The sequence below is a fragment of the Argiope bruennichi genome, chromosome 10 (assembly GCF_947563725.1).
Source record: "Argiope bruennichi chromosome 10, qqArgBrue1.1, whole genome shotgun sequence".
In the NCBI taxonomy this organism is placed as follows: domain Eukaryota; kingdom Metazoa; phylum Arthropoda; class Arachnida; order Araneae; family Araneidae; genus Argiope; species Argiope bruennichi.
Window position 1 is genome coordinate 74235658 of NC_079160.1, and position 57698 is coordinate 74293355.

Consider the following 57698-nt stretch of genomic DNA (forward strand, 5'->3'; position numbering starts at 1 on the left):
CTTTTACTTATAAATGGATATTAATAAATTTTTATCCCTACCTTTTTTGCCACAAGGATAAAGTATTCAAGAAATTTCAAACGAAGAATGCATAAAGCCTCATTGAAATTATGTAAATTTCCTACTTTTTTCATACATGACACGAAGTGTTTCAAAAGTCAAAACTGGATTTGTTTGTTCCAGTTGTTTCCACTGATCCGTTTGATAAACTTCCTTATCATGGTGTGAGATGTACTCCTGCACAACTTTCTTCAAACAGGAATCGCTATGTCTATCTGCTAGCACCAAGACATCACAGCAACTGGATGGGCAAAGATTTTTCTCTAAAAAATGGGCACATTTGTGTCTTAAACTAAGGACTTCGTATTTGTCTCCAGCAAAATATAGTTTCTTCGCGCTCTCTAAATCTAGATCCTTAAGACTATCTGAATACAAAAATAAAAGTAAACGGCGCACCGTATCTGCATCAAGATCTTCGATACGTACACACTCTTTAATATTTTCTTTCATGTTATTGGTAAACATAGCTCTGAATACAGGAGATCTTGCACTCAGAATAAGTTTGTGGGCAGGAAATGTTTCTGTTGGTGTTTGCAGCGTCGTGTCGGAGAAGTTACCACTGGAGAGCAAAGACATTAGATCATCTTGCACTGTGAATATGAGACGATTCTCTTCTTCAATATTTTCAGTGACATTCTGCTTACTAGAGAGCACTTGATGGATGCTGTTACACAAATTAGTTTCACATTTCATTTTTAAGATTTTATTCGTGTAGTTTCCAGTACAAAATGCTATTTCCCCATCCAGACATTCTTTCTGAAAATATTGATTCCCAAAATACATCAGATGTCTTTCTGGGAATTTCAGCGGTATTTTCCATCCACTGCCTTGTTCTCCGCGTTTCTTCGGATCATACCTAAACCAGCCTTCTCCGGCTATTTTAGTTCTTGTGCTATCAAGCAAGTTCAACAGACATCTGCACACACCTGTCTTTTCGCAATTCAAAGGTTTAACTTCCAGAAAAATTGTTTGATCACGAGTTAGGCCGATATTCATTGAAAACTGCAAACTTTCGCCAGATGTGGATATAATACGAATAGGTTTCGTTCCGTCGGAAGTTAAATCGCCAAAAGCTTCAACCACACCTACGAAAGACACCCGTTCCACTTCTGCTTCTGTTTCGATCATATATTCCGCACCTTCAGACAAAGATCCTCCTTCTTTCCATAACTTGCATAGCACAGTGAAGGTGTTGGGGGGAATAAGCACACCTGACTCCTCTTTAAAAATTTTATTCTGTGATACTAGCAGCAACAGTTTCCGTGAACCGGGCTAAAATGCGTCAATATCCTCTGCTTCAAATGGAGGTGATGACGAATGATCTGAAGACAAGGAACAAAGAAAACGGAATTTAAATTTCTCAGTGGATGCACTATTTTCACTTTCGATATTAAGTTTTACATAGCCACATAAACTTGGTTCTCGGCCCAAGGATAATCTACATATCAAAGCATCCACGCTGAGCCAGGGACTGTAACATATATTGCCTTGTAAGAATTTGTAGCTCTCTAACCGCCATTTGATAGTGAAACATTTTTCCTCTAATTCCATCGTCGTATAAGAATTCAAAGTAATAATTATCTGCAGGAAAATATCGCGATACAACACTGAGACGCAAATCTATCAAAATCGGTTTAGAAAAAAGTGAAACCAGCTTTAACACAGATGAATTTCCTTTATGTAATGAGTTTTGACATAAAGTGCGATAAGCAGTATCTTTTAAATGACGTAGAAAAGCGGGGGAAGAAAAGCAATTCTCGTTATCACTGAAAACGATAATATAGAGAAATTCGGAAACTTTATTTCAAGATTGAATATTTTTTTGTTCTTTCTCGTATAAGAAGAAGCGTTGTAATAGTAAATTGTTTCTGAAAAGGAAGTTGTAGGAAGAATTATTGACCTATTTTAGGTATTGACAGCTATTGTTGTCTTATAAGACATCCATCTAAAAGCCAAGTTACAGTATTGTTAAAAACAAAAAAGAGATTTCTCAGACAATCATCTTTTAAGCACTATGATGCCTTAGGATTAAACTCCATTTGGAAGGTCCATGTGCATAATGAACAGAACTTAAAATTATCAAAATATCAGGGTTTTAATATCAGTGACAAACATGCGATTAAAAACTTTTTGTCATAGGCATAAATCATGAATATAATGTCTAAGAGATATAATTGAAATTAAGTACAACCAATTATTCTGACAAACCAGCTGGTCGTAAAAATCAAAAATGGCTCTTGAATAATAAAGCTGACAATTTTTAAATTGTAACACTTATTTTTTTTTATTATTATTATTATTGGCTATATTCCTATACAAAACTGATGAACGAAACTGCTTTTTCTAGCATTTATATCTTATCTTTAAATCTTTTTCTTTATCTTATTTTATGATCAAATTCTTATCAATATTATAGAATTCTAAATTAACATTTTATAAATAATTTTGTCTCCAAATAATTAAATATCATTTGCACCAAATTAAAAATTAACATTCGCATATACATAGGCAATGATATTTTAATATTTAATTAAAACTTAATTAATTTCTTAATATTTAGTTCAATTTAGCCTATATTAACTCCATTATAGAACATTCTCTTATTTCCTGATCCCATTCCACTTTTTCTATCTAATTAATTCAACAGAAGCTTTGTAAAATTGCTGAATCGGCTAAAAGTCTAAACGTTCCCACACTCCGAGTGAAGGGACAAAATACAGCTGACTTGACAAATTCTTCTAAAAGATCCCTCTGTTTCCCTTGCTTTTTGATTGACATGCCATGGAAATCCCTATTTAAACATCAAAGTATATAAAACAAGGATAAATTATTTCTCCCTCTTTTTACGCCACTTCTTGACTAATCTGTTGTGTGTTTGTTTGTGTGTGTGTGTGTGTGTGTGTGTGTGTAGGCATATTTATAGGGAGCCCGTGAACTGTTGGAAACTAAAAAATTATTTAAAAATAATATATGAATTTTCAACCATGATTTTTTTAAGGAAAAACACATTTTAAAAGTTTTATTTTCATCTAGGTGACATGCGGATTTGATGATTTAGGGGGTCGTAAAATATTAAAAACAAACAATAGTTTAGAACCCATATTTGCAAAAATATTAAAACTTGAAGAAAAATAGAAGCTTGAAAATGTAAGGAATTTTATATTCTATAAGCGTGTAGTGTGAAAACTGCGGAGTTTTAATGATATTGAAGAAAAACTAAAATGGGAATCAGAAAACATCGCTGCACCATCAGTATCGATGTTCGCAGAAAGCGTTGTCAAATTCGAAAGACAAATTCAGAGCAAAGATAATAGGCGTTAAGTAGATGAAAAATTAACAGAAAACATAGGGTCACAGGTAACGTTTTCAATGAAAATCTCAAAAACAGACGGCGAATAGACAATGAGCCTGACGAAGAGACTGGCCCTATAAATGCGAGGATTAGGAAAAATTTTAAAACGAAAATCCTTATCGTATGTAATATTTTGATGCTTTCCAGAAAAATAAAAGCAGAGAGCAAGTATTCATTAATGAGCATTGCAGAATTGATGGTCGTTAAACTCCATTCGTTAACGTAAGATTTCACGAATGCAACTAAAATGTGCTGTAGCACCATCATGCATTAACCAAATGTTCTGACGTACAATTGTCGGTGTTCTCTACAGAAAATCCTGAGGGACGTGCTAGAAAAAAACAAAGTGCTTTGTGCCTCTGAGGCGTTTGGTCAAAAAATAGGTCCCAATAGATGAGCCTCCCAGATGATAATATCGAACTTAGGTTGTACGTTCGACGAGATAGTGAAGTGAGAATTTTCAAATGACCAAATATGTGAATTGTTCGTGTTAAATACCTCTTCTCTCGTAAAGCAGGCTTCCTCTGAGAATAAAAATAGCAGAAAAGTGTGCATATTCCTGTGTGGCATCAAGCATCTAGGGTGCGAACTCCACCCGATTTGCGATTTTCACTAAATAAACGTTACCTGCGACCCTATGTTTTCTGCTAATTTTTCATCTACTTAATGCCTGCTATCGCCTTTTTGAATTAATCTTTCGAATTTGATAACAACCTCTGCAAACATCGGTACCGATGCTACAACAATGCTTTCTGGTGCGTATTTTAGTTTTTCTTGCATATCTTAAAAACTCTTCAATTTTTACACTACACTAAATCAAATTAAAGAATATAAAATTCTTTACATTTTCAAGTTTTTATTTTTATTTTCAAATTTTAATATTTTTGCATATAAGGATTCTAAACTGCTTTTTCGTTTTCAATATTTTACGACCCCCTGGATCATCAAATAACATGTTGCCTACTTGAAAAAAAAAACTTTTAAGAATGTGTTTGCATGTTAAAAAATATTTATAATTGAAATATCATTTGTTATTGTTTTATTGAATTTTTACATTTTCCAACAATTCTTAGACTTTCTACAATTTTGAGAGTTTCACCTACTAATCATCGTTTGGGACCCTATGTTGTATGGTGATTCTTTATCCTCTTGATGCCTACTATCACCCCTCTGAATTTGTCGGTCGAATTCGGCAACTACCTATATATATATATATATATATATATATATATATATATATATATATATATATATATATATATATATATATATATATATACTTCCCCTATATAAAAACTTCCCCTATATATGAAACCCTAGCGGCCTATCCGCTCAACCAATCGAACTAAAATTTCAGACATGGTTGTTTGAAGGTATGCGCTAGAAATTGTGATGATTCTAAACAACGCAGAACTCACATAACTTCACATATACATAACTTCACGTGTTATCGCATATTGCAATTCTGACACAGTTGCAGAATTCCGTTATTGCTGAATTGCAGCAACGAAATGTTATTAGGGACATTGTATGGATGCAAGATGGGGCTCCTCCACACGTCGCCCAATGTGTTCGACCAGTGCTGCAACAACACTTTGGTGATAAAGTCATCTCTAGTAACTTTGCAGTTTCGTGGCCACCACGATCCCCCGACTCACTCCTATGGATTTCAGGTTCTGGGGTTATCTGAAATCTAAGGTGTACACGCCTGGTCCACGAGATGTGTCAGAATTGCAAGATGCGATAACACGTGAAGTTATGCAGATTCCTCCTTGCATGTTACGTTCGGCATTGTTGTCCACAATCTCCCGAATGCAATGCGTTGTCGCCTGCGAAGACGAACACGTTGAAAACCTGTAATTATAACTTTCCATTCCAATAAAAACTTTTTTTCTCTTTCCTCTCTGTGTTGTCATTTGTCCTTTATAATGCTCTTCTTTGCATATGCTTTAAGGCGGCAATTTTCGTCACACGCTAATCGTTCCAACGCCATTTGTGGTTTTTCAATACGCTGATCAATTTGCAAAAGGGAAAAGCGTGTGTTGCAATTCGAAAATTTCAAAATTCTCTCACTGTAACCGTAACCGTGAGTTCTGCGTCGTTTAGAAACATCACAATCTCCAGCGCATACCTTCAAACAACCTTGTCTGAAATTTTAGTTCGATTGGTTGAGCGGATAGGCTGCTAGGGTTTCATATATAGGGGAAGTTTTTTTTGGACCACCCTGTATATATATATATATATATATATATATATATATGTGTGTGTGTGTGTGTGTGTGTGTGTGTGTGTGTGTGTGTGTGTGTGTGTGTGTGTGTGTGTGTGTGTGTGTGTGTGTGTGTGTGTAATGATATTTTAAACTCTTAATTTAGACCATAGTAAAATATTCTCTTATTTCATAATCCAATTTCACTTTCGGTTTAATAATTCCTCTGTAAAAAATAATGTGCCATCAGAACTACGTTTCAAATGAAAGTGATACTACGGTACCCTTGAAAAAGTGTCAAAGGTCACCACGTATATAGAATTGGCACATGGCCAGCATTGCACCTTCTTATAAATAATCATAATTGCCTCCCGAGAGAGAATAAAAAGAAATTAAAAATACAATGTCTCGTCTCGTTTTATGTAATTAAAAAAAACTGAATTCAAAACTCAAAATTAAAAGAAAAGATAAAGGAGACCATCAAATTATGCTTCAATTAAAAATTGTTCATATTAAAGGATAAGCAAAGTTATGTGAATGCTACATAAACAAAATTTAATAATAACTGATTTAACACTAATATGATTCTGTTGCTAAATCAAATTAAATATGAAATAATTCAATGTTATAGATGTTACATATGCATGTATTCAAAAATTTTTAATACTGTTTTACGGTTTTCTGCAAATTAATAATAATATAAATGACTTTCAAAAAATTGAAATGTATTTCAATGTAGCTGAGTAAAATTAATTTGCATTTTGCAATTGTGAATATGTATTTTAGCACAAAAATTTATTTCTTATTTATGAAGATCAGAATTTCAGACTTTAAGCAACTATATTTCCTCCTAATTTAATTGTCGAATCCATGCATTAATTTGATGTTGTTGAGAATGAGAGTTGAAGCTATGTATAATAGATGACTAATTCTGAACTATTTCAAAAAAAAATGATAAGGATGATGTTAATGCTTTATCAGAATCAAATTTTGAAGAAGCTTTAATCCTTGTATGTCTAAAACTGGAGGAGGGAATTCAAAATTTGTATTGGTGTCATAATGTTTGTATATACTAAGAAGAAAAGAAATGGGATGCTCAGAAGATAAGTTAAGGATTAAGTTTTATTGGCTTGAATGATTGAAAAAGTGAATGTATAGCAACCAAGGTTGTTATACTCTGAAAATCATAATATCAAATTTTATTTCTCACCAGAGACACAATCCAAAAATGTATAGAACAAAATAGGGAACATAGAGACAAAATTATGCACTTGTGAAACGCAATAGCATATTCCTTCAATCCAGTGCTGCAAGAAGATTGGATAAAAATAACATAACATAAAATAACCTATGAAATAACATAAGATTTTTTTAAAAATAAAATACCATATTATTTATAAATTGTACTGAAAGCAGAAGGAAATGCAACAAAATATCTAAACTAAATATATACTCAATTTTTTACAAAAATATTTTTAAGTGTGAGCTTTGAGCACAGGTGTGAATTTATTTTTGTATTTAACATTTTATGTATTTAAGGAAAGAATAAAGTAGTATCTATTCAATTTTGAAAGACACTAAGTCAAAAATAAAAATCCAAAAGAAAGGAATGTTTATTTTCATTCCTTTCTGAGTGGAGAAATATAATATAAACACTGTTTTCCAGTTTATATTATGTAACTAAAAATTTAAGGAACAGAAGAGTGAGTATACATCTCAAGTATTCTAATCACCAACAATAAATTTAAATAAAACGAAAGAATCGTGGTTCCACAAGAACAATAAAAAAGTAGATAATTTTTAGATATTTATAAATTCAAATGAGCTGATATATTTATTTATGAAATAAGGTTTTAAAATAATAATTTAGGTATTTATGTATAATTTTTTCATAATCCTCATATGAAAAAATATTTCTATAAACTATATTATTCTTTATAATGTTTAGAAAAATTAAGTTTTCATTATATTTTCGAAGCGTAATGAATACTTTGAAACTGGGCACTAAAGAAAAATATTAAAATATTACAGAATAATTATTTGATAAATTATTCAGTACAATAATTATACTGAATACAATATTATACTGAAGCACTAATGTAAAAATATTTTCTTAGAAGTGAGAAATATCTAATTACACAATAATTTTAAATAGAAAGTCAACATATTCGATTTTTTTTATTTACTTACAAAAATATAATTCTATTCTTACATTGATTTTAAAAGTTAAATTTATTTGCTTCCCTTTCTTTTCACATTCTCCTTCTTTCTTATTGTAAAGTTTAAGCCGATAATAATAATAATTTATTGTTTGCCAGTTGCAAAATAAATCTAAGTCTTTGTCTTTAATTTCAAAGTGAGTTTTTTTCTTTGAATTTTTAAAATCTCCACCCATCTGGTAAATGATAGACTATGCCAAAGTTACTAAGCCCTTACAGGTTGCTGCTTGGGTATAGTTTAGGGCCTTGTGGCATAGTTTTTACCTATGGTTTGCATTTCTCTGCTCATTGCCTTGTTTCGCTTTATTATAGCATGGCAGACAGATTTGTGATGAAAATTTGTGAAAAAATGGTGTTACCACGAAAAGGAGGTCAAGTAGCTTCTGAGGGTAAAGACTCCTGACTTTAGAAGGGTAAAGACCCCTGACAGACTTCGTTGAGGGCAGAAGTCTGACTTCTAGCTCAAATGAAGATGACACACACATACACATTCGCTTGCATAAGCACATTTTACAGGGAGGGGGGCTCATCCACACACCTCACAGATAGAACACAGGGTAAAAACAACCATGCCCGAACCTGGAACGGGGAAGACACGCTACTCCAAAGCCATGACGCCGGCGACAGAAGTTGTGATTGTATTTATAAATTTATTTAAAGCTTGACTATGCTCTTTGCTTTATCTTGAATTAAAATGATCATAAAATAGAAATATTGCTTTAAATTAATTAAAACAACTTTTGTTTTGATTAATTAATTGCAAATATATTTGTGACTTCGAATCATGATTTTCTATTTAATTAAGCCTGATCTTTGTACGTGGATATTCTTGACTGCTGGAAATGTTTCAATAGAATATAATTTTTTTTTTATTCAAACAAATAATAATGGATAATTTATTCCAGTTTTTCACCCTACTATTTTTAATCACCCTGACATTTAGACGGTAAGCAAAATAGAATTGAGAACATGTTTCCGAAAAATGGCAACGCTCAAGCTCAAATATAAATAAAAAAAAATAAGCCGCGCCGAACTTTAAATATAAACATTGTAACAACAAATTATAATCATTAATTTAAATTGGAAATTAATTTATTCTATGGAAATTTAAGATTTCGATTCTGCAATCAGAATTTTAAACGACTTAATTTGTGTATGGTTGAAAATCTTTTAAGAATTCGAGAATATCATGAATTATTTTTCCCCGGGAAAGCACTTTCCGTTTTGAAGTTTTAAATTACAAGACGATAAATGAATCCTGTTTCTTTTGATAATAGGATGCTGCACATTTATATGATTGTTAATTTGTTTGTTTGATGGAGGTAAGTACGTTTGAATGTATATTCTGAAAACGGTTCATTGGATGTTTTATTACATGTGTCAAATTACATATATGAATTAATTGAGTAAATTCAAATTTTTATCTATAATCGTGTATTAATTTGATGTGAATTTTCCTTCTATTCTATTTGTTACAATTTGGAGATATACTAAGATATCGAAATATGGAAAGCAGAACGACATGAATTCTTTATAATTATTCTAAAATCTTGCAATATACAAAAATGATATTCGAATCTTTAGATCAAATCATCATATCATAGTAAGATGTTAGACATGACTCGTCTGTCTTTGCTATAATTAAAAAAATTTCTCCTAATTATGTAGCAGTGGTAATGAAAAAAGAGAAGTTATTATGTATTAATTTGTTTTTGTTTCAATTATTATTTTTCTCTTTTCTTCTTGTGATTCATTTATTTGCAAAACAGATCTCATGTAAGAAATAGTTTTTACTTCTGTATATTTCCTATAATTCAATAATCTCTGACTTTATTTCTGCCTTGAAGATAGTGAATAGGATATAAGTGCCTAATCAAATAAGTATATTTTCATGTAATTATTATGGTGAACAAATGCTGCCCTGATCTGATTATTGATATTTGATTTCATTGAAAATCCCTTAACTTGATTCTGATTCTTTGATAAACTATTACTATTTCAAAAAAATTCGATTATTTTATCGATTACTTTTAACAATTACTTTTACTTAACTTTTACTTAATTTAACAATTACTTAATTTTGATTACTTTTTAACAAACAATCCAGTGTTTAAAAAGCTCTTCAAAGTTGAAGTTTTGATAAATCCAGTGACCAGTGAAATCTCAGTTTGTTGACCAGTGAAAATCTCATAACATAGTTCTGATTCTGGGATAAATTATTACTATTTCAAAAAATTTTATAATCTATTACTATTGAATCCAATCCAAAAAATCCAAAGTTTAAAAAGCTCTTTAAAGATGAAGTTTGATATCCATTTTCCAGATAAATAACTTTGAGTTTATTATCTCTAGAACATTTTCAATGTTTATTTTTAAAATGAAAAGGGCACAATCATATACTACTTCATTTGAAATTCTTTTACCACATTTTGTAATAGCAACGCAACTAGAGGAAGGTTCTGTATTTGTAAAATAAAACTGTACAGAATTTTAAAACTATTACCACTGCCATGCATAATAATTTTTGAATTTCCATGTGATTGATAGTTTAGCACTGCAGCCTGATATATATATATATTAAATTCTTTTATATATAATTTTGACATGTCATTATTTCAATGATTTTAAATTATGCTGAGAATTTATTCCATGATAACCTATCTAAGTATGATTTTGCAGAATAATTTAAATTTTTTTAAAAAACAATTAAACTGCAATTTTAGAAATGTAATTTTTTTTTTCTAAAACTGTATTGACATCTTTATAAAGAAATTATATGTTAAAAATTTTTAAAAAAAATAAAAACTGCAAAAAAAGCTTCCACCCAATTGAATTAGTCATCATTAATTCCAAAGATTGTATTTTTTGGTTTCTATTTATTTTTATTTAAAATCTGGAGTAAAATTATAAAGATCAGGTTCTGCAAAATCACCAATATGTTCTAATTCTGTAAAATATTAAATTTTGTATTTTTACAAGTAAATTAAATCATAATACAGGTTTGACTCTTAACAATACCATTAAATTAAGAATCAAACTTTTTTTGATTTAATAATAATATGTATATGAAATACAAAAAAAAAAAAGAAGTCATTTTTAAAAATTGTTTTCTTCTTTAATTATAGTGAACATTTAGATGCAATTCTTGAGAATTAATTCTATTAAGTGTAACATTAAATTTTGTGTCTTTGCAAGTAAATTAAATCATAATATATTTTTGATTCTTAGCATATCCACTAAATTAAAAATAAAACCTATATATTTTTTATATTTTTATGCATATGAAATAAAAAAAAATCACTTTTAAGGATTGTTTCCGTCTATTATAATTATTGCAAGCACTTACTTGCATTCCTCAGAATTAACTGTATTTAATGTAAGATAATTAAATTAGAATTGATAATCATAGCAATATAATACAGCATTTACCATTCCTTTCAGAATTTTAAGAAAATCAAAAAAATTGGTGAAGGTGGCTTTGCTGATGTTTATGAAGCAAAATATCTTGGTGAAGAAAGATGTTTTAAAGATCATGTAGCTATAAAAATAGTAAGTTAATAAAGTTTATTGCCATAAATGAAATAATCTGTTGATCATGTTTGCAAAAAAAAATATATTGTTAGCAAAATTATCTGATTCAATCTTTATTTAAAAATTATTTGCATTTAGAATTAATTGCTTTTAAGTAAAGTAGATTGCATTATTTAATTTGATTTTGATATTCTCGTGCCCTTGTTAATTGCATTATATATTTCTTTATTTGAAAGTTATATATATGTATACACACACACTAATACAACTGAAATAATTTGAAATCGATGATCACAAAAATTGGTATATATTAAAACTGGTGGTATTTTTGCACCATTAATATGTATATTTCTTTTTCTCCTTAAGTATTTCTATTTTATTTTAACAAATTTTAAGTTTACTCAATTTTGAAGACAAAGACTTGAATGAATTTTATGATCAAAGGCTTGAAATGTTCCTTTTACATATACACTTATTATCTTATTAAAATGTGTGTTTGAAAGCCGAAATTTTTTTTCCCTTCTTTTTCTTATGGAAAATTCTTCTCAATATTTCAAATATTTAAATTCAAAATTATGATATTGTATATTACACTTCATAAATGTCAGTATTATTTCTGTGACTCCGTCCTTTTATTCTGTTATTACTTACTTTATATGTAAATTCCAAGCTTTTTTGTTATTAAAAATTAATCTCACTCTGCTTGAATTTGTATTTTGAACTTAGATAAACAAAAATAGTGCTACTTGGAGACAGCATGAAAAGTTTGTGAGACAAGAAATCGAAATCCATAAAGGTCTTCAGCATGACAACATTGTCAAGGTAATATATAATTTTTTTCTAAAAAAATATTGCCATTTTAAATTTTTTTCATTTTTAAATGTCCAATAATGTAATTACATCAGCATTCGGTATCAACAAAATGCTATAAATAAAACTTCTCTAGTTACCAAAACACTGGAACATTAGATTCTTTTAATCTTTAAAATTGATATGGAACTAGGCAAATTTGCTTGTGTGACAAAATAATACCCACAGTTTTAAGAAAAATTGTTTAATGAAACTAAGATTTATTAAAGCCCGCTTCCTTAAATTATAGTTTATGTTGTTTCCACATGTCATTGAGTTTAGTTGTCTAAATAACATGTATGAAAAAGTCTGAAAAGAAAATAATTCAATTTGGTCTTGATTAAAAGGGCTGAAGGTTTATAGTTTCACTAAAAACTTTTGGAAATCAAGAATCAAGCTATATAAAAATTCAGAGTTGTTAACAGATTGTTAGCAATCTTACTGAATTAATAAATTAATTAATTTAATATTAATGGATGAATCATTAATATCATGACTGTACGAAAGCGAGATTATTTCAAATTTCCATTTTAGAGAGTATGCTTATAACTAGTTTTGTGAAATCTTTTCTAACATCTCTTAATGAAAATAGAAACTAAATAGTATTCATTGTTTCTCCTATCTAAAATTTAATCTAATTATGTCTACTCTCTGGCCTATATGAATGATTGAATTGCAATGACCTAAATAGGTAAAAAGAATAAATGTTTGTTTTTATTTTGCAGAATAAGATGATAAGAATAATCAATCATAATTATTGACATTTGTTTTTTATGAAAATCTTCTAACTGTAGCTCTGGCATTTTTGTATTTGTTTTCTTTAGCTTCATCAATATTTTGAGGATCGGAACACAATTTCACTGGTCCTGGAACTATGCAGTAATGGTTCATTACACGATTTTATGAAAAAAAGAAAGCACCCTTTTGATGAATATGATGGTAAGATAATTTGGTTGCTATGTCAAAATGTTTATTATTACTAATTTTTGATATCTAAAATTAAACACAAAGGTGATTGGTAATTTTTAATACTGTTACTTTATGATCAACTGTTTTGCTTTTACTTAAAAATTGCTTTTGAAAGTTATTAATACTATATTTATTTTTGCATCCTGGTTTTACAGTTTACTTATTCCTTAACATTTATTGTTATAAAAAAGAAAATCTCACTTTAAAAATTTTAATAAGACATGGAGATCTAATTGAGGATTTTGCATTTTTATACTGAAGTTTAAAATGCCAATAAAAATTTGAGATTAGAAATGAAGATAACAAATTAAAAATAAGTATAAGTAAGTATATGTATGAAGATAATAGATTAAAAATAAGCATAATATAAGTATAAGTATAAAAATCTTAAAAATAAATATTTTCAAGTTTTAAAATATATTAGTGAATAAATAATAAGTGATGAATTATTATTTTAAATTTCTGTGAAATAATTCAAAACTTGTGAAGAATAATGGCCACTAGGGCTTTATTTAAAATTTTACTTTTTTTTTTTTTTTTTTTTGGAAGCCTATGAAAATAAATGTAGGAGATATTAAGAACATATAATGCATAATCATAATTTTTTCATTTTTTTACTTATTCATACTTTTTTTTATTTTATTTTTATAAAATGTTATAATGTAAATTTATTATTAAGAATTAATTTAATTACAAATAATTTTATTCTTCTTTTACTATATGAAATAAATGTAGTGGAAGAAATTGAAGTTTATATTAAAGTAAGGAATTTTAAATGAATAATAATTATTGTTGTTTAAGCAATATAATGGGACATGTATTTGTATGCTTAATAGAATGTATATTATGTGTAGAAATGCTTAAATATTGTATAATTTTAAAATAACATTCTTTGTTAAGAGGTATTTATAGCCATATATAATTCACAGAATGAGGTCTTTTGAATTTTGAAAGACAAATAGATGAATTCTGCAAGGAATTGAAATAAATTCCTAAGACCCTGATGGATAAATTTGAAATATTATACATAAGACAATACGAAACATATGTATCACTTTTTTTATAATTCTAAGAGAGCCTATAATTTTCCCCAAATGGCAATATTTTCTTGTGTTCATCTAACTGCTCTTTCAAAAATGTAGATGTAAATTTTGCTGTTATTTCATAGCCACTCAATGTGCATGTTACTAAGAATCCAGTATAGTGTATATATTTTTTTTCTGTACTTATATAGAAGATTTATTAATTTTCTAATTCATGAAATTCATTTTAAATTTTAATGTATTATTTATAAAATTTTATTGTTCATAATATGTTGTCTGTCCTTATTGTTGTTTGTGAAATAGGTGATTAATTTATTTTTTAATATTTTATACCTTTCAGAGTTAAAATGCTTTGACTGTAACTAAAAATATTAGAATAATTTTATTTTTTACTTTGAAGAATGGTATTAAATTTAAATTATTTGTAAATAATTATTATATATTTATTTTTTTCAGCATATAAAACTTTTAAGCAAATTGTTGATGGAGTTATGTATTTGCATAGTAAGTGTATCATTCATCGAGATCTGACATTGAGAAATATATTATTAACCAAAGATATGAAAGTGGTAAGATTTTTTTTTTTAAATTTTTAAAATGTTTAGATTTAATTTTTAGATGCTCTTAGGCTTATTTATTTACCATTTAAAATATCTCTTTTGCAACAAAGTTTTTTTTCACTTTTAATTCATTTAAATAATTTAATTAATGAGGATTCCTTGTTAAAGGCAAAAGTGATAGGTAATATTTATATATATATATTTTTTTTTTTTTTCTTGAACTACAAACCATAAACCAAAGAACAAGTACCATATATTTTTAAATGCAAACCAAGAGTAAAGGTATTTTTCTCCTCTTCAAAAACTTATCCAAAATTCAAAACCTACTTTTAAACTGGATGAAATTTTTTTAAAAAAATCCTGTTACATTCAGATATGTTGCCATGAGAGGAAAATATTACCAAGCATGTAAAACAGGTGGAATATTTTCCAATCAAGTCACTGTAATATAAAATGCCAATTGCCAACAACTGCTATTTTAATTCTGGTAACTCAATCTGAAAAAAAGAACATTTTCTCCCATTCATTTGCTTCTTGTATATAATCTATTATATTTGTGTTAGTTATATTTTCTGTGCCATTTTATTTATTTTAATTTATTTATTTTTGAAAAATGAAAGACAAATTCCTTTATGATGAATTTTAAACGGTATTTGCGTAAAAATTGTAGCATCATATTTGCTCAGTAAAGGGAAAATAGGGAAGTTACTGAATTCCACATACTTCAAAAATAAAACAATTCATTTTCACATTTAAAAAAAAAAAAAAAACTCGATGAAACAACAAGAAAACCCACTTTATTTAAAATTAATTTTTTCTAAGACTTATGAAATTCAGAGGATGTCTGCACAATTTCAGAATCATTTCAAGGCCATTCAATTAAGATTTAAAAATATAAAGACCTTTTTTTTAAAAAAATAATTCATCTGATAGTCCTTTTTCTAGATTATGAGTCGAGATCATGATTTCCATGATAAAAAAACTTTTCATAAATTTCCAGAGTGTTACTTTATTTTTCATTCTTCTTCTACTACTTTCTTATCATGGTGAGTTTGCACTAAGAAAGAATTCTTCTACACCAAAAGCGCAATAGTCCGTAGGTGAAATATCAGTTGCATGAACATGTTGAAAAAGCAAGTATGCAATACTTGTATCATGCTTTTTTTTTTCTCCTCCTCCCCCTTCTCCTCCTTTCAAGGAATGCAATAGTATTTTTTCAAGCTATATGTAGCTATGTCTTGATAAAGTTTCACTCTTTGAAAATCACTAATATAAAGAATTGTCAGTTTTTCTTAAATAATGGGCATAAAAAATTTTCTTGATAGTATGGTGTGTTAGTTTTTCCATTTTTAATTTCCCATTGTTGAAGAATCTTGTAACAATCATATATCCTTTATTTGAAATTTCTTTGTGTTGATGAAATCAGATTTATACATATTTCCCCTCTTTATTTTCAGTAGTAAATAAACATATATGTATATTATTTTCTTATCATTTAAGTAAACCCTTGTTTCATCAATTGTCACAGTGTTTCTCTATTCATCTCCAATTAAATTGTGTTATGTAAGCCACACACCCTAGCAAGAGCTACTGAATATTATTTCTTTTAGCTTTTTTAAATAGTAAATCTCAATTTATTTCTCTATTTATTCTTGTGAATGTGTATTTAAACCTTACAATTCATGTCTGGGTCAGCAGAAATATAAAGTGCTGTATTTAGTAATTTTTTTATTTATTTCCCAACTGATGTATCTGACTATGTTTTTTTTTTTTTTTTTTTTTTTTTTTGTGAAAGTAGTGGATTTATATATAAACTAACTCCCAATATTGTAGCATGGTGAGAGACAACAAAATTTCACAATAAATAATACCTTACAATATGAATGGAAAATTTTAACCATTTCTTTTAATACTTTTGGTTATACCTCCAATTCAAACCAATTAAAATAAACACTTTTTTGTTGTTGCTGTTATTGTTGCTATTTTATCTTGGACAAAAGAATCTCAAAGTTGTAAAATGAGAAGACATATTTTTGATGGCACATGTAGGAATGCAAACTTGTCCCATGAAAGTGTTGACACTGAATGTGTTTTCTTCATTACTTTGAAAAATTGTAGAAATTCATCTGAAATTTACGGAATTTGGTTGAAAAGTTTACTTATCTAATGTTTGCTATAATATTAGATTCAAATGGCACTGAATATAATCTTGACTGCACATCTGCCACAATTGACTAATAGGACTTCAATTTTGAAAAAGTTTAACTATATGCTTTCATAGTTGCTACAGGCCACAAAAATAAATTAATTAATGTAAATCCGCTTGAATTAATGCAATTTATTGCGAAATTCAAGGTGGAAAATGCTCTGCAAATTATTTTTAAAATAATACTGTAAGTATTCTCTCTCAATTGCCCTAAGCAATGCTAACAATGAAAAAAGCTTTTCAGAATCGAAGTTGATAAAAAAAATTTATTTAAGATTAACCATAAGCACTTTAAAGCTAATCAATCTGGTTATCTTGTCTTCTTTGTGTTACTATAGACATTGACTATAGTAACATAAACAATAAATAAATAACTATGAAGACTTTGCTCTTTAAAAAAAAAATAAACAAAATTTTGGTGAAAGATGAAAGATTTATTTTTAATTCTATTAACTTTTTAATAAAAATATATTTTGTATCATTCTAGTTCTAATTTTGAGTTAAATTGAGATTAGTTTTAAGTTAAGTGTTTTATATTATATTTGCTGTAGTTCGTTATGTATTCTTAATTTTATGTAATAATTATTTTATCCTATTGATGCATACCATAAATGTTATGTGTATTTATATATCAATAAGTGGCATGCATGTGAGAACTTATGTAACAAAAATTTATTATGCCATAAAATATATATATGACTTTGTTATTTGTACACTGAACAATATACAATAACAAATGTTTCCTTGCTGAAAAGTTCTTTAGAATTTCTGTCCTAAAACAGAGAGCAGTGAATTTTGTCTACGACCCGAGCAGCTGATACCCGTGATATGCCATTTCTGTCTCTTGTAATTTATCTCTTTAAGAAGTTCAAAAAATTTTCAGCTTATTGATAAAAATATGCAATGTAGCTTAAGGTTTCATCTAGAAAATGAACAAATTTCTGTAAAAATTTATCTATTTTCAGACATGGCAATTTTTTAAAAAATGAAGTACGACCATGTAAGAAAAGAAGTTAAAAATGCTTATCATTTATGAGAGTATTTTGGTGTCACTGTTTACATTGAAAATATTAGGACACCGTGTTAAAATATCTTATAGTATTTCATACATTATAGTATAGTAATTTGATAACTATTTAAATTTTGTTGTTATTGCTTTTCTTGCTGTTGCATTCATTTGAATAAAATTAGATTTTTCATATTTAATATATAAAACAGCATTAAATTAATGTGAGTTGTTTATTCTTGTTTGCAATGAAAAAAAATTAAAGGTAACCAAATTTGGCCTACTATTTCAAACAGAAGATTTTAATTTGTACAAAAAAAGAAGGTAACAAATAATTTGTTATGCTGTACTCTGCTAAATTATTCTCTAGAATTAATGAACTGAACAATTATTATTCAGATGATGAGTATTTTGTAGGCTTGTATATGGAAAATTGCTACACGACATATGTTTTTTAAATTATTACTAAATATTTGTATCATTTTATATATAACTGTGATAAAATGCATTATCAGTAAATCATAATTTAAACATTCAAACTTAATTCATAATTTTTTCTGTTTTTCCCTTTATAATCCATAAATATAACATTTAGAACTGAAATAAATAAATGTATTTTTAAAATTAACTTGACATTTTAAAGCAATTTTGCAGTTACAAGACTAACAGGAAGGAATATTTCCATGCATTTTTTTTAATTTCCTTTTTTCAGTTACAATGTTTTCATAATATTTAGAATTGTTTAACTTTTTTTTTATAGAAAATTGCTGATTTTGGTCTCTCAACAGATTCAATTCAACCAGACATAAAGAAATATACTGTAGTTGGGACACCTAATTACATGCCTCCGTAAGCATGATTTATATATATAATTTAATCGTTGCATGTAACTTTTTACACATATATTAGATATGACAGGTTCCTGTGGAAATGCAAGTTTCTACTTTCTAAAAATATGAATTTCTGCATTGCACAATTTTTTCGAGTCCAATTTATAATTTTTGAGATTGATTAATTTTCTTTTATGTTATGAATTTGCTATATTTTTAATATCCAGATCACTTTTTGTACACATTTATTCACTTTATGTCCAAATAATCATATTCATTTTATTTCTTGGTGTTTATGTTCACATGATTCATTATTTTAAGAAATTCAGCTTTTCTTTTTTCCCATACTTGTGTCATGTCTTGATATCTGTTAGATATAGATTATTAATTTATATACATAACAAGAATGCATGGGTTTTTTTTTAGTATATCACTTTAATGAATCATTACACAATTACATTCAACACTAAAAACAATCAACATTGTTCTCTAAAATGGCATTATTTTTTCAATCTGTTAAGTTTCATCAAGAAGTGGTTACATATGTCACTATTATATCCAACTTAATAACAAGTGTAAAAAGAGTAATCTTTGTAAAAAATGTTGCAATTTTTTTTTCATTAATTTTCAATGTTTAATTAAGTTTTCTTAAATTGCAAATGGTAACTTTTTAAGCATGTTATATCATTGAATTCCAATGTGCAGAGAAAAATTCAAAACTACAATAAATCTTTACATTTTTATACAATATTTATATTAAACAACCATCCATTCATTGAAATACATCTCCATGGGTAGATGATAAAGTACTTCATTTTCAACTACAATAGTTTTGAGATTGTTAAGAATTCCATCTAACCTGTACTGCTCCTTTCCATCACAACTTTCTTTGAAGTATCAATCCTTATTTTGATTTATTGCTTCTTTTTTTCTTAATATATTCTGGATAACTTATAGACCCTCAGTGCTAAAACTTTGCTGAGTACTGTTCTTTCTAAAACAGATTTTGGCTGCAGCAATTAATTGCTCAATCAAAAAAGAAATGATCAATTAGGACCTTGTTCCCCATGCTGCTCTTAAAATATGTTCTGGAGCTTTTTACTCTTCTCCAGTTATAAATGTGTATGTTATCATGGGCCAGACTTAAATCTTAGGTAGAAAAAGGCCCTCTTTAGATTATTAATTTAGAATAGATAGATAAAATTTACTACACAGATTTAACATCCAATTTGTGTGCATACCTCTCAAAGTTTGAGCCAAATCCAAAAAGTGATTGACCATCTATCAATCTGTAGTTTCAGAAACATGTAAACGTGATAACTCAAAAATGCAATAATTTAAATATATCAAATTCAATAGGGGATTTTCTGACTGCAAGTGTAGTTTTGTGTCAAATTTTTGTTTCAATCAATTCGTGAAAGCACATCTAAAGCACAAAATTGAGTTTTGGGTAGTATTAACTGCATGCTGAGGATTGATCACCAAAAACTTACCAAAGATCAAACAATACATTTGGTAAAAAGTATTAAAATTATGTCAAAAGTTAATATTTCCTAATTATTGTATGCCAGTGCAAAGCAAAGTATTCTCTGGGACAACATCTTTATTAGAGCATGTGCAAGAAAGTTTTGAAGAGACCGCTCTCACTCTATCTGTTTTAATTTTTTTATTTATTTATACTTACAATTCCAAGGAATCAGTTCAAAAATATCAACATGCATGTTGTGCAATAAATTTTTTTACTATTCTGTTTTACAAATGCATCTTGTTTAAGAAACGATAAAATTGAATTTTTGTTGAATTAATCGAGTGCATCAATTCTTTGTGATTTTTTTGGACATTTTTTGGGGAGAGAGGATCAAATTATATAATTAAGATTGATTATACATAATAGAATTTCCACTCAAATATTTTTTTTTTCATAGAGAAATAAGGAAAAATAAAGGTTATGGTGATAAAGTTGATTGTTGGTACTTGGGTTGCATCTTGTATGCTCTTCTTGTTGGAAAACCACCTAAGGATTTGAATAAAATTGATTATCCTGAAGATATAAAACGAGATGCTAGGGAGCTATTGAAGGCTCTGCTGACAAAGAATCCTACCAATAGAATCTGCATTGAAGGTATTTCTTAATTTTTTTACCATAATTTTTATTGTTTTAAGGAACTGTAAAATAATGATATTATATAAGAATCATAGAGAAGCTTTAGAAACAAAACATTCATAACTCTTTTAAGATTTTATTTTATGTTTTTTTAAAACTTTCATATTTTCTATTCTAATTCCTTAACAAAACATTTAATTTATTCATGCTTATGATTAGAAAACTTTTAATATATGATGGAGGAGTTTATTAATTAAAAATTTTGGAGGAGAAAATTTTGATCATTAAATTGCAGCTGTATTAGCAAGAATATTGCTTCCTATCTTTGTATACTTAATTCAGTTATTTTATTTGAAGTATGTATTATAAATAATCTAGTACATAAGCTTTTAATGTATGTATTGTGACTACATTACATATATTTTTTCTGACTCTTCCATTGCTTCCAAAACACAAAAGCTGTTCAATAAAAATGATTATTAATAAAAAGCCATTGTCAACATTAATTTTCCAAATTTTTATAGTTTCACTCAGTAAACTCCTCATTAGGTGCAATTTATTTATCCCAGTTTTTTTCCAGTCTTCAAACTTATATTGGAATATTTTTTTTTATTTTTTTTTACATGTTTTCAAATAATCTGCACAATCCTTGTGACTACCTCTGATCATGAAAAATGCTTCCTCCAGAAGTGTTCTTTCAAATTTGAGAAAAGAAAATAATTGCATATTGCTGTATCAGTGAAATAAGACGGATAAAGAACACACATGAAAGATCTGTAGAATTAACATTGGCAACACGGGATTTTATCATGATGTAACATTCATAATTTTGTTAGCAAATGTGGTCTTTTCCAATAGATGCCTGCTTGGTGGATTTTCTGTTTATCTTTGGAGCATGTTCTAATAACAGTTGTACAAATCCTTGAATATCAAAAGGTGATAAAGCCAGTATTTTTCCAACAGAAGCAATTATTCTCGCTTTCTTCTATTTGGTGATGAAAAAGTTTTCTGCATAGAGCTTTGCTGCTTGAATTTAGGATCATAATGATGAAACCAACTTTCACTTGTGATCATTTTCGAAAGAAACATGATATTATTTTCTGTTCTTGATTTCAATTTTGGAAAGAAAGGGGGGGAAAAAAAAAAAGAAGAAAAAAACAGCTAGCTGTTCAGCCTCAAAGCCATTGCTCCTGAAATGCTTATCATGCTTAATCTTGCTGTGTAGAATATGATAGTGGCATTCAGTGAAATGTTCAATCATTCCAATAGATTTCTTGCTTGATTTAGTTAAATATAGCATCCTTTTCTATCCTTGATTTCAGTTTGGAAGAAGCTTATCTGTTCAGCCTTAGAACCATTGCTCACAAAATGCTTACCACTCACAATTTTGCTGTTAAGAACATGTGAGTGGCACTGAGTGAAATGTTCAATCACTCAAATAGCTTTCTTAATATGATTCAACATTTTCCCCTCACTATCACAGCAGCAATGTTGATTTCCATTAAAGTTATCACTTTAGCTCCATGTTCACCTTTTTTCATAATCAATCTTTCTTCCTCTTTAAACATTTAAAACCATTTTCTAGCTCTGCTGCACAAAAGAGCAGACTCTCCTAAATTTCCTATAACCAGTTACTGATTTTTTTAAAAAAAATCATCATATGTTACATCCATTTTTGGCACAAGTGAAAATAGAAGCAGCATGCATTTGGCCTGTTGATTTGATCACTCGACAAGAATGATAGCCCTTAAGAAAGATATAATCATGTACCATCTATTCTTCACTTAACCTGCTACATACAATAATAATTTCTTTTTTTCTTGCATTTTTGTAATCATTTTTTTTTTAAATTATGATCATTCTTTTTTGGACAGTCATTACAGTTACAAAAAAAAAAAAAAAAAATTACGTTTAAATTTTTTTTATATAAATAATTACTTTTAAATAATAATTACTTTGCATATAAATAATTACTTTTAAATGATTTTTTTTATTTATCATTAATTAATATTTTATTTTCTGAGTGTGAAAATGTTTTCTAATAGTTGGTGAATTTCAAGAAACCGAAATCAACGGAAGTAATATAATTATTATTTGTTAAAGTGATAATATATCGGTTTCTCTGAAGAATATAATTTATTGTATAGAAGGGATTTTAGAAAATTTTTCTTTCCATGTCGCTAATATTTGACTTAAAATTTCATTTTCTATGAGTGTATAAATTCTGAGACTCATTTATATATTATTTAAATTTCTTATTGATAAGTATTGAAAATATATTTTATCTTCATAAATTTGTTAATTTTATCTTGGAAAATAATACAGAATTTTATTTCAATGCTAAAAGAATGGCCAGTTAAGATTTCCAAAAGTTTTTTATAATTAAAATTTCTAAAATGTTTTTTTTTTTTTTTTTTTTCAGAAATTTAGAATTTGTGTACTGATTTTGATTAAAAAAGAAATAGAATAGCTGAAATGAAATTTTGATAGCGTAATGCCTTTGGGGGGGGGCAATATAAGAAATCAATGTGTTCTCTTATGGATTTCATTTGTTTTATGCATTTTCCATTGTAAAAATGTCTCATCTATTGAATTTATATGTATAAACTATTGTATAATTTTAATGAAATATCTATTATGTGTTTTCAAGTTTCAATACAATTAATTCTTAATACAGAAGAGCTTGAATTATCTTTTATAAAGATTCATTTGGTCATTTTGTGTATGCAAAAATTTCAATGATTGAATTGAATAAAAAAGATGTGTGACTTAGAAAACTTAACTTTTCCTTGTGAGATTAAGTTTAACAAACATAAGCTACCAAAAATTATTTAGTTGTGCTATAAGTATTATATAAAAAAAGGGCCACATGTAAATTAATAATATGCATACCAATGCTGTAAGATTGCATATGAACAATACAAAATCAGTGCCCTCTATTTTATTTGCTTCACAGGCCTCCTTTATTGAAAAATAGCATGCCAAGGCCACTGACGTTGCTCCGATTATTATTCCCAATCTCAGTCTCCCCTCCCCTCAAATGAATATGAATAATAGGAGTTCAACTGTTAGTTAATTTTAGTTTAATCAGTTATCTCAAAATTGTCATAATTGTTAAATGGGTTCTCTTAGATATGCATCATTAATAAAGTCAAAAATTGAATTATTGTATAGATTGATTTATTTATATTTAAATCCCATTTTAAAGTTATATGAAAACTATTTTGGGACAGAACTTCTCATTTTGAACTAAGATCGGATATATGACATTACCTGAATCCAGATTCCCTTTTAAGACTTTCATACTGTACTAGCAATAAAAGGGAAGGGCGATATTGTTGTATCATTATTTTCTTACAATATTTTCTATAATTTTTTTTCATATGAATTGCAAGATGCATATTTACACAAATTTAATGTCATCAGTTAAAAAAAATAAGCCAGCTGATAATTGCAGAATTTAACTGAACTATGTTTTACTTATAGTTAAGATGTGAAGATTAAATAGTTTAAGAATATTTCTTATTGATAATTTGATGTTATATATTTTTTTATTAAAAAATATTTATTTGCATCATTAAACTTTCCAGCTGTACCTGAATCCCAATTTTTCAAGAAGTATGAAAGAAACAAATCAGAGGTAGATTATTATCATTATATTAATTGCTGTTTTATCTAATTGATAAATTAAGTAATCAAAAATTGTAACAAAAAGTTATAATTTTTGGAATTATTTTTGACAGAGTTTTAAAAACAATGAGATGTATTGCCCTAATCTTTTGCTCAAAATTACTTTAGAAATAAAAATGGTTTGATTATTACTTGCAAAAATCACTTTGGAAAAAAAAAAAATCTCTGACCAAAAATTAACATTTTATAAAACAACTAAAGGAATGATTTCAAAAAAATTGGTTTCTAATTTTCATTTTGATAAGTGTTTTCAAAATTGTGAATGGCAATTAAATCTATGAATTTGTTTAATTGCCTTTCATTATTTTTATTTGTCCTTAATAACTTAATTAATATCCTTATTTAAAAAAATGAAAAAATCTTTTTTTTTTTTTTTTTGCATTTGTTTATTTTTTTTTAAGTATTCATAATTGATATTTCATAAGTATCATATAATAAATTCTTTTAAATCAATTCCTTTGACTTTAGTAAAAGTCATATTGTAAAATTGTTTTTCACTGATTTCTAAACGTTTAGAACCATAGATTTTAAAAATATATTTTATAAATTATTCACTTTAATTACCTCTCATAATACTTACTTTTTAAAATTACCAATTGTAATTTTGGAATTCAATTTTTAAATGTAGATATATTTTTTTTAAATATACAGAAGAATCAAGCATGTTTTATATCTTAAAAATATCTTATTTGTTGATATAATGAATATTTTCATTTTCCCTGGCATTCTTTTTTAGACTGAAGATAGTGGCAATGGATCTAGAAACTATATTTCATCTCCAACAGAAAGGGAGAGTCATTTGAGATCTCATGATAGTGGTTTCAACTCCAGAAATTCTGCACAGGCTTGGAGCAGGAAAAAGTCTTATTCAGCAGAAAAATTGTAATTTTTTTTTATTATTATTATCATAAAGAAAGAAAATCCCTTTCCTTTTTATGTTATTTTATAATTAGGCATAAATAATAAATTGAAAAAGACATAAATAATAAACTAAAATGAGTGAATAATAACTAGATGTGAATATTAAATTAAATAAGTAATAAACTTTTTAATTTGTTTAAGAATTTCAAAATACAGCACACTGAGTTTTTGTTGCAAAATATTTGTAGTATTAAAATACTGTGTAATGTTACAATAAGAACAATTTATAAATTGTAGTGATCTGCTAGGTACAGGAGATGACTTATTTTAGCATACCTTATCTAAATGAGAAACCTTTAGGAAATACTAATCCTCTATAATATTAGAATAATATACAAATTTTAATGGCACATGTCACAGGAGTTGTTTTCATTCAATATATATTTTGCATAAATAAGAAACACTTCAGAAATAGAATCAATATCCTTTAATATTCACAGGGGTGTTTGTGCTCCGGGGAAACCCCGGAATTCCGGGGATTTTGAACTTCGATCCCCGGAATTTCCGGGGATCGTCGTTCAAAAGGAAGTAGGAATAATAATGATTGATCTGGGTAATTTTGTTTGCTTTTAAAGCAGAAAACGCAAGGTCAGTGTGTGTGGTGAAAACTTTTCCTTTCTTTCTCCAAAGGCAGTGATAATGCGTGAAAAGGGGGAAAAAACTTCTTTTTTGTTCTTTCCTTATTGCGAGTTAGGACTCATTCCCCCGGTTCTCGGACATTCTCTTCTGGATTCTTTTCGGCAAGTAGGCGCGGCAGAAAAAAAAGGGGGAGACTTCGTTCGATTAGATGTGCGATCACGTGACTCTGGGTTCAAAGGTCTTATCTCTCCTGGCGTGGCGCCAATAAGTAGAGAAGGGGGATTTTTCGCCGTATTAGCTATTTGTCATTGATCGCTTCGCAACTTTTTTTTCTCCGCTGTGTAAAATTTTCGTTTCATTTATTGATGCACGTGTAAATTTTTCGTTTCGCTTATTGAAATATTTTTTTATTTATGTACGCAAGAGAATTTCATTTAGAAATTTCAGCATATGAAACAGAAATTAACCCTTAAAAATTCATATCTAATTAGTTTTACAGCATTAGATCCAGAGCTAAGAGGTAAAACCAGTACAATATTAGCTTTTGAAAAATTATCATCTTTTATGTCCCATATTTTTAGTGATAATGAAAAGTCAAAAGTAGAAGCTGAAATAAGGTTATACCAGAGTGATATTGATATCACCAAAGAAATGCTCTACACATCTGATGAAAGTGGAAATCAAGTCAAGTGTACAATTGATAAATATTGGTCTAAAGTTTTTAATTTAAAAGATGATTTCACAAATGATTATAAGTATCCTACATTGGCTAAATTGGTCAAAGCCTGCCTTAGCTGCTTCCATGGCCCATTAGTGGAAAGTGCATTCAACTTAATGGATACACTTGTCACTGACTATAGAACCTCTCTTAAGATTGATTCCCTAGATGCAGTGCAGACTATTAAATATGATTTAATGGCTTCTAAAAAAACCTCATGTGAAAAATATGGCTCAAAAAAATCCAATGACTGATCCAATTCACAAAGATCTCTTACTGAATATGAACAGAAGTTGGCAAACATATCAAGAGGACTTAAAAACATGTATTTCAGATGAGTCACCTATAAAAGTCTCTGAAAAACCTTCTACATTAGCAGAAAAGCAAACTGCTTCTACCTCTGCATGTGCAGTTCTCGAGGAAATTTCTTCAACTGTAAATGAGGAAAATAAAAGTCAACCTTCCTGCAATTATGAAGTTCGCCACAAAAGAAAGACAAACCCACAAACATCAGAAAATAAAAAAAAAAAGCAGCAGAAATTAGATAATTTTTTTTAAAAGAATTAATTCAGGTAATTTAAAATATTTGCATAAAATGTAGTAGTTTATATGTTTGAAAATTTATGGTTATTAATTTTGCAAAAAAAGTAATTCATTGAACTTTTATAATTAGGTCATTCAATACTTCATAATTGTAATTTTTCATTTCTCCCCCCCCCCCCTTCTCGAAACTCCAAAATGCCGGTAGTAAGTCCGTAAAAGTTTCAGGGGATTTTTTGGGGTCCCACAAACACCCCTGTATTCAAATAGTTTGCAAATAATTATAATACACAGGATCAGAGTTGACGGTTTATTTTTGCATTATTATCTAAAGGAGAAATGTCTGGGAAGTAGATCCAATGTTTCCTTCTTTTAGGATGATCTGTAAACACTAATAATACACATGAAAAGAAGATGGTTATATATTTGCATAATTATCTAAATATGAAACATATGAGAAATAAATCCTGGGTGGAAAGTAAATAGACTAACTTTTATCAGTGGAACCTTAATTGGATAAGAACCAGCATTACAATTTTTTTAATCCTTATTTATGATTGATGTTCTGTCCTAAGAATAATATATTGTAAACAAACTTTTTACCTCTGAAAATATCAATTTTTAAATGTAATTATACAATTAAATTTTATGTTTTAACTTTTTGTTAATAAAATAGATGCTTTTGCTATTGTATTACTTTGCGGTAGTAAAAAATAAATATAATTGCTATTTTTTAATATAGAGCTTTTGAAAGATGCTTTGCAGAATTTTAAAAATTTATTTTTGTTATTTACCAATATTACTTATAAAATCTATCATTTTCTTTAAATTTTCCTTATCGTAGAAAAAAATGCTAGATATGTGATAACATTTAATCATAATTTTTTAGAAACATTAAAAATATATATAATAAATTTTAAAATCTGAAAACCATTTAAGTATGACATAAATTTTGAAATTAATTGCTATAATTAGTTCTTAAATAAATTTCTGTTAGCATGATTTAAAACGTTATAGAAACTTAACACTAACAGTATAATTAGCTATTCCAAAACAAACTATTATTAATATTTTGCATATGGGTTGTAGCTTATGGTAATAAAAATTTATATGATTTCTCAGTATTGGTAAAAATTTTATACATTAAAAGATATAAAATCCTTATTGGTTTGCTTGTATAAATTATTTCTCAAGAAGAAATTTTTAATTCAAGCTTGCTGATTCATTCTTAAAGCTTTGATAATTAAGCTGTCCATTGAACAATATGATTTAAAATTGTATTTCCTCAAATATTACATATTTACTAGTTTTGTGTTCATATTCTTTATAGTTATTTTAAATTCTTCATTCCTATTTTTAATTTCAGAACAGAAAGACCAAATTTTGATTTACTCAAAGATAAATTAAAGCCATTACCTTCACGAAGGAAAGATTTTTTGAGTTATGATAACCATGCTCATTACCGAGAACGTAGTGCTTCTGAAGATAGGAAATCTTACAAGCCATTGAGCTACAATAATGCACTGCAGCCAGCATATAGCAATAGTCGTGAACGGAGTGCATCAGCAGAAAGAGAACGGCTTGAGAATTTAAAAATATGCTACCATCATGATTATGAAAATACTTATCATATTAATTCTAGGTATATCATGTTTTTTACATATTTTAATCTATGAAAAAAATGTGATCATTGTATTTTTTAAATTCAGAATTGAGTGTGATTAATCTTTATTTAGCAGATATAACAATATTATCAGATAAAAGTTTATAAATCTCTTTTAGACTTAATTGTTTTTTTTTATTATTATTTAATGAAATAGGGCATGAATGAATTACACCTAAAAGTACACTTATTTTGTTGGCTTATTATCAGCAATAGATTAAATTGGCATAGTTAGTAAGTTAAGAAAGAAAATTACATTAAATGTAACTTCCCCATCTTATTTGTGGGAAAGTTACATTTAATTTTTGCCTTAAGCTAAAGGTATGCCTTTGTAATTCATTTAGTTTGCCTAACAAGTTGTGTATTCTCGAATTCAAACAATTTTTATCAAGGATATATTGCCAATTTGCCAGATTTTAAAATGTAACTGTTATAATTTTGATTTTGCTTTTTCTCTTTCATTTATTTTCGAGATATGTGCAACAAATGTTAAAGCAATCTTTATTTATTGATATTTTGCTATAGTTAAAAAACATTTTAATATATATTTGTTAATATGTATTCAACAAAAAAACATCCATTGACGATTTCTTTCGCACCATTCTCCTTCCCCAGAAGAGACCAATGAATCCAGATTTGATTTAAGACATTATTATAGTTATTCTCATTGGGAAATAAAAGGCATCAATTTGAATGTGACATCTTGCACTTTGACTTCATCATCAAGTCACTTTCAATGAAACAATATTATGAAAAGTTTTTTTACTTAAATCATCAAAATGTCATAAAATTATTTTATTTCTATAATAGGAATTATTAGTTATAATGATACAATACAATTCATGCTTTGAGAAAGCTGCATTTTCTCTGTCCATCTTCAAAAAAATTCTATTATTGATATTACAAAGTATATTACTTTCATACTCACGGAAGTAAAAGTTTAGTTTGTTGAGATAATTTTAAATTAATTTTCTAATTATGTTTTTGACATTTTTATATAAAAGAAAAGTTAATGTTTTGACATAAATGAATTATATTTTACATAGGAAATTAGAAACTAATTTACATTTTATGCAATTCTGATTCATTATTTGAAAATGAATCTAAACGTGTGTAGTTGTATTTCTAAACTGAAATTTTTTTTCAAATTTTTAATTTCTAATCCATTATATAAAGTGATGCTCATTTTATAAAATATATTTTTTATAGACCCCTGACCACCCAATATCGCTCTGTTCGACAGGAGTCGGACTCACGCACTTTGGAACAGTTAAATGAGCACTTGTCCTGAAATTCCCTTCATCCCTTAAACTCATTTAACTGCCCCAACTGCCTGTGTACGGTCTTTTTTTTTTTTTTTTTTTTTTTTTTTTTCCTGTGATATTTGACAAAAACAACTGTATCGTATCTCAAAATTTTGATTTTAATCAGGTTTTCTTTTACATCACTGCAACTAATTGTTGATTTATTGTAACATTTTTTTATATTAGACTTTTTCTTATATTTAAAATGATCAGTTTCTTTTATATATAATTTTTTTAACTCTTTCAAAAGAAAATGACATTAGGAAAAAAAAGTAATAATAAATCATTTTCTCATAAAATTATTTTTAAATTGTATAGTTCTGAGCTTTGATAGCATATGTATTACATGTAGTTTATTTCTTCTTAATTATGTTATTTTTTCTTCGTAAAATGGCTATTATAGAAGTCAAGAAAGGTGTAAAAGCAATGATTGTGTCAACAATTCTTCTTGGAAAACTCACCAGAATTGTAATCCTGAACCAACACAGCATTGTAATGATCCCAGCTGTAGATTCAGCAAGTATGTCTTTTATGCATATATACAAGATCTTAATTATTTTCTCTCTATATTTTATTTATTTAATTTTTATTTTCTAGGTGGAAACTTGATATTAATAACAAAATCTTTAGCTTTGGTTCGAAAAGTAAAAATTTGTGATTGCAAGCCATTTAATGATATTCAATAATATAAAACAACATCTTGAAAATGATAACAATTTTGCACATGCTATCTCTTAACATAGTGGTGTAGATATTATAACTTTGTTGCTTTAACTCTTTCTACACTTTCTGCACTAAAATAGGCTTTTTACATGGATTAAAAAGAGGTTTTATTTTCTGTTTTGAACGACCTAAGCAATGATCATCCTAGTGTGAAACTGTGTTAGGTGAAGAAATTGTCATTTTAATAAATTTAAATGAAATTTATGGTGAAAATGTGGTAATCAATTCACAACCCCTTGCAAATAATCATAAAAACAATAAAACTAAAGATATCCTTTTTAATGCTCACAACAGCAGGCCGGAATCGCTAATGCTAAGAATAGTGGAATAGACTGTCTCCACTCATACACTTGTCCTTTACTCCTAAGCCAAGTGTGCAATATTTTAATAAAATCCAGTTTATCTACTTCACCCTGTATATTGAAGTCTTTAACTTCTACAACCAATTGGTTGATTGAAGAATAGTCAATGTTTATGTTCAAATAAATCTTTTTTGCTAAACTTGATATTTATGATTTTCTCAATAAAGTACTTTTGGTGCTTGTTTCCCTCTCCCCCCTTAGATTTTACCTTGAAGATGGCTGTGATCTTTATGCTAAACTTCGCCTTTTCTTAGAATTGCACAAAGAACAATATTTCATAGCTATGTTTTTTTCATTTTTAAAGTCTAATAAATGATAATAATAATATTAACATATTTCTTTAGTGGATTTTTTTTTTTTTTTTTTTTTTTTTTTGCCATTATTGGTATTTTATTTTTTTACTGACACATTTTCGAAATTGTTCTAAAATCTTCAGAAACATTATTTTCATTGACCTTGAAAAAATGCTTTCAGTAATTCATAGAAAATATACTTTTTCCTTATGTACTTCCACATAAACCCTAAAAGATATGATTCAAGATGATGCCAGACCATGTTCTGATGTTTCTTTTTAAGCCACTTGGCTTATCTTGCATCCTTTTGTTAGAGCAAAAGGGTATATACATATTTGGACTAAGTCTAATTGTGAACACAATAATTTAAAAGCAGAATGTATTAGGGAAATGAAATTTGATATTTTGGTTGCACTAAAATTATGAATTACTGTCAAATTTAAGATAAAATTTGTCCACAGGAAGTCTATTTCCCTCTATATAATATAAAAGGAAGTAAAACAAAGGATTTGCTTGAGAACACTTAAGATATAGTTTTATCATTAAAGCTTTCTCTGCTTATCCAACTATGTACCAAATCCCTACCAGTCTATTCAGAGCATCTGCATAAAATAGCAATCAGTACAAAAATCAAAACATCCTTCCCCTCTCCCCCTTTTTTTTTTTTTTTTCTGGATAGGGAGGAAAGTTACAATTTATATAAACCCTCTCTCTTTCAAATTTTATGCCTGAAGATATTTAAATTTGAAATTACAGTGAAACTTAGACAACAATATATGAAATATTTCTGAACTTATAATATTTACATTTTACAGACTACTGTTAACTTCTTAATGTTCTTAAATTTCAATTTAGTTATAAAGATTATTAAATTTTGAATACTCTAAAACATTAATTGCTCCACAAAAAAAAAAAAAAAAAAAAATATGAATTTGAGGAACAAGGAACACTAAAAAAATGAAAGTACACAAATATTTCTATTTAAACTAAACTTTGATCTGTGATGAAAATGAAAGTGCACTGTATATTTTGCAGCTGATTAAGTTAAGCAATTAGACCCCTACATTAATTGTCTCTTATATTTAACTGTCAATAAAAAAAATACAGAATGATGGTCTAAAACTATGAGAATTTATGAAGTTTCTTTATCATTTTAGTCAAGTATGAAATTAATTTAAATGACAATAATTTCATATTATATAGCTAATTATAATGTACATATTTAAGGAGCAATCACAATTGAATAATAAATTCATTTCTTCAGAGGCTGTTACCTTAAAACTTAACAAAATTATCATCTTAAGAAATGCACAACTACATATATCTAAAAAATGAATTTAAAAAAAAGCCATAGCAATCATCAAAAACATTCATTTACATAAAAAATTACATTAAATGCTAAATATAATTCCTAAGTATGCTCATAATAACATGTACAAAAAAGCCTAACATAATCTGAAAAATGTTTTAAAAATTAAATCCATGACAAAAAAATGCCTGTTTTATTATAAACTAGTGACCAGCTTGTTCACCAGGTTTAATAGTTGTAAAAAATTTTGATTAAGTATTTTATATAACTTAATCTTAATGGTTTCTTCAGTAAAATGTTCTTAAGCTTTACATTTGAATAGAGTTATAATCCATATTATTTTAAAGGATTTCTGCTGTTCTGTCTATTTTACTCTGCATTTCCCTTAATTTCTGTTAGCTCCATTAAAATTAGAAAAAAATGAATACACTTTGCTATTTTAAGCCATTTAACCATATAAGCTAATTTCTAACTTAAAACAATGTGAAATTTGGCATTTTTCTTCATATTAACAATATTTTAAATATAAATTTTTTTTTCAGATTCTAACTAGAAGTAACTAAATTTTTTACTTGTTTTCATGAAATCTGCTTTGCTAGTAATGATTTGTGTAAAAGACAGATAGTAATTCACATTGTAAAACAGCGATAAAATATTTATATGTTTAATAAAAACTTTATTAATAACTTTGGTATTCATCGAGAATTTTTAAATTTTTGTATTATCGCTCGTAATGTGATGTTTAATATGTACTCAGAATTCTTGTTAGAAAATGTGCTTAAATATGCTTTTTAAAAAATCGATCAAATATAGAAAAGAAAACATTTATATAGCAAGAAAATTGCTATAATTGAAAATATAATTATTTGAATATAATTATATAATTATAATATAATTTTAGAACTATAATATTTTCAGAGGTTAGCACAGGAAAACTCCAGGAATTTGATTATTTTTAATTAATTAATATTTTCAATAAAATTTAAAAAATTGTTCCTAAATGCAAATGTTTATCTTCCGAAATATGTATGTGCCAAGTTTGGTTAATCTATGTCAAATAGTTTGACTTCTACAGCATCAATATGCAGATATTCGTTTTTTATTCAAAAGAGCTTTGTATTTAAACTTGAGCAATTATTATTCCCCCCCCCCCATGATTGATTTCAGACTTGGAGAGGTCAGATGGGGGGGGGGTTAACAGGTATTTTGTTGTTTGCTTTAAGCAGCCATTAAAGGGAGGTTCTATAAGTGATAAATATAATATACAAAAAAAGAAGAGTTTAAAATTAATTTTTGTCTTACAGTATGAATTTTTCTTATGATGCTATAATTATTTATTTAATGTCTTAATATGAAAAAAAATCTTTTGGCATCTATTAATCTTGCATGCTTGAATGACATACTATTCATGTTTATTGTTATTAATTCCTAAAACATGCTATACCTGTTGATAAATTTTAATATCTAATATAAACAAATAATGCAGTGTTGTATATAAAGTAAGTTTACTATAAAATTTTATTTTATTATATAAATAAAGTTTGTTGAAAATGTAATCAAAGTGATTTATTCATTGATTATTTATTTCAATAATTTGGTTATTTCCATGCAATCCTTTAAAAAATTTTATAGATGTAAGTATTCATATAACAACTAGCTTGAAATTCCTCTGGGTAAGTTTTACTAATTAATTTCCAACACAATAGTTTAATTCTTTTCAATATTTATATGATACATTATAATTATTGTATGTGAATTTTTTTTTTATTTAATAATTAACTGTCATCGATCAAATCATTTTTAAATAGAGGTTATCAATATTAATTTATTTTTTCTGGAGAGTTTTAGAATTTTTTTGTTTATTTATTATTTTTTATATTGCAGTACTTTACTTGAAAGCCATCCTAAAGTTTACCCTTCCACTTGTAGTCATGTTGGTTTATGTGATACCAAGTGCTCTCACATTGGATCTTGTTGCTGCCATTCTCATTCCTACCAGAAACACCCCATTTCAAATGGTAATAACACAGAAAACCCTGAAAAATTTAGTGAACACACTCTGGAGCGACAAACTTCTCCACTAAATGCTGCTAGGCTTAGGCCTAAAAGACATATGATAAAAGAACTAAATACTGTAAGTATTATTCATATGACTATGAAAATATGGGATATTTAGTTCCATTAGTTAATTTTTGCAAGCTGAATTTTAATTTACTGGTTTATTAGTTTTTAAATTTATTGAAGAGTTACTTTTTTATTATTTTTATTCGAATAATTAATTTTGTTTCTTATTTCATTTGTTTTAAGCAAAACAGTGATAAACCACTTGACTTATCATTAATACTACTTTTTGTGTTATTTTAATCATATTTGATGATCAGTTAGTTTGTTTGACATATCAACAACTTTTAATTTGAATGTTTCAAATTTCAACTGTGGGGAAAATGGGATGGTGAGAAGATATATGTCTAAAAGTAATTTTAAAGTATCTGATTTGTTATTTTCAACACAAGTTTGTTTTGAAACTGGACAATTTCAGTGCAAAATTTATAAATTGTAAAGATTATTTGAGATATTCTATTCTAATACAAAAATGAACAATGGTATTTGAATGAAGTTTGCATTTCTGTTTGAAGTTTAGTAATGTAGAAAAGTATGTGGGAATCAAAATTTAAAAGGGAAGTATAATATTTTTTATAATAATTTTAAATGGATATCTTTGTAAAAACTTTTAGATTGCATTTTTGAAAAAATTATATTAATAAGCGAGATTAATCTGAGTTTTAATCTTATATGAATCTGAAATATTTAAGACCATTGTAAATTTTCTCACAATTAAAAATGTAATACTTTATAAATTAATAGTTCTGATTGAATGTAAAGTGATATTGCAATTTATTGTCTTAAAAATGTTTGTTACTCTCATTAAAATGTCTGTAGTCCAAGTAGCAATATTGCTAAGCCAAATTAATTCAGAATACATCTATAATTGTAGCATTCCATTCAAAATTTCCAAGTAAATGTATGTAACTAAATATGTTTTTCTTTATCTCTGAGTAATGTTTAATTGGTCTGTTTTCTTATTAATGTTATTGGCCATGATGATTTGATGACAAGATCTGGGCTTGGGGGCCACAAAGTTCTCAATTTGTAACCCAATTTTACTGATGAACCATCATGTAAACAAGTATAATGCACATTAAATCTGTTGGAGTCAAATATCATCCAAGTAATGCGATATGGAAGTTTTGGGAGAGGGAAAGTACAGCTCAGGTGTTGTCCTTACCATCTGACCACTGTTCAAAATTATTTGGTCAATCCCAAAATAGTCCTAGTGTTACTTTAATAAAATGTGATATTAATAACTAAACTTCATATTTATTTTGTTGCTATTTTGATTGCTATCAAATTGTGTTATAAGAGAAGAAAGCCTAATTAATTTTGCTGACACTTCAAAATTATTATTTTGATAATATCCTTAAATTTTACACTTATAAAATTTACTGTTTCATTAGGTATTGCATATTTCTACTGACCAACAAGTCATTGTGGAGGTTCTAAAAACTAAAAAAGAAAAGATGTTTGTAACTGAAGTTTTCATTATTTCCACAGATGGAATGAAAGTAAGTATTCTTTTTCATTATAAATATTAAACTAAATTCCTTGACTGCATTTAATGTTTTCAATTCATTCATTTGCTTTAAACCTTCCTAATTTTACTTCCATCGTTCTTTCAAAATGCTTGACTATTTCGTTTTTGTAGATCCACGCATTCAAGCTCAAAGGCTAATCAAGCCAAACATTGAAGATCTATACTTATGTGATTGTATATCTGAATTATAGAAACTGAATATTGTACAATATGGGAGGGAAAAAAAGCAGATAAATCAATAACCTCCAACTTTTTAATGAGGTGAGAATAGAATGAATTGTGAAATAATGTTGCTACCTGATAACATTCTTAACAAATGGAAATCTTTAAGGAACTGGAAAATTTTAAATTTTTGTCAAGCATTTTACTGTGCTTAGTAAAATTGTTAAATATACTTCTGGGTTTTGTCTGGATAAAATGCAAACTTAAAAAATTAAATTTTTCGATATCAGCTCATTCATCTTTACTGCATATTTTTTTAAATGTAAATAAAACATGAAGTTTACGATCACAGAACTAATTTTCATAATGCTGTTTTATTTACACACATTAAAAAAAAGGTGTCTAAGTCATTAAAAAAAAGTTGGTGAGACACTGAAGCATTTCGTTGGACATTATATATGCTGATCGTCGTTTGCAATCAATCAACCTATCAGATATGAGTGACTAGATGTAACAACAAAATGAAAAATATCTATGTGATTCTTAGTTGAAAAAATAGGTTTGCTGATCACAAGAGTTTAGTCCATTTGTGTTATGATATACCTGTTAGGCCAGTCTATAAGCAAAAAGAAAAAATCTACTGTTATATGATTTGTATTGCATACTAATGACTCTTATTTTGGCTATTTATTTTAATTTTTACCATATGTTTGAAATTGTAAGATCAAATCAGGACTCAGATCTCATTCTTATTCTACTGTAATTTTTTCAGATAAAAATGTTTAAGCCACCAAAGAATACCCCCTTGGATGATAATCATCCTCCTCCTCTTCCTGATGATCCTAAAGAAATTAAACATTATAATTATCAGAATTTTCTTAAGACTTACTGGAGGAGATATTTGCTAGCAAAGAAGTTTGTGGACACTTTAAGAGCTAAGACACCAAAACTTATTAATAATGGGGAGAATGCCAAATTTTATGTAATGGAAAACTCTCCTGATCCTGTTTTTAGGATGGACTTTTATGATGGTGAGTGTATTGAAAACTTTTGTAATGTTTATGTAATTCTTAATCTTGGAATTATCAAGCTCTGGATTTCTAAACTTGAAAAAATAATTTTGGGGCTAAAATCAAAAATTCTTTGGATGTTTTATCTGCATATTATGAATGAATAATTAAACTATAAAAAAAAGATTACTATAATTAAAGAATCGCTTATACAATTTAAAATATAAACATTTTTCCAAAAATTGTTACAATTACCTCCTAAAACTTTTTATTTGTTGTTCACACATTTTTTTATCATCTGTCTTTAGCTGAAACAACATCATATTGGTATGGAATGATAAATAATTAAAGATGTTTTATATGAATTGTATTTTTATTCTGATATAAATTTTAATTACAAGTGCTAAAAACAAATGGAAACTCATTTATTGCATCAGCTTACCTTTATTGTCTCATGTATCTATTCTTCATATAGTGTCTTAACAGTTTTCAGAAGCAAATACTTGATAAATTTATTCAATTTTTATGTTTTGTAATTTATTTTAAATTACAAAATTTAAAACATTTTATTTAAATTTTAAATAAAATACTTTAATTATAAAAATTATAAATTTATTTTAAATTATAAAATTTAAAATAAAATTATTACTTTTTCAATTTTTTTCCATGTAATTAATTTTAAAAGAGGTTATTATTATGCTATCTTTTTTTTTTCCCCTCCTTACCTTTTATGTATTGTTCGTCCACGAGGAAAAAGTATAGTAATAATATAGAATTTTTTGTTATCTGTCATTTAAAAATTTCAGAGATTTAGAGAAAAATTTTAGCAGAGAGATTTATTATGATTATCTACAATGTATTTTTACAAATTTTTGCAATTACTAAAGATGTCAAAATTATTTATTAAATAATAAATAAAAGATAATAAAATTGATTAAAATTGTTTATTTAGTATATTGAATACATTTTTAACTTTAGCTTTGTAATATTTATTGCTTTGATTATAATAATGTATTTTGTTGACTATTTCATACTTCGATTTTAAATACATCATTTTTTATAATTTTCTTTAAAAAATTTTTTTTTCTAATTTAAATATTGTAGATTATAGGAAGAACAGTTAAAAAAAAATGTACCTCTATTTTAGGATTTAAAGAAAAATAAATACATGGATTTAAAAAATAGATATTTGATGAATGTAGTAGAGGGCATTGTAAACTAAAATTTTTGAAGGGATGTTTTTTTTTTATTATTTATTTATTACATTTGAAGAGACACTTGACAGACTTCTGATCTTTTTGAAGTAAATTTAAGTCATAATAGCTTCATTTCATGACTATGGTTTCTGAACCAGAGAGTTATGTGTTTGAAACTTCGTAAAGATCCAACATGTAGATGGTTTTCTTATTATTCAATTCATTTGGTCGAAGTATCTTCAGCTACAGATATTAGTATAACTTCACTGAAATGAACTCTAAAAGGGAATACTAGTTTTATGATTTAAAGTCATGATTCATTATTATTTTATCTTGAATTTGTGTTTAGAGTAAAATACATAGAATGGATTAACTTAACTTTAAATTGTTTTATAAGAATGTCACATGTAGGTCAACTACAATTAGTAATTTTTAGTAGTTTTTTCCAAAAAGTCAATTTAATAATTGATTATTTCAAAATATATATGCATGATTTATACTATCAGCTATCTTATAAATTTCATCTGATTCTTCTTTCTTGTAGGTGGCAGTGTTGTGAAAAAAGGCAATAAGATATATATAACTAAGTTTGAGAAAAAATGTGTTATATCAGATCCTGAATATTTGGACAAGAATTTCAATGATAAGTTTGATAGAAAATGTGTTGTATCAGACCCTAAATATCTAGACAAGGATTTCAATTCAATGCTGGAAGAGTTCCAAATTGTAAGAAGATTAACTTATTTACTAGAATTGGTTATGTTTAATTTTAAGTACATCTCCAGTTATTATTTGATAATATTTTTCTTTCAATCAAATATTTTTAAACATTACATTGTGACATTAATTAAAACACAATATTATTTTAACTTAAAACTTTTTCTATATATAGTTTACATGAACCTCTCTTTCCCAAAAAAATTAAAATCACTTTTTTTTTTTTTTTTTTTTTTTTTTTTTTGCATGAAAAGCATAACTATTTGCATTATATAACTGCATGTAGTTTAAATACTTTTCTGATTCCTCATTTAAATGAACACTATATTAAAGAAATAGGTATTATTGCTCTAAGTATATTGATATAATACTTAATATCTTAAAAAGCTGTATTAAGGGATTTCACAAAAGATTTATAAAAAATAAGAAAATAAAAATTAATTATATTATTATTATTGATATATATATATTCTTTATTTCTTAACTGATGAATGGAAGAAAAATTCGCTTATGAGTAACTGCAAAAAAAATAAAAGCAGTTTGAATTTCATTAGAACAATGACAAGTATTGTTCCAAATTTTAAAAAGAAATGTAGTTAAAAAATGAAATTGTTGTATTAAAAAATGTAAATTCTAAGAATAAAAATTCTATGACTATTAAATTGGCATCATTAAAAGGATAACTTTATGCAATTTAAATATATTTTGTTTATCTATGACTATAGTATATAAGAGAAAATACTTTTGTTGGTCTATCAAAGCAAACCCCACCAGCAGTAGATAAATGAAACTTTCACATCATGGGGGATATATTTATAGATTGACTGTGATATTTCAAATCCATTAATCTATATTCCCTTAAATATATAATTAAGTGAAAGATTATCACAAATTCTTAAGTAAAAATAATCACTGAAATAAGCTGAAAAGTAATTCTGAATCTAGCCAGTTGTTACAAATAGAGATATAAAGCAACTGCTTATATTTTTTGTGCATTAATGAATATATTTTGTATTGCTATAGAGATAAAATACAGTATCAGAATTAATAAATGCAATTATAATGAATAAAAAATGAGTTGAATGTACTTTAGATAATGATTGAAAACAGAACTTATACAAGGCGTACACTTTACATAAGTTCCATTTGGTATTATCCACACTGTTAGAGATAGGCATGAAAAATTTTATTACAGGGAAGTATACATAAAGATGCTTTATTCTGCATGATCACTTAGACCACAAGGCACAACTGAAATATACTTAGAAATTGACTTACAATAAACAGAAATATACTATCAGCAAATTGGTAATAAATAACCGTAACAGCAGAAAGCATTCAGAAAAACCTTGCAGGAGAGAGAAATCAAAAAACTATTCATGCCTTTGGTAGCTGCTTGATCATCCTCTGATAGCTCTGTCTCTCCCAAAACAAGGCACAAAAATTCCTAAAACAAATAACATAGCTCAAGTCCTTTTGGAGCCGTTGCCAATATTTTTTGTAATTTCTGGAATCATTGATTTCACCAAATTGCTAAATTATTTGTCACCAAGGTCAAAGAGTCACTGATTTTGCATTCATCTAAATTATCTGTTAAATTACCTTCCTTACCAGGAGACTTATTTTGCAGAAAAGCAATATTACAAATTCCTTAATATATATATATAATATGCTTCAAATTAATATGTTCTAAAAATAATTTTATAATCACTCAAACTTTGCTCATGTTCTTATGAGGGTTTGGATAAAGAAATCCTCACAAAATATCAAATTTAGCTTATTTCATTCAAATTATGAAAAATGAAAATATTTAAAGAACTTTTATGCTTGCTTCAAATCATGCTTTGGAAATATGTATATATATTAATGTTAGACAAAAATGTTTCACTGAATATGGATAATAAAACCAAGGAATTATATATATATACATATATATAATATATATGCTTTGTACAATGTTTTGATGAACCTTTATTCATTCTTCCCATAGGAGAAAGAAAACTGTGAAAAGATAGTGGCATTTCATGAATCACTTAAAATACCCAATTTCCCGATAGTAATTGGCATGTATGTTTTACTTTATATTATTTATTTCATATGAAATTATTTTTAATTAATTGTATGTTTCCTGTGAGTATATCTTCTGCTAGTAGAAGTTACAGATAAAATTTTCTTTTTATTTTTGTATTTAAAAATTTTTCAAATCAAAATTGCTTCTTTGTTTAATATGCATTACATTTAATCTTTTAATTTTTAGTTATTTCTTTGACATTTTAACACATTTAGTATACATACTGCTTTTTCAAAAATTTAAATTCTTAAATTATATTGATGTTGCATTTTTGAAAATGTGTATTCTCTACTAATTAACGTATAAATATGTAAGAATTTGTAAATAAGCTAATTTTTTAAAGGTCTGTATGACAAGATCCTAAAATAAAATTGATAGAACATGTATAATATGAAGAAACCAAAATAGTTAGTATATAAAATGAAAACTATATTTAGTTGTGAGAATAATTTATAGTTCATGTGCATTAAATTATAAATATGTGGATTTTATTTAATTTTTAGTTAAGACATTGAGAACTTCTTGCCTTCCTTATAGAGAGGAAAGTAATTAAGATTAAAAAATGTTTTAGAAAGGCAACGATGATTTGAGAAATTTTGCAAGAACATAGTCTAAATTGTCATTTATTTAATTCATAGGAATTCAATTTATGTAAAAATTAAATTGATTGAACCTTAAACTAAAAAAGTATAAATCTCTTGACAAGTGCCCTTTCTTATACTAAATTATTAGGCATGCCTATATATATTCGACAATCAGCTGGGTTGCTGGAAATATTGATTGTGGTTAATCTTTATTTTTACTGATAATAAATTTAAATGAAATTAAAAAATAAAATGTGTGTGTAAATTTTAATTAATTAAATGTGAAATGAAATTTTGTCATTTTTCGGTCATAAATTGCAAAAATGATTTTTACATTATCAAATTTTTTGTCATATTAATAATTTTCTTTTCTATATTTAGTAATTTTTTTTTTTAATATTTTAAGTGCATTTTTCAACAAAAATCATGAGAAATCTGAACCAATATTAAATGCACCATGAATTATAATGCAAAAACATAAAAATTCTGGAAGAAACCATAGTTATTGATAAAAATCACTGTTCAAGTTGCAGATATTTTTCCATTTTTGTTATACAGGGTGTTTATAAAGTCCCGGACCCATTTTGATGTTTAATAACTCATAAAATAATAAAGATAGATTTAAATTAATAACATAAATGGTTAAATAGACTCAAAAAGTTTCATGACCCTTGTCAATGAACTTCCACGTGTGCCCCCTTCGTCGCACGGAGAATATCAAGTCGATAGTCAATTTCACGCCAGGTAGCGACGAGCATGTCGGCATCCACAGAGCCATTTGCGCACTTTATGGCGATTAACAATGCCAGAAACATGAAAGTATGCTTCATCGGAGAACATTATGCTCTTCAGAAAATCAGCAGCATCTTCTGTCCTCCTTAGCATATCTGTTGCAAAGGCCATCCTCCTAGGTCTATCGTTCGGTTCCAAAACTTGAACAATTTGAACTTTGTATGCATGCAGTCTTAATTTTTTCTTAATAACCTTGTACACCGTCGAAATTGGCATATCCAATTCTGTTGCCGCTGATCTCACAGATATTCTAGGATTGTGTAAAAATGTCTCTCTGACACGCTCAACATCAAAATCACTTGTGCAAGAACGTCTGGAACGTTTCTTATCTTCGATACTTCCAATTTCTAGAAAATTCTTTTTCCACTGCAAGGTGCTGTTTTTGGATGGAGGATCTTTTTGGTAAATTCTTCTGAAATTTCTCTGTGCTTGCACTATCGATTTCATTTCTATGAACCACCATAACATCTGTGCTTTCTCTTGTGGTGTATGCATTCTCCTTAATATCCGCTCGAATAAAACATCACATACAAAAGTACTACATAGAACAAACACATCAAAAGTAAACATAACATTGCAATAGTTGACAAAAATAAAAGAGAGAAAAATGCAATTAATAAGCAGACAATATTTAGAAAAGTACAGATATTTAGACTGGAAAATGAAATTATCTGAAATTAATCACACACGCAGACGATATTTACAAAAGTAAAAATATTCAAACCTGAAAAGGAAAATATATGAGTTATTCCATCAATAAATGTCATAAGTGTGTTTATATCTTTATTATTTTATGAGTTATTAAATATCAAAATGGGTCCGGGACTTTATAAACACCCTGTACATTCAGAATTAATGTCATCGTTTATACGTATATAGCATTGGTGGCATAACAGATTTTAGGAAAACGAGTATATTCACTAATTTCTAGAAATGTTTGCTGAATTCTGGAATGAATCTGTAAAAGATTTAAATTTTTATTTAAAATCCTATTAATATGAAAAAAAAAATGCCAAATTTTGCATACAATATCAACTTAAATAAAATATCTAATAATGTTAGTAATAATAATAAATAAATAATTTTAGTGACTATTAATCTCTGCAAATTAGCTGTTTGTTAAAGGTGACTCATTTCAAATGAATTTCTAATGCGCTTCTTGATGTTCATGATTCTCCCAACAACGTATTTTCAAACATTAATTTGTGATAGATATTAAAATATGTCATTATACCTTTAAACCTGTTCTGTTTATTGTGATCATGAACTTTCCTAATAGAGTCGAGTTTCATAACATAATAGTGCCATTAAAAACCCAAATCATGGGCAAACCATTACAAATTCTATATTGTCTTTTGCTAAAATGCACTTTCCCTTCCTGTTTAAATGTAAATTCTGCAGTTAGTTTGTAGAATCATTCTTACTTTATTCTCAACAATTGAATGAAGTCTTGCAATTAAATATTTGATGAAAAAATGAAAATGATTGAAATTTTATTACCATTATTGAAATATATTTTATAAAATTATACAAAAAAAATTTTTTTAATGCTGAAATTAAAGGGAAAATAAAGCATGGCAGTTAAATTCATAGCATTAAAAAAAATTTAATGATGTAAAAATTAGTTTCATGCCCTAATAATTTTGAGTTATCATGAGAAAATGCAAAATTCTTATCTAATCCTTTTCTAATTAATTTTTTTTTAATTGCTCCCAGTTGTACATTTTTACTTTTCAAAGTATACCTGTGTCAAATTTTGATAGTTTTAAGTTAAATGTTTTTTCCTACAGAGAACCAATACATACTTTTTCCTTTATTATAATTTTTCAATAATTGGATGTATGAAGATAGACAGAAAATTAGGGACATGCATAACACAATTGTGAAAATCTTCTAAAATAGTATGAGTTATTTATCCATCAAAATTTGAAGTTTAAAAAGTTTTGCTGATGAAAGCCATTAAGACCAAGTTATAAAAAAATATTTTATTGAATGTTTACATACTATTAATTCTAACTGGTCATTAAAAGTTGCTGGTAAAAAAATAAATCGCAGTTTCTAAAACTTGTATTCCCATCGCTCCAAGAAAACAAACTAAACTTGAAAGATGTTGAGAAAGCAGTAAGTTAAAAAAATAAAATGATGCCACAAAACATAAATTAATTTATTTCCTAAAATTTATTGTTTATTTTATTAATTAAATTGTTTAAAAATATTTTTTTATATATTTATCTTAATTAAATCCTGTATTGTTTGGAGCTATTTCTGTCTGCATTTAATTATTATTTTGCTACTGCTGAGTATTCTCTTTTACTGTACTCTCTTCTCTACTCTCTAATTCTGTACTCTCTTCTTTACTTTACTCTCTTCTTTATATTCATATAATTATAAATGCATTTTTAGGGTAAAGAATGACTTAATTTGTTCAGAACAAAAAGCTAGGAAAGAAAATATTGCACCACCTGCTTCTGGAAACAATAAAAGAAATTGGAGATAAAGTGAGTAATTCTAATTAAAGTAATGTAGATTTCATTATAAAATTTTTCTAAATTTGGAGCAGAATTTTTATTCGGCTGCTATCAAAATTATATATGCTGTGCATTTATGCTTTACGATCCATTTAGCTTGGTGAAGAAATTTCTCAACAGGTTGACTATCTATTGTTTTCATGTAATTATGATTACACAATACAGAAATAAACTAGTTAGATGAAATATGGTTTATTGTTTTACTTGTAGAAATACAGAATCAAATTTTTTGTTATCTATCTTATCTACTATTGGTAACCATTTATTTATTTGAGCACTTATAAATGTGACAACTCCACCAGCCAGAGTAGTCTCCCTAAAAGTTTCTCATTTAGTTTAAAGAATTTGGATCTAAATTTGATTTCTGTGCATTATTATATGCCATTAATGTGTAATAATTATGAAAGAACATATTGCAATACAATCTTTAGACATTAGTCATTGGGATGTGGTAAATATAAAAGTAGCAGTGCATTTTAGTCTTTTTTTCTGTCAGACAAAAGCCAAAATTTGATCACAAATCACTTATCTTCATTTATTTAAGTAACTGTGTCTTTGTGTTACCATGTTAATTACACACAGACAGATAATAAATCCTTTAATGGATTTTGTTCTAAATTTTATACCAATCTACATTTTAGAGCTTAAATAATGGGCAGGGATAGCCTGGTTGGTAAGGTGTTGGATTCGTATCCTTGGGTTGCGAGTTCGAACCCCGCCGACCGAAGACTTCCCGTGTGTGTGGTGGCTAGTGCCCGTATAAATCTGTCGTGGTCACAAACTCCTCCATGTCGAGAGTAATACCACTGGGGGTACTGGATCATGTGTGATCGTTCTCTGATTCAGATCTAAATTACAATCTGTGGATGAGTGAATGAAATGCATGAATGAAGTTCACCCCATAAAAAGGGTTGTGACGTGTGTAGCTAAGTCATATTCTTGGCGCTACTGAAAAATAGGAGACACACCCTTGCCTTAAAATCACTGACTTCTAAAGTCAGTGGGCTTGTCTATGACAAGTGCCATTAGAAACAACAACAGCAGAGCTTAAATATGTATATCAAATTTTATCCATTGAACTCTGTTTATTTTGTAATTATCATGTTAACATATATTTAAAAAAAAAAAATAGACTTCCTCTGAATGGATTTTGTTCCAAATTTGATGAAAATCTTCTAATTTGGAGTAGAGGTCATATTCCAAATTTCATTCATCTAGCTCAAAGGGTTTTTGTGTTCACAGACAGACTTTCTTTGAATGGAAGTTTGCAATTAAAAAAATGTCTTATTCTGACTATGGGAAGTCTAAAATCTCGTTTTGAATATTTTAACTATTGCAATACTTTCTCACTGTATACTTGATATACAAGAAAGTAAAAAATTCAACAAGTAATTTCTAGAATATTATTTTTGCATCAAAACTGTGGATCTGTATATAATTTTATGTTTAAATTCATTCATGAGTAGATTGGTTTTTGTTGTTGCATTATATATATATACGAGGGCAATTCAGAAACTAACCTCCGATTGGTCACAGTGAGGGTAGTGGGGGGAGTAGCGCGCCATCTGTGCATTCACACGCTCAGCAGGTCAGTCGGCATCAAGCCGTAGTCGAGTGAACATCGTACCTGCGCTAGTTTAGTTTTTGTGGCAGTTTGAAATGTGTGCTGCAATAGAAAATCCCGCCAAATGTGAAGTGCGTGCTGTTATAAGGTTTTTTACAGCCAAAGGATACTCTGCAACAGCTATTCATCGTGAGCTTTGTGCCGTGTACGGACCAAAAGTTATGAGTGAAGGAGTTGTCCGTGAATGGGTACGTTTATTTAAAAGTGGACGAGAAAACGTTCATGATGAAGAGAGGAGTGGTAGACCATCCTTGGTGACTGACGAACTCGTTCAGACAGTTGATGCAAAAGTTCGTGAAAATCGACGTTTCACAATGGCGGAGTTGTCTACTGATTTTCCACAGATTTCTAAGACTCTTTTGTACGAGATAGTGACAGCAAGATTGGGTTACCGTAAGTTCTGTGCACGATGGATGCCAAAAATTCTTACCGACCACCACAAAAGTCAAAGAATGGCCTCTGCATTAGACTTTCTGTCACGTTATGAGGACGAAGGAGAACCATTGTTAAACAGAATCGTGACCGGTGACGAAACCTGGATTAAGTACGTGAACCCTGAGACAAAAGAACAATCAAAGATGTGGGCACATTCAGATTCGCCTACCAAACCAAAAAAAGCCCGGCAAGATTTTTCTGCCAGAAAACTGATGGCAACGGTGTTTTGGGATGCCAAAGGGGTGTTGTTGGTTGAATTCATGGAACGTGGGACGACCATTAATCAAGACGTGTACTGTGAAACACTAAAAACATTACGACGGGCTATACAGAACAAACGCCGTGGTATGCTGACTTCCGGTATCGTTTTTTTGCACGATAACGCCCGTCCTCACTCTGCTAGCAGAACAACAGCCCTTCTTGAGTCCTTCAAGTGGGACGTTTTCAACCATCCACCTTACAACCCAGATCTGGCGCCAAGCGATTATCACCTCTTCATGCGTATGAAGAAATGGCTCGGGTCCCAGCGGTTTGATGACGACGAAGAGCTCAAAGATGCGGTCACAGGCTGGCTCAAGGCACAAGCGGGTGATTTTTATGCAGAAGGAATTTCAAAGCTTGTGAAGAGATACGATAAGTGCCTCAATCGTTATGGAGACTATGTCGAAAAATAGTGCAAAGATGTAGTTGTAAGATGTATATATTAAAATATTTTTACTTAACTTGGTGTATTTTTTTCAATCAACCGGAGGTTAGTTTCTGAATTGCCCTCGTATATATACACAGGGTGTCCCAAAAAAATGTATACACAATTTAGCAGCTGATAACTAAGTTATTTCTTCTTTCTTTACATACTGAATCCATTGAAACGAGTGGTGGCAGACAGACTTAAATTTGAAGAAAGGAAATTTATTCTAAAATGCTACTGGAAGTGTGAAAATGCAGTAGAAGTGCAAAGACAATTTAAGAGGGAGTTTAACAAAGAACCACCTACACGAGTTACCATCACTCGAATTAGAGATAAGTTTGAAGCTGATGGAACTGTTCAGGACGTCCATAAACCTGCAACAGTTGTTCAATTGAGGGAAAACATTGAACATGAATGTACGAATATCCCAAGGGAATTGTTCCATCATGTGTGCTATTCCATCGCTTTGCGTTGTCAGCAGTGTCTGGAGCAGAACGGACGTCAGTTTGAGAACATGCGATAACAAGACAATAGAATGATATTTGTAGAATCTTTTACATGTTGAAAATTATTCGAATTATAAAAAAAACCCAAATTTACAATTATTTAAAGTGTGTATACATTTTTTGGGACACCCTGTATATATATATATATATATTGTAAGCATGATAATTCAGAAATGCAAAAAGGAAAAATAAATAAATAACAATTTTCGTGTTATCTTGACATAAAAATTGCATAATATCCAAAGTTGTTGATCTTTATAAAATTATATTCTCAATACAGCAAAAAGAAAAAATCCAAGATTCATACCCAGTTATCTTGTCTATACAAAGAAACTAAAAATATAATTGTTCGCATTGTATAAAAATGTGAAAAAGCAGCATCTTCAACAATCTGCACAAAGAAAAAATTTGACAATTGCTTTGTAATACGTATTGTATTTTAATCTCATATTACTGCATATAAGTAAATTGGAAAAAACTCATCCGTTGCTATTTAATATTCTTGTATTTTATTGTTTTTCTATTTTACTCTTAATTTGAAATTTCAAATATGAGAACAGATTTTTATATATTTCTAGTACTCTTGATGGAAACTCCTGTTTGTCTGAAGAAAAATACCTGAAAAAATATATGTCTGGACTCTTCTACAACTGAAGAAAGAACAAGACATATGAGTTTGACAGATATCAAAACATGTTTCAAAAGTCGTCTAATACTCTGAAATAGTAATATACTATGGGTGAGATGAACTTTGGGGAGAAAAATGAGTTTGTTTGTGGAAAGCATAAGCAAGAAGTTTTTACTTAGAGAGTTGTAAATTTGTATTAAAGAAAATATGGTACCTTTCAACTCATTTTGTTGTACATATTCCTTTCATGTTGTTTTTATGGGCTACGAGACTGAGATTTTCTTAGAAGTGCTCCAAGAAGAAAAGCAAAACATTCTACTCTAATTTTTTACATCTGTATATATATGCATTGATTTATTTGAGTAATTTTTTTTATAAATCTTAGATGTTTGTATTAAATGTTTTTGTATTGTACTCAAATATATTTATTGGTTTATTTTGTAAATATATTCATACATTTATGTGTGTAACAGTTTAGCAGATTAGTGACTGATAAAAAGACACTTATGGAATTAACTTTCAATTTATTTTTCCTCAGGAGGGCATGATTTACATGACAAAAAAAAATTCCCGTAATGCTTTCACTAAGGGACTCTTATAAAGATTTTTTTTACATGTGTTGATTTAGAAAAGAGAATCTTAGGTATTTTTGAAAGGTATGCCATGGATGTTAGGGATTTTTATCTTTTTGCATGCCGCATGAGAATTACAATGATCTGAATCTTTTTAGACTTAGCGTTAAGAAAAATGAAATGAAAAAAAGTAGGATTTTGATCAAGAAGTAAGAGAAAATTTTAGAATAATTTAAAATAAAAAATTAAAGGAAATTAATATATATATATATACACACAGTAGACCAGGGATGAAGAACCTTTACGGGTCAGCGTGCCATTTTTTCTAAAGAAATGTTCAATAAGGTATAGACGTGTCGTCAAATAATTTTGATTTGTGATTATTAAGAAAATAATATACTAAAAACTCAAAACTCTTTTTTTACTATGAAAAAAATACAATTTGCATTATATAGTAGTAAAGTTTTTAGTTATACATGTAATTCAAACTAAAGTAACATTAGTGTGACTTCTGTTGTTGCAGATTTGATGACAAATAACTTATATTAGGATTGTAAGATGTTACGTTTAGCAGAATGCATACTGAATTGGAGTCATCTGCGAGTCTTTAATGTTATTCATCTCTGAAAATAATGACTCGCAGGCATAGGTAGATGAAAATATGGTTAAAATAACATAAGACAGCTTCTTCAAACAGTTAAATGTGTCTGGAATCGAATTCCATGTTTCCAAAATTTCATTATTGGTATTTTTACATACATTGCTTGTTAATCTTTCTGCTTCAATCAATTCCAACTTTTTCCTTGTTTCAATAATTTTTTGAATCTATATTGAACTAGACTGGAAATCAATCAGTCACATTTCAAATTCTTCAATTTCCAACTAATCGAATTGGGTTAAGTTCAGTTTATGAAATGAAATCACATCAGGGTACATAATAAACTTGAACGTTTTCGATAATTCTTTGAACTGTGAAAATCTCACTGAAAATTCCTTGATTGAAGAATCAGTTACGGAAATAAATTCTACAATAACTTTTTCTTCGCATGGTTTCTTAAATCTTTGATATTTTTTTTCAAGTTTGGGAAGTACTTGTAGTTTCTTGTAATAATATTGTTTCTGAAAGCATGCAGTTTAGTGTCAAAAGCGCGAATGAGATTCATCATGACGATAATTGTTTTATATGTGTCTTGAAGTTTTATGTTCAATTCATTGAAATGTTGGCATATGTATGTAAAAAACATCAATTTTGAAAGCCACATAACATCCAATAACTGTGGATATTTTCCCCTCGTTAAACAGAAAGAGTCTTGATTTCTTCTAAGCAGTCAACAAAACTTTGAAGTACGTTCCCGTGGCTCAACCAGTGAACATTATTATACGATTAATCTATTGCACACCGAATTGACTTCATCCAACAAAGCATCAAACCTGCGACGATATGAGGTTGACTATTTTTGTGACTAACACCATTACATTATCAAGGGATGTTAAACCACTCTTAGTACACAATGGTAGGGAATAGGAATATGCATACTGCGACAGATCACTCGCGTTTGTTCGTAATACTTCATAGTGAACTTTGTTATTTTGAAATAAAATGCAAATCGTGTCCAAAATATTGTGTCACGTGCCATCCCTGTGCTAGAATGTAAGAGCATCCGACTTATTATTATTCTACTGTATATTTATGAACGTATTTCTTTCATTGTTGATGGGAGAGGGGGGGAATAAATGGCTTTTATTTAATGCTTAGTTATTAGAAATTTCAAAAAAGCATTTTAAAAGTAATATTTTGAAATATTTCTTTTTGTATTATATATTCCATTGATTCCCGTGAATTTTTCTTTCATTTTTTTACTTTTTTGTACATGTGTATTTTATTTATATTGTTATAATGTGCTGTTGAAGCAATTTTGATTTAGTAACATTTTTGGCAACATAACTTGATGCTAAATGTTTGTTTGGAAAATGCAAGATCTCCAGCCTCAGAGAAGTCTGGTTCATAAGATACAATCTTTGATTCCTGTTATTATATATTTATTTTGTTCTCAATTGCAGTTAAGTTTTGAGCTATATAAATATACTTCTGCATGTATTTGAATTTCTGCCTTTCTATTGTAATTTTGTTCTAAGGAACCTACATCATCATTTGTGCCCTCTTTCATAAATGAAAGACAATACATGATGCAACAATGCTAATCGATTTAGTTTCTATAAGTATTATGATAATTTATATATGTAAAATAATGCAGAGGCATTTATCTGCTTTTGCTTAACATGATTCAAGTAATTCTATATAAATGTCATGGAAGTTATTGATCAATTCATAGCAACAATAACAGATGGAAAAGGAAAGAATTTATTGTTCTGATTGTATTGCATGTGGCAAATTTGTGACTGCTTCAAGCATGACAAATACTTTCTAAATCTCGGATTTTGAGAATTTAATAACTGTGTGATTACAGAAGAAATCAAAACACTAAAAAAAGTATGGGGATATCATTTATGCTGCCTTCTGGAGGTTAAATCTATTGTGACAGAAAGGATCAGATTATTAATTTATGATTGGATCATTATTGCATGATATACTTTTTAGAGATATTATTTACAGCTCTAATTCAGATAACCAGATTGCCAAAGGAAATAAAATATATCAAATATTTTTCAAAACTAAATTTTATAGACCAGTTTTAGTAAAATATTATTTATTGTTTTTGAACAAGGGTTTATATGAAAATCTGTTACTAAAATACTATTTACTGAATTCTGGAAAAACACTAAAAGAAAAATTTAAAAGCAGATGATAAATTAATATATATTTTCTAATATAAATTATTAGCTTTATTTTCATGTTTTTTTTTTTTTTTTTTTTTTTTGTAGAAGAAAAATATATATATTATATTAAGTAATATATAGTAATATGGAAATATATCTCTATCTCTAACAGTTCAGAAACTAATTAATAGGCCAATAATAGAATGGGTATGTTGTATATTCGATTTTTATTAAATATAAGTTCAAGAGAATTTTATTCTATTTATTTAAGAAAATTATCTCCTTTTAATCATATTTGACAGTAATTTCTTTCCTTATTATCTCGAATTAATAGAATTGAAAAGACTGCGTCTTTATTATCGGATAAATACCTCAAAGTTATACCTTACCTTACCTTACAATACCTTAGAAAAAATTTGATGCACCTAAGAGTCTGATCAAATTGTCATGCAATAAAAAAGCAATTTCGTTTGTTTGAATTTTTCAGTTGGGTATCGAAACCTGCCTCTGTCACACCCAGTTATTGGATAAAAGGTGGAAACTGAATTGCCTAGTTTTCGCCTTTGTGTATAAAATCTATTAATTCCAGTCAAAAAATTTAATATAACAATTTGTGGGTATAAAAAAAAACTCTAAAATGAACTATCGAATGTTATAATAGCTTAATTATGTTAGGAATGCATTTTAGTAAAGGGTAAATTTGGAAAAATAGTCTTCACCTTTTTAATTGAGAAAATTTTTAGAAATTACATTTAAGTTCGTATTATATAGAAAGAGTTTGGGCACATAGTCCTAGTATCAAGAGTAACCCTCGCTATCTGTCCAAAATTCAAAACTGTATGGTCCTTTGCAAAGTAACCGTAGTGCTGCTTGCAAAAAGAACATTAATATAACTAATTAACCTAAATTTACTCCAATATTCCCGATTAAAATTCAAAAAATGTTATCACTTCCTTGTTTTTTAACTGACTGCACAGCGTTATTATTCGGCAAATGGGAAGAGGAGATTTTTCAATTAATTTGAAATGATAGCATTAATTTTAATATTTTTACCAATGAGAATTAGATACTAAGTGACTAATTATAAAAAAGATGCAATATGAATGGATGTTTCATAATCTTTGCTATTTTAGTTATTTTTTATTTTATTTGTTATTATTTATTTTTTTATACTACACAAACGATTTTTTCTTTTTACATTTCGGAGCAGAAATTTTAAAATCCTGAAGACTTTCAAGCAAAAATTTTTGATATTCTTCAAATTTCTAAAAGAACACCGACTACTTTGCCTCCATATTAAAAGGAAGAAGAAAACGACATTTATAAATATACTTATTTTAGTTCAAAAGATTTTTCTACACAAAAAAAACTGAGATAAATTCAGTACAAAATTGTATTTAAAATTTAACTGTACATAAAAAATCGCATGTTAATGAGAATTTTATACGATTCATAGCAATATCTCATATTTGAGTGATATGAGATTTTTTATTTTTATTTATTTATTTATTTTTACTTTAACTGTGGAATTTAGTTCACTTTTATTTCGAATTCGTAGAGGATTCAATTTTTTCTCTCTTTTTCCGTGAAATTCTTATTAATGTAGAGTTAAAATACATATAATAATAATAATAATAATGTAGAGTTTGCAATTCAATTTTGTGCTAATCAGTGTAAATTAATTTTGTTTTCTTCTAAATTTATTCATTAGTTAACCCTTTAAAGGGCTATTTTTTTTCTAGTCATATTATGTTAAAATATTTTTAGGCTTGAAATTAGAATAAGAAACGGGATTCATTTAGCTTATTAGATAAATTTAATTTGATTAATTAATTAATTTGGTTAATTAATAATTAAGTGACAAACTAGGGCACGTCATTTTGTGTGAGATAAAGAACTGAAGCATCTAAGTTTCTGTCTTTCTAAAAAATTTGTCAGAACTTATGCCAACTTACATAATTACATACAAAGATTGATAAATTTGGTGGGAAGCATACTTCCTACGGCCTTAGAAAGGGTTAAATACATTTATGCCTTATGTTGTCAATAATGGTAAATGAATTATTTTTAGAACTATTAATTCACTAATTGTTTAAAAATAATAATTCCTTAAGATTACTGAAGGCACAATTCAGGGATTATTTAACTGATAATAAAATGTAGAAGTAAAAAATTATTTACAGATATAACTTTGCAATCAAAAGGGTATAAAAATTTCCCAACTTTAAAAAATTTTCTAACACGTTATATATAAATGTTTCTGCTTATTTTGATATTTATTCATCGTCGTAGTTGAAGTGTTGAATATTGTTTGTTCATTAAATTACTTATTTATCTAATGAAAACATTACTTTTTAAATTAATAAAACTGCTACAATAATAATTGTCATTGCTTTACTTAATAAAATTATTTACTGCTTACTAATTAATTATGCATTACTTATTAAAACTGTTAAAATATTTAATGTCATTTTTATGTAAATCTTTAGTATCAATTTTTATATATATATATATATATATATTGCAAACTCTTTATTGTATAAATAGAAATTTTATATGATTCCGAAATATATCATGAATTTTATATGAATTCAGTTTCGAGCTAACCAAGTTATATAGTAACATAAATTTGCTATAAAGCTGTCTTTGGGAAGCGTGGCCTTTATGGAAAATTCTCGGCTTTGGCGTTGAAGGGTTCAAACTTCGAAACATGACGAAGACAAACCAAATGTCTTCTTGCTGGTATGTAATGAAAATCTGGAAAGTGGTTGCTGTCTTAGGTGTCATCCTCGCCATACGACCAATGTTTAAAATTACAAGATATTCAGATATAGTTCTATGCTCTTATTGGAAGTTAATATAACTTTACATACCAGTCGCAGGATCTTGAAAACATTTGTATTAGACTTGCATATTTTGTACTTGAATAAAATAAAAAAGGCATAGGAAGATACATTTAACTTTCAGTTATACTTAGTAAGCCAAAAAAGTAAATAAAGAAAGAAAATTATCAAAAGAAATTTAAACCTTGGCTCGTTGGTTCATTTGCTGCCAAATTAGAAAGAGATCTTCAATTTTGTTGTTAAGCTCATATACTGAAATCCATCTACCTAGCTTGATACGGTTTTTGATCATAGATGGTAAAATCGACTCACTATAAAATTGGCGGCAGATTTGGTCCAAAATTTGATATATATCTGCAACTCTTGTAAGAAACCAATACTTCAAATTTCGATTACCTGGTTCGATGGTTTTAGAATAATAACTAATTAAATAGTTGCGGAAATTTTTTATGAAGTTAAAAAATTCTTATAAAAATGTTTTTTGCCTAATATTTAATAATGTATTACATTGTTATCTGAAATTCAAAACGTTTTTATTATTTCAACAAATATATGATCGCGTGAATTTGTTCCATAGTTGAAAGTTAAAGAAGAAAGATTCTGCTTAGTATCTGCATGATTCACTAGACGATGAAAAAGTGAAGTTACCAGGGGTGTTTGTGCTCCGGGGAAACCCCGGAATTCCGGGGATTTTGAACTTGGATACCCGGAAATTCCGGGGATCGTCGTTCAAAAGGAAGTAGGAATAATAATGAATTATTTATTTTGATCTGGGTAATTTTGTTTGCTTTGAAAGCAGAAAACGCAAGGTCAGTGTGTGGGGTGAAAACTTTTCCTTTCTTTCTCCAAAGGCAGTGATAATGCGTGAAAAGGGGGAAAAAACTTCTTTTTTGTTCTTTCCTTATTGCGAGTTATGACTCATTCCCCCGGTTCTCGGACATTCTCTTCTGGATTCTTTTCGGCAAGTAGGCGCGGCAGAAAAAAAAGGGAGAGACTTCGTTCGACCAGATGTGCGATCACGTGACCTGGGTTCAAAGGTCTTAATTTTGCAAAAAAAGTAATTCATTGAACTTTTATAATTAGGTCATTCAATACTTCATAATCGTAATTTTTCATTTCTCCCCCCCCCCTTCTCGAAACTCCAAAATGTCGGTAGTAAGTCCATAAAAGTTTCCGGGGATTTTTTGGGGTCCCACAAACACCCCTGAGTTACAATATAATGCATTTCTAATATTATTAGAAAGGCTTATGTAAACAATAAACAGAACGCAAGTAAAATAATTAAAATAACACGACTATAATGTCGGGCAATTTGGCGGATGAATGAGCTTGAAATTATATCTAAACAATTTATCTGAAAATAAATATGACCAATATTCCTGGCTAACCAGTTGGTTGTCTAAAGAGATGAACAGAAAATAAGTAAGCTGCTGCGATTCTTTCTAGTTTTCGCAAAACATCTAATCCTCTTTTATCTGCCTAGTTATTTTATTCTTTTGCCTAGTATTTTATTTATTTTTTAATTAAATTTGTATTTTTACTTTCTTGTATATAAAGTACATAAAAAAATATTGTAATCACCGTAAAAAAATTCGAATTCGAAATTTTGACGAATCTCCGCGTCTCACAACCCCGTGCATCTGGAAAATACATTTTTCGAATTATATCTGTCTCTTGGTAATTATTATAACTCAAAAATGCTTTTAGATAGATGAAATTTGGCCTCTTCAGAAACTGATTCTGAACATTGTATAGCCATTGAGAAAGACGAATAATTGCCGGAATAGACTATATAGATCGAAAATGGAATGAGATTGTTATGTGTTGAAAATGCCCCTAAAACGTGAGACGAAGCAACAGTGCTCTATTTCATTT

General features: G+C 27.8%; 2 protein-coding genes across 3 annotated transcripts in view; one reads left to right on the plus strand and one right to left on the minus strand.

Annotated features, from left to right (window-relative positions):
• LOC129987407 (TD and POZ domain-containing protein 1-like) overlaps positions 1-1719 on the minus strand; it is a 14854-nt gene extending 13135 nt beyond the window's left edge. For both annotated transcript variants that reach the window (XM_056095383.1, XM_056095382.1), the window contains exon 1: positions 42-1719. In XM_056095383.1, coding sequence (XP_055951358.1) covers positions 109-1188 — 1080 coding nt within the window. In that variant the 5' untranslated portion in view covers positions 1189-1719 and the 3' untranslated portion in view covers positions 42-108. The remainder of the gene's footprint in view (positions 1-41) is intronic.
• Positions 1720-8865: 7146 nt separating this feature from the next.
• LOC129989304 (serine/threonine-protein kinase PLK4-like) lies at positions 8866-49943 on the plus strand. Its single transcript, XM_056097746.1, has 18 exons — positions 8866-9159; positions 11279-11386; positions 12095-12190; positions 13042-13156; positions 14686-14798; positions 18762-18850; positions 20757-20953; positions 24526-24575; positions 25362-25507; positions 28750-29025; positions 30754-30870; positions 34922-35171; positions 36553-36660; positions 37624-37882; positions 39602-39783; positions 41765-41841; positions 45625-45719; positions 49581-49943. Exons 1-17 carry the CDS (start codon positions 9154-9156, stop codon positions 45716-45718), a joined length of 2283 nt encoding a protein of 760 aa, XP_055953721.1. The 5' UTR covers positions 8866-9153; the 3' UTR covers position 45719; positions 49581-49943.
• The last annotated feature ends 7755 nt before the right edge of the window (positions 49944-57698 follow it).

Excerpts from the sequence above, each read along its gene's own strand:
- LOC129989304 (XM_056097746.1), top strand. Across the intron at positions 24,576-25,361 it reads ATGAAAGAAACAAATCAGAG|ACTGAAGATAGTGGCAATGG; the intron begins GTAGATTATTAT and ends ATTCTTTTTTAG. Across the intron at positions 39,784-41,764 it reads TGCTGGAAGAGTTCCAAATT|GAGAAAGAAAACTGTGAAAA; the intron begins GTAAGAAGATTA and ends TTCTTCCCATAG.